At 39.7% G+C, this 68,960-nt stretch overlaps 7 protein-coding genes and 1 non-coding gene across 15 annotated transcripts; 6 read left to right on the forward strand and 2 right to left on the reverse strand.

Moving 5' to 3' along the window:
• Positions 1-16,805: 16,805 nt before the first annotated feature.
• On the reverse strand, positions 16,806-21,429 carry LOC113659193 (protein FAM184A). The gene is made up of 7 exons (XM_027171840.2): positions 20,776-21,429; positions 18,768-18,904; positions 17,919-18,148; positions 17,507-17,707; positions 17,287-17,430; positions 17,114-17,207; positions 16,806-16,945 (listed from the first exon to the last, which is right to left on the reverse strand). Exons 1-7 carry the CDS (start codon positions 20,864-20,866, stop codon positions 16,907-16,909), a joined length of 936 nt encoding a protein of 311 aa, XP_027027641.1. The 5' UTR covers positions 20,867-21,429; the 3' UTR covers positions 16,806-16,906.
• Positions 21,430-22,981: 1,552 nt separating this feature from the next.
• Positions 22,982-26,159, reverse strand: leprotl1 (leptin receptor overlapping transcript like 1). Of its 2 annotated transcripts, none has more exons than XM_027171841.2 (4): positions 26,007-26,159; positions 24,126-24,201; positions 23,747-23,933; positions 22,982-23,583 (listed from the first exon to the last, which is right to left on the reverse strand). In XM_027171841.2, the coding sequence occupies exons 1-4, from the start codon at positions 26,020-26,022 to the stop codon at positions 23,467-23,469; spliced, it is 396 nt and encodes a 131-aa protein (XP_027027642.2). In that variant the 5' UTR covers positions 26,023-26,159; the 3' UTR covers positions 22,982-23,466. The 2 variants fall into 2 exon arrangements, with proteins under 2 accessions (XP_027027642.2, XP_047656982.1); XM_047801026.1 differs by lacking the exon at positions 26,007-26,159 and adding an exon at positions 24,374-24,428.
• A 216-nt stretch (positions 26,160-26,375) lies between these two features.
• On the forward strand, positions 26,376-29,919 carry LOC113659191 (F-box/LRR-repeat protein 12). The gene is made up of 4 exons (XM_027171839.2): positions 26,376-26,530; positions 26,849-26,924; positions 28,214-28,438; positions 28,664-29,919. Exons 1-4 carry the CDS (start codon positions 26,430-26,432, stop codon positions 29,348-29,350), a joined length of 1,089 nt encoding a protein of 362 aa, XP_027027640.1. The 5' UTR covers positions 26,376-26,429; the 3' UTR covers positions 29,351-29,919.
• Positions 29,920-30,655: 736 nt separating this feature from the next.
• Positions 30,656-36,365, forward strand: tmem107 (transmembrane protein 107). The gene is made up of 6 exons (XM_027171658.2): positions 30,656-30,681; positions 31,214-31,330; positions 32,591-32,658; positions 34,389-34,489; positions 34,646-34,742; positions 35,596-36,365. The coding sequence occupies exons 2-6, from the start codon at positions 31,244-31,246 to the stop codon at positions 35,663-35,665; spliced, it is 423 nt and encodes a 140-aa protein (XP_027027459.1). The 5' UTR covers positions 30,656-30,681; positions 31,214-31,243; the 3' UTR covers positions 35,666-36,365.
• A 161-nt stretch (positions 36,366-36,526) lies between these two features.
• Positions 36,527-40,352, forward strand: aurkb (aurora kinase B). Of its 3 annotated transcripts, none has more exons than XM_027171655.2 (9): positions 36,527-36,595; positions 37,094-37,132; positions 37,741-37,786; positions 37,897-37,939; positions 38,134-38,322; positions 38,554-38,692; positions 38,774-38,922; positions 39,002-39,176; positions 39,594-40,352. In XM_027171655.2, exons 1-9 carry the CDS (start codon positions 36,542-36,544, stop codon positions 39,774-39,776), a joined length of 1,017 nt encoding a protein of 338 aa, XP_027027456.1. In that variant the 5' UTR covers positions 36,527-36,541; the 3' UTR covers positions 39,777-40,352. The 3 variants fall into 3 exon arrangements, with proteins under 3 accessions (XP_027027456.1, XP_027027457.1, XP_027027458.1); XM_027171656.2 differs by having other exon boundaries at positions 36,583-36,724; XM_027171657.2 differs by lacking the exons at positions 36,527-36,595; positions 37,094-37,132 and adding an exon at positions 36,617-36,724.
• A 275-nt stretch (positions 40,353-40,627) lies between these two features.
• trnal-aag lies at positions 40,628-40,709 on the forward strand. Its single transcript has one exon. It is a non-coding gene; the product is annotated as a tRNA-Leu (tRNA).
• Positions 40,710-41,412: 703 nt separating this feature from the next.
• bod1l1 (biorientation of chromosomes in cell division 1-like 1) lies at positions 41,413-55,710 on the forward strand. 5 transcript variants are annotated; one of them, XM_047800780.1, is made up of 28 exons: positions 41,413-41,661; positions 42,302-42,426; positions 42,581-42,774; positions 43,102-43,548; positions 43,780-43,929; positions 44,170-44,333; positions 44,454-44,550; positions 44,648-44,756; positions 44,855-44,918; positions 45,038-47,363; positions 47,650-47,714; positions 47,831-47,918; positions 48,717-48,787; positions 48,904-49,068; positions 49,117-50,527; positions 50,675-50,730; positions 50,842-50,908; positions 50,991-51,055; positions 51,186-51,270; positions 51,405-51,457; positions 51,537-51,579; positions 51,955-52,016; positions 52,664-52,721; positions 52,825-52,907; positions 53,066-53,141; positions 53,265-53,382; positions 53,598-53,672; positions 54,453-55,710. In XM_047800780.1, the coding sequence occupies exons 1-28, from the start codon at positions 41,545-41,547 to the stop codon at positions 54,574-54,576; spliced, it is 6,558 nt and encodes a 2,185-aa protein (XP_047656736.1). In that variant the 5' UTR covers positions 41,413-41,544; the 3' UTR covers positions 54,577-55,710. The 5 variants fall into 5 exon arrangements, with proteins under 5 accessions (XP_047656736.1, XP_027027608.2, XP_027027606.2 ...); XM_027171807.2 differs by having other exon boundaries at positions 45,038-46,596; positions 46,633-47,363; positions 48,904-50,527; XM_047800781.1 differs by having other exon boundaries at positions 41,414-41,661; positions 49,147-50,527.
• Positions 55,711-59,483: 3,773 nt separating this feature from the next.
• nkx3-2 (NK3 homeobox 2) lies at positions 59,484-63,514 on the forward strand. Its single transcript, XM_027171705.2, has 2 exons — positions 59,484-60,928; positions 61,774-63,514. The coding sequence occupies exons 1-2, from the start codon at positions 60,421-60,423 to the stop codon at positions 62,268-62,270; spliced, it is 1,005 nt and encodes a 334-aa protein (XP_027027506.1). The 5' UTR covers positions 59,484-60,420; the 3' UTR covers positions 62,271-63,514.
• Positions 63,515-68,960: the final 5,446 nt, after the last annotated feature.

Genomic DNA, 68,960 nt, shown 5'->3' on the forward strand with positions numbered 1-68,960 from the left:
ACGGATGGTGTTTGTGGACTTTAGTACTTGTCTAATGATCGCTCCTCCACCCTGACTATCTGCTCTGGAGCACCACAAGGTCACGTGCTGAGTCCTTTGCTGTACTCAATATACACCCATGACTGCACACCGACCCACAACACAACCACAATAATTTAATTTGAATATGATGACACTACTGTGGTGGCGCTAATATCGAATGGTGCTGAGTCTGCCGACAGGGAGGAGGTGGCTGAACATGCAAAATGGTCCATCAACAATAACGAGGCACCCAACACCTCCAAAATTGAGGCAGAAACAAAAGGAGGATACAGCTACACTGTACATTGGAGGAGTAATAGTGGAGAGGGTGACCACCTAGGGGATGTGGCAACCTAATGTATAACCTACAAGCAGAAGGTTGCAAGTTTGATTCTCAGGCCCACCAAGCTGGCAGTGCTGGACCCCTGAGCAAGGCCCTTAACCCACAATTGCTCAGTTGTATAAAATGTGATAAAAATGTACGTTACTCTGGATAAGGGCGTCTGCCAAAAGCCGTAAATGTAATAGCATGCACCTTTAAATTTCTTGGCACACACATCTCCCAGGATCTCACATGGATTGCAGTGGCTGTACTGTACTTTCTGAGGAATCCGTCTCGACCTACTGTAGTAGCTTCATGTGTCCTTTTGCCACTGCTCAGTAAGTAGCAAGCGTACTATCTCAAGGCATTCTGGTGTGGTATGCTGAAAAAAGCTCTGAAGAGAGACATCAACTCAGTAGAGAAAATCACTAGTGAACAGCTGCCTTTACTCGAGGAGATCTAGAGAACTTCCAGATGCCTATGATGGAAAGATAAAAGACCACCTCTTCAGTCTGTTGCCCTCTGGAAGGTGCTTCCAGACTCCTGAATAGTTTTTACCCACGTTCCATCATAGAACTGAACTGCAGTATATGAGGACAATAATACCATTATAAGCTTCAGATGTTGTGACATACACTCACATTACTCCCACCCAATGGCGAAAGTTTGATTATGACATTGGTTGGGACATAATTTATTTGACATTGGTGGGGACAACATTCCCCATATTTTGTGCATAAAACTGTTGTTATAAGAATACTTTCTTACTCACTTACCGGTAACCTGCACTCACTTACCGCTAATCACGTTGCATATTGCTTCATACAACAGAATATAGCTGCAGCCGACCTCAACACATTAGTGAGAAAGACAAAGCCAATCAAACAGCGACGTGGGTTAGAGAGACAGGACTCAAAAAAGGCAAAGGCCAATGCTTTTAGAGAGGTGAGTTACAGAGGCGGGATTCATTGCAGGGGGTAGATCTGTTAACCGTTTGTGTTCCACAAGTTGCACTATTTTTTACAGAACGCCGTTGTAAAATATTTTCATCTTATTTAATGATTCCTGGATAAATGTTAAATGAAATAAGTAAAAAAAGCACAAGACACAGACGGATATCAGTGGTTATGTATAAATATATATATAGGGTTGGTCTAATTATTGCTGCAATTGAGTGTTCCCTGTATATTGGTAGGGACATGTCCCTACCGTCCCTACCCAAATCGACGCCCTTGCTCCCACCGTACAATAAACTGTCTTCTTACCAATTTTTATATATTCTTTAATCCTCCTCTCCTTATATTTATTTTAAAATGTTTGCATTCATCTACTGTACATATCAGCATACATTAGCAACCGCTCTATTTTGCACATTCTGTATACAGCTGTTTATTGTATACAGGTATCAGTATATGTGTGTGAATGTGTGTGCTTTTACATGTGTGCTAGTGTGTATAGAGAGAGAGTGTGTGTGTGTGTGAGAGAGAGAGAGAGAGAGAGAGAGAGAGAGAGAGAGAGAGAGAGAGAGAGAGAGAGAGAGAGAGAGAGAGATGCAACCCACCCACAAAGCTTAACCATGCAAGAATATTTCATAAATTTGCAGCAGGCAATAAAATCCCTCCTGAAAGCCTCCATTACACAAACACAGTAGCTGTGTGTTTTGTGTGTGTGTGTCTGTTTGAGTGTGTGTGTCAACTGCTATGGAAGTATTTTTTAAGGTTTTAAGGCTTTGGAGATACAGGGGAAAAACAAACAGATAAACTGAAATAGTAAAGACACAGAGACAGAGAGACAGTCAGGTGATGACCTTTCACTTTTAAAAGACTGCTCATATCTAATAACTTCTAGCTCACACACAGACAAACACACACACACACACAGAGAGAGAGAGAGAGAGAGAGAGAGAGAGAGAGAGAGAGAGAGAGAGAGAGAGAGAGAGAGAGAATTTATCTCTACTTGTTTTGCTTCAATAAAGTGTAATCTGTTTAATAAGATTCCAGGACTTGGTGCCTGTAGGCTGTGTGTGAGGCTCTGTGTGTGAGTGTGTGTGTGTGTGTGTGTGTGTGTGTGTGTGTGTGTGTGTGTGTGTGTGTGTGTGTGTGTGTGTGTGTGTGTGTGTGTGTGTGTGTGTGTGTGTGTTCTTTTCTTTTCACATCAAACAATCATTATTCATATCATTTTTTTTTTTTTTACAAAATATCTGGAAAGACTTGAGCTTTTTCCATCTGTATCAAAACGTGCTAGCTAAATTATTAAAATCCTAGCACACATGAAGCTTACATATGCCTTAAGGTCATGTGACCCACCAACATGACCTACCAATCAAGCGCAAAATTGCACAGATAAAGCTTCATGACAAGCAGAGCTGTAGAGCAATAAAGGTCAAAACAAGCTCGCATCGGCTCATAATTACCGCAGACGTCCTTCAGCAACAACGCTTAACAGACACATTATGTCTGGAAATCATATCCCCTGTTTAAATAGTGCTACAATCCCTGACAGGATCCCTGCACTTTTTCACTTTTAATCCAAAAGTGTTTGTTTTGCAGTCTTCAGCATTCTCAGCATTTAAATTGTGTCCAGAGCTCTGCGCTGTTGATCGATTTTGCTGAGGTCTCCAGAGTACACTTAAGGAAATAACACAGATGCTAGCTGAGGGTTTTTTTTTTCTGACCATTAAACAACGCTGATGGACTCAGGAGCCATAATCTTTGAGACAAGTAAATTGTTGTAGAAACGAAATCGTGTTGAGGCTATAGGTCACCATCCCGAATCGTCGTTTTAGACATGAAATATTCTGCACTACTTCTGTGATGGTGATGACATATCCAGTCTGTGAATTATGGAAGCTAGTGTAAGAGCAAACTACAGCTATCTTTTTTTTTTTTTTTAAGAATTACACAATACAGTCGTTAAATACTCAATGTCTGATTAGATTACTGGTTACTTTTTAAAGCCCAGTGCTCTCTTATTCCAGATTTTTATTTCTGATGGTGAAGAGAGACGGTTTATTTCTGTTATAACTTGCTTAAATATAACTGTAACCGATTAAAAAGTGTGATGTTTTGTACTTTCAATTTTTTTTAAATTTGATTTGGTTTAAGACGAACATGACAGGGCATGTTGCAATAGGAAATAAATCACCTTCGACTCAGTGGTGAAGGAAGTTCTGGTAGTGGTTACGTCCATGCTGATAGAGATGGAGATCCAAATGGTGTTGTTTATACACCGATGGAAGACCTAATGGTGGTTGTATATACAGTAAAAGCTAAACATTTACATAAACCTAACAAAGATATTCTATCTCACTTCCACACGTTTCGTTACCAGGGATATCCTTTGGTAAGTCAATTCTAGTGGCTCAGAAGTTGACATACATCAAGCTGACTGTCTTTTTATACAGACTGACAGATTCCAGAACTTAATGTATTAAGTTGAAGAAGTCTAATGGTTAATGGCTAATGGCAGAATTAGAAGTTAATTACGAGTGGAACTCGGCCGAGTCCTCATAAAAAAAACTGGGTACCTTCACAAGTCCAGTTCCTGGTTAAGACTGAATCAATGTCATGCAAAAAAGACTTAAAGGATGTCATGCAAAAAAAAAGTCGTCCTACTCATATAAATCTTGACTAAGACCTAAGCTTCTGATCTCTGATCTTTAGTCGGATGAAACAAAGTTTTAACTGTTGTCATAATGGTGGAGGCTTTTAAACTGAAGACAATCCCAACTGGTAAACATGGTGGTGGTAGCACATGTTTTAGTAGTGGGTGTGTATATTCTGGTGAATGTTCTGGTAGTAGGTGTGTATATTCATGTGTTTTTTTGGTCTTGAGCGTACATATATTAGTGGCTCTCAGGTGCTGGGTCTGTATATTCTTGTTAAAGTTCTGGTGTTGGGTCTGTATATTCTGGTGGAGATTCTGGTGTTGGGTGTGTATAGTCTCGTGGTGGTTCTAGTGTTGGGTGTGTAAATTCTGTTGGAGGTTCTGGTGTTGGGTGTGTATATTCTGGTGGAGATTCTGGTGTTGGGTGTATTTAGTCTGGTGAAGGTTCTGGTGTTAGGTGTGTATATTCTGGTGGAGGTTCTGGTGTTGGGTGTATATAGTCTGGTGGAGTTTCTGGGGTTGGGTGTATATAGTCTGGTGGAGGTTCTGGTGTTACGTGTGTATAGTCTCGTGGTGGTTCTAGTGTTGGGTGTGTATATTCTGGTCGAGGTTCTTGTGTTGGGTGTGTATATTCTGGTGGAGGTTCTGGTGTTGGGTGTGTATAGTCTGGTGGAGGTTCTGGTGTTGGGTGTGTATAGTCTGGTGGAGGTTCTTGTGTTGGGTGTGTATAGTCTGGTGGAGGTTCTGGTGTTGGGTGTGTAAATTCTGGTGGAGATTCTGGTGTTGGGTGTGTATATTCTGAGCGAGGTTCTTGTGTTGGGTGTGTATATTCTGGTGGAGGTTCTGGTGTTGGGTGTGTATAGTCTGGTGGAGGTTCTGGTGTTGGGTGTGTATAGTCTGGTGGAGATTCTGGTGTTGGGTGTGTATAGTCTCGTGGTGGTTCTTAGTGTTGGGTGTGTAAATCTGTTGGAGGTTCTGGTGTTGGGTGTGTAAATTCTGGTGGAGGTTCTTGTGTTGGGTGTGTATATTCTGGTGGAGGTTCTGGTGTTGGGTGTGTATATTCTGGTGGAGGTTCTGGTGTTGGGTGTGTAAATTCTGGTGGAGATTTTGGTGTTGGGTGTGTATAGTTTTGTGGTGGTTCTAGTGTTGGGTGTGTATAGTTTTGTGGAGTACCTGTGAGTTATTAACATGGTAACTAGGAATTATATCGTTACCGTAGTGCTAGAGCTAAATCATATTAGTTTTGAGGAAGCAGCTAAATAAATTCTGAAATTGTATTTAATACGTTCTGAATGTGCATGCTAATGGAGCGATGGAAGCGGATGGAAAGAATTAGAGGAAGAAATTGCAAGCAGAATCACAAACTCACGTTCTTGTGATGTCATCGAGCATGCATGAGCATTAAACACTGCAAGGGTTAGTCTCTCTCTCTCTCTCTCTCTCTCTCTCTCTCTCTCTCTCTCTCTCTCTCGTGCGCTCGCTCGCTCGTCCGCTCTCTGTCATACATACAAACAATTGATCTCAGAACGATTTTAATTCCAACATAGCTCTCGGTCGACACCCCTGATTTGTTTGCAGTGGTGTTAAACTTATTCCATCCTTCTCTTTGTCTTTTTGTCTATCTCTCTCTCTCTCTCTCTCTCTCTCTCTCTGTCGTGATCTGCACGTTACTCTCTTTATTTCCCAGAGTGCACTGCCCAATGGAAACGCCATAAGCTTTTAGTTTGGCCTAATGAATAGAGGTTTGATACAAAATATAAAAAAGAAGGAGGATAGTATTCATTCATTCTTTCTTTCGTTCATCTTCAGTAACTCCCAATGATAGTATTTTGTAACATTTCTGATTTATTTCAGATGTTTTTCAATTTATGGATTCCATTGTGTAGAAATAAACTCATTACTCACAAGAAAATGAGTATACACACACACACACACACACACACACACACACACACACACACACACACACACACACACATATACACTGTCATCCAGGGTTCAGATCATCACAGAAACGAAGAATAAAATTACAGATGTGCCTGTGTAATCCAGCAAAAGCCAGGCCATGTATGTGATACTTTCTTTTGTAAGAAACTGATGATTCTGAGTGTTTTCAGATGCACCAATCAGGATAATTACTGTAATTATTTCATAACCTGTTTCCTGTCTATATTTACCGCCACCCGGAGCTGTCACAGTAGACAAACTCCAGCCTCGGCCCAAGAGTGAAGGCAGAGCCGATCACGAACAGCAGAAACAAAACCATCAAGTCGGTGAACTTCACTGAGACGCATATATATATGGGAACCATGTTGCTTAGATCAGGTGGAAGTAAAGTAAACATTGTTCTAACACAAAGACACTTTACAGATCGGAAAGTGGTTTAGCAAAATGCACAGTAGGGATGTTGCAACCTACTAGAAGTCGTATACTGATGATTGAGGACGCAGCATGGAATCTCATTCAAATGAATTTCATTAATCAATCAATTTTGTTTACATATTGGTTTTTAACAATGAACCACAAAGCACGTAGCAGTTTTACAGAATTCGAATAATTCCGAATATTAATTTTAATTTGTTCAATTGAAATTGATATATAACCCTAATGATCACGCTAGAGGGGGTACGGTGGCTTAGTGGTTAGCACGTTCACCTCACACCTCTGGGGTCGGGGTTCGATTCCCGCCTCTGCCTTGTGTGTGCAGAGTTTGCATGTTCTCCCCGTGCCTCGGGTGTTTACTCCGATTTCTTCCCCCGGTCCAAAGACATGCATGGTAGGTTGATTGGCATCTCTGGAAAATTGTCAGTAGTGTGTGAGTGTGTGAGTGAATGAGAGTGTGTGTGTCCTGTGATGGGTTGGCACTCCGTCCAGGGTGTATCCTGCTTCGATGCCCGATGACGCCTGAGATAGGCACAGGCTCCCCGTGACCCAAGGTAGTTCAGATAAGCGGTAGAAAATGAGAGTAAGTGATGAAGCTAGAGGAAACTCCCTAATGTGCACAACATTTCATTGTTTTTGTTTTTTTTTTACTCAGAAACAGATTTATTTGCCATTTTGAGAAAGAATTCTCTGCTTCTGATCTCTTGGGCAAAAGAGCCATCCTGACGTTTACAGCTGTGTCAGGAATTAAAGAGGAGAAGAGCATTAAAATAGTATAGAAACACAGGTTATGCGTTATGTAAAACAGCAGTGCTTGCTATCTGTATCTAAATAACACAGGAGCCATGTTTCATTTCATTTCAGCTAGAAACGAGTTTAATAAATAAGAGGCGTAAGTAGCACCTTCGGGATGATTCGACGTTAAGAGCTCGTTGTGGTGTTTTATATGTTTGTATTTCCTACAAAAGAACAGTTTGTTGGATCTAGAAATGGGATTCAGGAACATAAAAAAAAAACATCATCAAATCCACCCCTGGAAAGCAGGACCTTTTGTTAGTTTTGTTATTTTACGTTTCGTTGAATTATCACCTCGCCAACTGCGGCTTTCTCTCCTGCAAATTCTTTCACTGGCTCCACTTTTTTTTTTTACAACCGCCCGCCGCCACTGTTTTTAAAGAGGTGTGGTTAATCAAAGCTGGGGTTTCTACCACCCAGAGAAAGACAGGGAGGTACACCCATCTGTAACACAACGTGTGCAGGAGCCTTGGTCGAGTCCATTTGTGTAATATACTAAGATGCGACTATATATCTCACGCCAGAGTAGATTTATTCACAGTGATGATCCTGAAAAAAAAAAAAAAAAATCAAAGTATTATTGCAGCTGAGTTAAGAATCAGGAAGCTCTCTTAGATCTTGATGACTTTTTTATGAGGATGTGAACTGAATGAGTCCAACGGAACATTCTGGCAACACGTTTCTTCATGTCTACTGAACAAATAATTATAAAAAGACATTTATTCTTCCGAAAACTGAGTTTGTAGAGACTGAGGAATCCTGCTCACATGATAAAATACCAAAATACCAAAATTCCTCGACCATCTCGTCTCCTCCTCCAGGGAGGTGATGTGAGGTGATGATCACTTCACAACAGTTTTATATGTGTGTGTGTGTGGGGGGGGGGGGGGATGTGTATCTGGTTCACTTCAGTAGATTTTGTATGTAGTGACTGTTACCATGGAATCTGACATCTGTTGGCTCTATTTTCCTGTATGAACCCTACACACTCTGCCTGAAGTCTGTTACAGCTCAAGTAGGAGGTGTTAAAAGTCATTCTTGACATGGCATTCTTGCATGAAATCATCCATCCATCCATCCATCCATCCATCCATCCATCCATCCATCTTCTCAACCACTTATCCTGTGTAGCATTACGAGGAACTTGGATTTTAAGAGTCCAGCTCATCTATGGGCACGATTTTGCACACGCACTCATTCACACACTACAGGTGATTAGAGATGCCAGTCAACCGACCACATACAATATGTCTTCGGACTTTTAGAGGAAACCTGGAATAACCAAAGGAACTAATGCACGGAAAGAACATTTGTTGAAATTGCTTACTAACAAAAGTTTATTCACCAAGCAAATAATGTTAGATTGTAAAAGAAAACCACGGGGATCTACGTGAAATAAAAAACAAAAAACAGTTCGGTTTCCCACATGACCCTAACAACCACACTGTGTGATTCATGCACTGTTTCCTTCTCCGAGGCTCGAACACAGAGCATTCATAAGGAGAGACGTTATGGTGTCGCGAAGCAAAGAAATTTCATCTCTAATCTCTGCTTTCTCTCAGTCTCGCTCGCTCGGATCTGTCTGTTTGTTCTTCTCTGTCTTTTGTGTTCCATTTCTGTCACTTTAGGGTGAAAAATGGCAACCAAACTGATGCTTAGACACCCTGTCCAACTAAAACAGCTTCGGTTCCAAATCTATTCCATCTATCATTCTGTGTGTGTGTGTGTGTGTGTGTGTGTGTGTGTGTGTGTGTGTGTGTGTGTGTGTGTGTGTGTGTGTGTGTGTGTGTGTGTGTGTGTGCTGGCCAGAAGGTTTGGACAGCAGAACTAACGATTTGTCCTCAGTAAACAACTATATCATACCACAACTCCCTCTTCATTCACACCACTGATCTGCTTCTTCCTATATTTTTCAGTTTATTTCTTTTTCTATAACGTCTCCTTTTCGGTTTTCATTCCTCCGTTCTCTCGTGTCGTCTTTTTCAATTCAGAACATTAACCCTACAATACACGCAAATTGCACTCACCAAAGTTAGCAGGTTTGAGTTGACAGGAAGGCGAAGGTGTGTCAAATGATCACACTTTACAGCTGTGGTGAGCTGAAAAGCATGCCAGGAAGTACAACTCATCATATATACAGTAGGTCAGTAATTTTATCCTTCAGTCCATCCTTTTATCCTGCTTTCTGTGGTTGAGTGTTTATTAAGATAGGTAATCTAGAGTAACTGTTCTATTATAAAAATGCTATTTCTTACAATAATTGAACTTATTTAATTGAACTTATAACAAAAATCCCATTCAAGTCGCAATCGACTCTACGATGCTGGATGTATTTTAGATACACATCAAGTACACAAAGATTATTTTTAAGCAATGTCTGCAAACATGGATGCTTATTTAACCAGTACCAAGACCATAAAACACACATGTGGAACAGTCTGTGTTCAGGGATTTGGTCTTTGACCTTTGGTTACGGTCATGACATTTGGCCTGACAGCTCATCGCGCACAGTTGTGAATCTTCCTGTGTTTTCCACAGCTCAAGAAGGAGTCACATTTATTGCAGAATGGACTAAAATCCTGCTACCTTTTTTTTTGCACAATTTGAAATGCTACACATGTTTGTTTAAACACACACAAGAGTCTCTGTATAGGATAATTTGCTTATTTGACACTTTTGTAGACGTTTATTCCTTTCTCCCTCATGCACACACTCACACGCACGCACAAACACACACCACACACACACACACACACACACACACACACACACACACACACACACACACATACACACACACACACACAAAACTATGACTGCTAAAAAGCTTTGCGTGGGTAGACGTTTACATACTCGTGTAACTCACTGACGGTACACACTACATTACTAACATAAACTTGAGTCATCACTTTCCATAAGCTACTGCTGCACCACACACACACACACACACACACACACATGCGCTGAGCTTCTACCTTAAGGCTGTGCGTGAAATAAAAAACACTTCTTAGATCTGTTAAAATGCACGTGTCAGAAATTTTAAACCAAAAGAAAGGCTAAAATCTAAAAACATCAACACGAAATAATTTATAAAATTCATGTCTTGGCTTAGTTAATAAAGACTTCCAGCTCATCCATAATTAAAAACATGAGTTTTATTCGTTTGTTCAAAAAAAAAAAAAAAAGAAAAAAAACACGCTAAATCAGTCAGCCAATCAACAAGCAAAGCTAGCAAAGAGCTAGCAAAATTCCACTGTGTTAGCTAGTTACACTTTCCATGGGTGTGTCTCAATCCGATACAGCGCGTAAACGTCACAGATCCCGTTTGGAAGCAGCCGATAAATATGTCCGCTGTAAATTTTCCCAAAAATCATCAGACTTTTACTTGAACTCATCTGTTTCCCTTTAGCGTGTTCGGTTCTTTGCTTTGTTGTGTTTTATGCGGTCAGTTTCCATTCACCTGTTTTTTGTCCCTGCTCTCAGGCACTGTTAAGTTTTGGCACATTGTTTTGTTTATTGCATTTGCATCCTTCCTCTGCATTCTGTTTTGTGATGATCGTCACGCTTTTCTTTATTTGTATGAACCTCTGTTGTCTTGAATGAATAATTTGCTTGCATTTTTTTTCAGTATTGTATGTACTAGTTCTAACGATCAATTCTGACACTCAGTTTACTCTAGTATCCTGTGAAACATTTCACTGTATTGTAGGTTTCACTGTATTGTAGGTTATACTTTCGCTTTCTTCCTCATATGCAAACAAATTTAGCATTACTTCATACTAATAACTAAAAAAAAAAACTAGTAGGAATTAATGTCCAGAACATTCTAGGGTGCATCAAGATGACTGGACCGGAACATCTATTTTGTGCTTGCTGGGATGCTTTTCTGTTTGACATGATTGTAAAGAGTGTTTACTGTCAACTTACTATCAGCTCAAACCAGTCCAGGCTATTCTTCTGTCCTCTTTCATCAACCGCTCAGTGATGTATCATTATTTCTCTACTATCAGCTTAGAAAGGGCATTGAGCACCAAATGAGTCATAAGCACAAACCAGGCTTTACCTGGCTCTACCTCTTTGTGAAGGTTGAGGCTATAAGCAGGTGCCATACTGATAAAGGCCGTAACCCCGGGGTGGATGATTATCCTGCGTGAGGTGTATCATATCATTTCAGCCAGATGGATTTGTGAGGTTATGTGAGGCTGATTTGGGTGTGCGGTTGCCGTCACACTCTGATTGAGCTCATGTTTTAAATGGCTAAAAGGGCATGCCAAATCTCACACACAAATCGCACACACAGTCAAACAAGTCATGCTTCAGTGGTTCTTCTGCACCTGCAGGGGTGGATGCTTTGACTTTTTCGAATATGGAAAAACAATCTGGATATTGTGTGGATGAGAGAGAGTGTGAAAGAGAGAGCAAGAGAGAGAGAGAGAGAGAGAGATGTGACCGATAAGGCATTAGAGACGGAGTTTCATAAAGCTCTCTTAAGCCAAGTCGCGTGACTGGACGGTGTTTTGGAAAGACAGTCATGGTGTGTTTGTGTGTGTGTGTGTGTGTGTGTGTTTGTGTATGTGTGTGTGTGTGTGTGTGTGTGTGTGTGTGTGTGTGTGTGTGTGTGTGTGTGTGTGTGTGTGTGTGTGTGTGTGCATGCATGCATGTCTCTGTATATGTGTAAGAGGCTTTTTGATGATGCTCACCGCCCTGCTATAAGCTCTTTATCTCTATTAATCATCTTTCTCTCTTTACACACACACACTCTAACACTTCATACTGTTGGACAGGGATTAAAAAGGAAGTGAGGTGTGTGTGTGTGTGTGTGTGTGTGTGTGTGTGTGTGTGTGTGTGTGTGTGTGTGTGTGTGTGTGTGTGTGTGTGTGTGTGTGTGGTGATGTGTACTGCCATTACATTAATACATACTTCAGTACTAATGTGGGTTGATGTTTATTAATATAAACATTAGTTTTTTTATTTATTTATTTTTTTATTGTATTTTTTTCTGGATGTATTATTTATTTACTACATTAAATGCATTTAAGTATTTTTTTTCAACACACAAGACATTCATTTTCTTTAAACTGTTATTTTTGCACTTACTTACTCAATTATTACTTAATCATTGATGTATATAAAGTAATACACAATTAATAAAATAATTAGAATTTAAATGATTTCTGTTATTCATTCATTTATATATGATATATGCACTTAGGCACGCCTGACCTTTTGGAGTAAAGTTTTGGACTGTTGTTTTGGAGTAAGCAAATACTGTGTGTGTGTGTGTGTGTGTGTGTGTGTGTGTGTGTGTGTGTGTGTGTGTGTGTGTGTGTGTGTGTGTGTGTGTGTGTGTGTGTGTGTGTGTGTCCATTGTAAACCTCGATGAAACCTTAAAATATTTGAATGATATCAGCAGTGAGAGCTGAATCACAGAAAGATTTAGTCATTGTTAAAATTATTTGTGTGTGTGTGTGTGTGTGTGTCACTAGGAAAGTCCAAAAAATACACACACAAATCCGCGTGTGCTGTCTACTACTACTACTACCACTACTACTACTACTACTACTACTAATAATAATAATAATAATAATAATAATAATAGTAGTAATTGACTAATTTTGTAATGAGATGTGTATAGTTATGTAAGTGTAGTTTGCAGATTGCACTGCTGTAATTAAAACCAGGTTTCTGTTCGACTTCCTCAAATTAATGCACCAGCGCCATCTGCTGGTCACATATGTGTACTGTCTCAATTAATCGCCTCAGACGTGGAACTTCACAATATTAACGTTTCTCCGATTTAAATGTGATTTTTTTATTTACCTTTTGGTTAACTGGAGAACATTTAGGTATCACGTTTGTTCATTTTTTTTGTCAAAAAATGTCAAAAATAGTTACGAAGCTATGAGGCTAATGTGGCTAACAAGTAGTCAGTTACACAAACAAACACACACACACACACACACACACACACACACACACACACACACACACACACACACACACACACAGTCTGCTGATGTTGAGATAACACAAATGGAAAGCTCAGGGGTGATGTGTGTGTGTGTGTGTGTGTGTGTGTGTGTGTGTGTGTGTGTGTGTGTGTGTGTGTGTGTGTGTGTGTGTGTGTGTGTGTGTGTGTGTGTGTTTGTGTGAACAGACCAGCATTGTAACACCAATAAAACAGCCATAAAAGTATATATAGGAGTGTGTATATCATCAGCTAGCAAGATGTTCTACACAAGCGCTGATGTGTAAATGGTCATGAGCTCTAATTTATTTTACACAGCATTACGAAGTGCCCCATAAAATATGCACTAATAAGAAAAAGTCTAGAAATAGTTATTCATGCTAAAGCATAATAAAACTCATGGTCAGATTTAAGCACCTGGAAATACATTCATTATCGTAGCATGGTTCATTTGGACCAGACGATACAAGTGTGTGTGTGTGTGTGTGTGTGTGTGTGTGTGTGTGTGTGTGTGTGTGTGTGTGTGTGTGTGTGTGTGTGTGTGTGTGCGTGCGTGCGTGTGTGTGTGTGCGTGCGTGTGTGTGTGTCTCCAAGTCTCTGTCCACCTGGGAGTGGGATTTTTAGAATAATGATGTGTGTATATTTAACACTGTAATTCTGGGTGTAGTTTTATGCAGACAGGAAACAGGGGTGTGTCAGGTGATATGTAGTGGAGTTTGTCTTGGGTGACTGGGTATAAATCATGTATGTGTGTATGTGTGTGTTTCTAGCCTATTTCCCAGACTTAAAAAAAAATATTGTAGAATTAGTGTAAGTTTCGTAGAAGTGATGAAGAAAAGTATGCAACATTGTGCAAGTGTGTGATGTAGTGATACGTGAAGTTAACAAAGTAGCTAATCATGTTCAGAAGTGTGTTTGCAGTGAAATGTGTAAAGAATTCTATGTAATAGAAAAATTTTGTGTAAAGTCAAGAAGTTTGTAAAATAGTTAATTTAAAGCAGAAAATTGTTTTACAAAACGTTTACAAAGTGAACTGTGAGATGTAGTGAAGTGCTTAAAAAGTGTTTAGTGAATTGTGTAAAGAATTGTGTGGGATAGTTCTATTTGGGAGAGCGTAAAGCCAAGCAAATTGAAGTAACTTGCATGCAAGCAAAACTGTAAATATCATGAATTGTGTCAAATAGGAAAGTATGTAAATTAGTAACAAATTGTAAAGTTTGTAATATAGATCAGTGTAAATTAGTCATAATGGTGGGGTGTTTATAGTATGGACGTTTCTAAAGTTATGAACTGTAAAGCAGCGAAGTGTTCAAAATACTTAAAGGCATAAAGTGTGAAAAATTGTAAAAAGTAGTAAAGCGTATACAGTAATGAAATGTGTAAAGAAGTGAAGTGTGTAAAGTGATCAAGCGTATAACAATTATGGAAGTGTGGAAAGTGGTGAAGTGTGGAAAGTTGTGAAGCCTATACAATATTTAAGTGTGTAAAGTCATGAAGCATATAAATTACTGAAGTGTGTGAACTAGTGAAGTGTGTAAAGTGGTGAAGTGTATATACAATATTAAAGTGTGTAAAGTAGTTAAGTGAGTAAAGTGGTGAAGCATATAAAATATTGAAGTGTGTAAAGTTGTAAAGCATACACAGTATTGGAGTGTGTAAAGTGGTAAAGTGTGTAAAGTAGTGAAGCCTATACAATATTAAAGTGTGTAAAGTTATGAAGCATATAAAATACTGAAGTGTGTAAAGTGGTGAAGCGTATATACAATATTAAAGTGTGTAAAGTAGTGAAGTGTGTAAAGTGTTCAAGCGTATATACAATATTAAAGTGTGTAAAGTAGTTAAGAGAGTAAAGTGTTGAAGCATATAAAATATTGAAGCATATAAAATATTGAAGTGTGCAAAGTCGTAAAGCATACACAGTATTGGAGTGTGTAAAGTGGTGAAGTGTATACAGTATCGGAGTGTGTAAAGTGGTGAAGCATACACAGTATTGGAGTGTGTAAAGTGGTGAAGCGTATACAGTATCGGAGTGTGTAAAGTGGTGAAGCGTATACAGTATCGGAGTGTGTAAAGTAGTGAAGCGTATACAGTATCGGAGTGTGTAAAGTGGTGAAGCGTATACAGTATCGGAGTGTGTAAAGTGGTGAAGCGTATACAGTATCGGAGTGTGTAAAGTGGTGAAGCGTATACAGTATCGGAGTGTGTAAAGTGGTGAAGCGTATACAGTATCGGAGTGTGTAAAGTGGTGAAGCGTATACAGTATCGGAGTGTGTAAAGTGGTGAAGCGTATACAGTATCGGAGTGTGTAAAGTGGTGAAGCGTATACAGTATCGGAGTGTGTAAAGTGGTGAAGCGTATACAATCTTGGAGTGTGTAAAGTGGTGAAGCGTATACAGTATCGGAGTGTGTAAAGTGGTGAAGCGTATACAATCTTGGAGTGTGTAAAGTGGTGAAGCGTATACAGTATCGGAGTGTGTAAAGTGGTGAAGCGTATACAGTATCGGAGTGTGTAAAGTGGTGAAGCGTATACAGTATCGGAGTGTGTAAAGTGGTGAAGCGTATACAGTATCGGAGTGTGTAAAGTGGTGAAGCGTATACAATATTGGAGTGTGTAAAGTGGTGAAGCGTATACAGTATCGGAGTGTGTAAAGTGGTGAAGCGTATACAGTATCGGAGTGTGTAAAGTGGTGAAGCGTATACAGTATCGGAGTGTGTAAAGTGGTGAAGCGTATACAGTATCGGAGTGTGTAAAGTGGTGAAGCGTATACAGTATCGGAGTGTGTAAAGTGGTGAAGCGTATACAGTATCGGAGTGTGTAAAGTGGTGAAGCGTATACAGTATCGGAGTGTGTAAAGTGGTGAAGCGTATACAGTATCGGAGTGTGTAAAGTGGTGAAGCGTATACAGTATCGGAGTGTGTAAAGTGGTGAAGCGTATACAGTATCGGAGTGTGTAAAGTGGTGAAGCGTATACAGTATCGGAGTGTGTAAAGTGGTGAAGCGTATACAGTATCGGAGTGTGTAAAGTGGTGAAGCGTATACAGTATCGGAGTGTGTAAAGTGGTGAAGCGTATACAGTATCGGAGTGTGTAAAGTGGTGAAGCGTATACAGTATCGGAGTGTGTAAAGTGGTGAAGCGTATACAGTATCGGAGTGTGTAAAGTGGTGAAGCGTGTACAGTATCGGAGTGTGTAAAGTGGTGAAGCGTGTACAGTATCGGAGTGTGTAAAGTGGTGAAGCGTATACAGTATCGGAGTGTGTAAAGTGGTGAAGCGTGTACAGTATCGGAGTGTGTAAAGTGGTGAAGCGTATACAGTATCGGAGTGTGTAAAGTGGTGAAGCGTATACAGTATCGGAGTGTGTAAAGTGGTGAAGCGTATACAATCTTGGAGTGCGTAAAGTGGTGAAGCGTATACAGTATCGGAGTGTGTAAAGTGGTGAAGCGTATACAATCTTGGAGTGCGTAAAGTGGTGAAGCGTATACAATCTTGGAGTGTGTAAAGTGGTGAAGCATATACAGTATCAGAGTGTGTAAAATGGTGAAGTGTATACAATATCGGAGTGTGTAAAATGGTGAAGCGTGTAAAATATTGGAGTGTTTAAAGTGTAAAAATTAGCTAATTTATCCTGTGTCACACAATAAAACACTGGAGGGATTAAACTATTAAAAGAATATGGGTCATATATCCGAAAAAATAAATAAACAAAGCAGGTGTAAATAAATCTGCAGACATTATTTTATTAAAGGTCAAGTTTGGAATTGTCCCTTGTGCAGTAGTAATGACTTTAAAATAGTGCAGGATGTCAGTCAACATCATGGTGGTTTTAGGTATCCATCTTCATGACAGTCCACCTGAAAATATATTTTAGATTTTAAACAACTTATTTTGTGTGTTTCAGAAAGGTGAATGATAATTGCTATAGAATATGATTTATATGAATATTATTTGTGTGTGTGTGTGTGTGTGTGTGTGTGTGTGTGTGTGTGTGTGTGTGTGTGTGTGTGTGTGTGTGTGTGTACCTGGTGTGATGTGAATTTGTTAAAGAGTTCCTGGTATCTTTCTTTCCACTTATCAGCCTCGACCTGCAGATCCAACATGGCATCTACGTGCCATCTAGAGAAAATATTTAAAAATATATAGTCTCACTTTTCACTCGTCAGTTCCTATACATTTAAAGATTTGTCCATGTTACCTGCTGCAATGCACTTTGGGTAGTGTATCTTCTCTACTGATCGCCTCAGACTTTGTGTTCTTTCGAAGATCAAGCAATTCTTCCTGTAGCCTGTTCACCTGCAGAACCAGGGCCTCCTTCTCATCATTCAGGCAGTCTTTAAACCTACAAACACAAAATATCAGTTACTATTAACAGCAACACACTACATAATTAATTACATAGTCACGTTAACACACACCTTTTGATGCAGCATATCCAGTTGCGTTGTTGTTCACACAACCACTCGACCTGCTCGGCCAACTCTCTGAGTTTGTGAACGCTGATTGTGTTTTCATGCTGCAGTTCCATCACTGTCTTCTGGTGGGCACTGTTCTGTTCACTTAGCTCCTGCTGCAATGCATCATGGGCCTTCTGCAGCTCCTGTAGGTCATGGGACTTACTGACAAATCAAAATAAAATAACAGACAATATGGTAGGTACATTTTGTACGAATACATACTCACAAAAAACACAAAGTACATAGTCATTCGTGTAGATCCACACAGATTAAGAAATCAAACATAAAATATAAAAACAAACATACTGTTTAACTGTCCAAGCAAAAATGAGAGTATTTTGTATGTTAAAATGGGCTTTGTAAACAAGGGTACCTCTCGAGCTCATCCTGCTGATTTTGTCTATACTTGGCATGGAGCTGGGCATCTTGGTGGAGCTGCGCCTCCAGGCCCTCTGCCTTTTTAGTTGCATGCTGGGCCTGCTGGTGGAGCTCTTCCACAAAGCCTATTAACTGCTTCTCAGTGGACTGTAGGTATTGCAGTTCTGAGTTTATTGAGTCCAAGTGAACAGATAACAGTGCTGCATCACTTGCGCTGACAACGTGCTACACATGTAAACACAAACACACACAAAAGCACACACAGACACACTTTTCAGAACTACATTTATATGTGAAGTATAAAAAGTTCACACATGCACCGTTACATTATGTTCCATACAGTAACATTGTATGCACATACTTTAATAATCCAGTATTATTACAAACACAAACACACACACACACACACACACACACACACACACACACACACACACACACACACACATACACACACACACAGCATTCCACAGTGTGCATTCCATATATAATAAAGTAAAGTTTGCCTTTTCATTACCATCATTCCTTTCTCATAAAACAGAGAACAAACACAAGTAGCTTTGTGTAGCTCTTTTTTAATACATTATTAAACACCTAGATAAAGAGACTTCTTTTTTTTCAGATGCCTGTAGATATGAACCTAACTGCCTGCATTTATTAGGCAGAACAAGTCCAAACACATCAGTGACGCTCTTCACACACATATCTGTCCCACGCATCAGTCTTATTAAGGTTTCTATATTTGGCTTTTACAGTTCTTGTTGCACTGTTTTGTGTTAGAAGCATATTAGCAGGCTGTAAATGCCTATAAAATTCCCAGAAGGTAGCATTTCCCAGAAGGTACCTGTTGGTGTTGGAGTTTTTCAACTAGCTCCTGGATGGTGTGTTCTTTCTGATGGAGCTGCAAACACACAGCTTCCAATTCCACCTGCAGGACCCGTACTCGCTCTCTGGATACCACACACTCCCTCTCCATTGCGGCTATACACACACACACACACACACACACACAATTGGTTCTCTTTTCAAACACTCACACACTCCTTATAACACAAACATCTACACAAAGTATAACCGAGAGACATTTAAGAACCATACAGTTAAAACCTTAAGCAATCAACCAATAAAATTTCATCACATGATATCTTCTTTGACTAAAGAAATACAACTATAATTGTGCTACTATTATTTTTCTATAATCCCTGCTTGATTTCTTTAAAGCGTGTCATTGTTATATGGTATAAATGTCCAGAATAGGCACAGGCTCCCCGTGACCTTCTCGGGTCACGGGGAGCCTGTGCCTATCTCGGTCATCAAGCCAGGATACACCCTGGACGGAGTGCCAACCCATCGCAGGGCACACACACACTCTCTCATTCACTCACGCAATCACACACTACGGACAATTTTCCAGAGATGCCAATCAACCTACCATGCATGTCTTTGGACCGGGGGAGGAAACCAGAGTACCCGGAGGAAACCCCCGAGGCACGGGGAGAACATGCAAAATCCACACACACAAGGTGGAGGCAGGAATCAAACCCCCAACCCTGGAGGTGTGAGGTGAACGTGCTAACCACTAAGCCACCGTGCCCAAGAAAGAATCAATCACCAAAAATAAAAAAAACATTGTGGTGGTAGCATCATGCATTAGATCTGCTTTTCTTCAGCCAGAACTGGGGATTTTATTATGGTGGAGAAAATCATGAATAGCTACAAATACCAGTTGAACCTTTAGATGTCTGCTTGTAAGTTAAAAATAAAAAGGAATTTCAGCTTTCAGCATGACAATGTCTCAAAGTATACACCCAAAACAACAAAGGAACAGAACATCTTAAACCAAAAGATGACCAAATCCACCTAAAACTCTATGGGGCAACCTGAAGTGGGCTGTGTACAGGAAATGTCCTTCCAAAGTGATGGATGGATCTTGTCTATACTCTCTGTCTGCTACAATTGTCTTTATCTAGCATTGTATAAAACGATTTTTTTTCTAGCTCTATTCAGCTGATCCTTTGTCAGATAAATATCTAGATAAATAAATAGTTAATTACGCAAGGAACTGAACTGTGCTGTACATAAGGACATGCTAGAAAGGTGTAGCGGAGTAGCAGTGTATCTGATATTGATGGTAGTAGAAGGGTTAACATTTTTGGCTGCTAAAGAGCGTCTGTTTGTTCTGTCAAAAGCGTCAACCTCATGATATTTTATGCAACAACTTTCTGCCTCTAAGGCACACACACACACACACACACACACACACACACACACACACACACACACACACACACACTTCAAAACAGTTAAATACCACACACCATATAAAATCTCAACAGTTCTTATTGAAATGTCAGTTACAGTTTTACTCTTATGATACAGCTTCACAGTTTTAGCATAAATAATAGTACCATTAGAACACCTGAGTGTTCAGAGTCCAGCAGAGACAGGCATCACTTATTTCTTATAGCTAATGGGGGATGGATTTCTTTTTAATTAGCCCAGTGTGCTTAGTAGGTCCAGTGCTTATTCTTCAGCATATTTTCATAAAGGTTTTAGCTTATACTTAGAAAACAGCTGCTAAAGTCAGAGGTAGGAGTAAAGTCACAAGTAAGCCTCAATGTCAAGTCAAATGTCAAGAATGTCAAGTCAAAGTCGAGTCTTATATATATATATATGTCAAGCAAGTCTCAAATTTGTGACTTAAGTCTCACATTCAATACATTTAGCCCCTAATCCCTGTGAATTTTAGTTAATCATATAATGATTACAGATTGATAATAAACTTCCTCTAATTTTCCTTTTATAGTTCTATGGATAACTTGAGATTACAGAGTGATACTTCTCGGTCTTACCTTTCTCCTGTGCCAAACGACTGCACTTGGCTGTAAGATACTGAATCTGACTGTAATCTTCATCTCTCTGCACTCGAAAAAACCTCCTCATCACCCTGCACTGCTATCTTTCTTTTTCTGTGCTTCACTTATACACTCAATCTTTTTATTGAGAAGGCAAAAGAACAAGGTCCAGATGGAGCTGTGGCTGCCTCGGGCCAGGCAATTCTCTCACACCCCAAACGCCATCAGTGAGAGAGAGACAGAGAGAAAGAGAGAGCGAGAGAGCACAAAAGAGGCTGTTCCATTTCTAGACTTTGCCTGCAGATAATCTGAAAGTTTTATGTAGCTTGCTAGTGGCATTAACAGCACAGGCATGTTGTAGCTAGCATGTACATGTAATGGGGACTTTCCATTCTGCTGCACATTCTCTTTCCTCACAGAAACACCTTAAAACTCTGTACATCATGACTCAAGCCCGATTACACATCTAGGCAAACATAACATTTAACACCAGATTCATGAAACATATCAAAAGTGTTTCATATAAACATAAACAAGACACCTCTATTTTACGATAGAGTGATGAGGTTCTTGCATTTTGCACCAACAGACCCTGAAAAGGTTCCATTGACCTCTAAAGATTGTAAAATCATATTAGTAATTTAAAAAAAAAAAAAAGGTTTTACTTTTATTTGTTTTCTAGAACAGGAAAAGTTGAGATTTTGCTTAAAAATGGCATTTATTTAAAAAAAAGAAAAGAAAGAAAAAAAAAAGAAAAAGACCACAATGTTGTTGTTTTTTTTAACTCTAAGCAGCTAGACATCTAGATGAAACAAGGTTAAACAAGCAAAACATTTGAATTGAAACTTTTAGCTAGTCTTCTACTTCATCTCAAGTCACTTCTACTTTTGGTCTCAAGTCTGAGACCAAAAACTGATTTTACTCACACAAAAAAAAAAATTAAATAAAAAAAAAAACACACAAATTAAAGAACCCTTTGGCGAAAATATGAAATGTGACATTGAAACGTAATGTACGACAAAAAAGGTTGATAAATATAAATAATTTAAATTTACACGGTTACAGTTAAACATCACAGTAACAGAGAAAGAAAGAAATAATGTGGAAAAAAAATTTAGCAAATGTCTGCTTCCAAAAGTTTTCAGACTCAACTTTTGTCATTACCTCACTTGAATGTTTCTGGAAGAGAAGTCCAAATAAGTGAGAAAGCCAAGCCACGTTTTGTCCAAATTTTCTTTAGTATACACACGAGAGCTACAAAGCTAATCAAGCTAACAAGTACTAAATGCCTATGAAGAAAATATGTGCTGATGATTTAGTTAGCATAATGCTAATTTTTCTCACAGCTCCAGTGTACATGTTGTTTAGACAAAACTATTAGCTTCAAGCTAACTGTGAATCATTACTGGTTTTTTTTCCCTTCAGTGTTAACATTAAACAAAATTACTTGTATGGTGTGGACACTGCTTGACGCAAATTACCTCACTGATGAAAAACAGAGCAGCATCCATTTTGAAATACAGACTCACTTTACAACTATATTGAATGGTTTACTGCTAATATTACTTATGCTGATGCTGTTTAAAGCCAGCGTGTGATATTTTAAGAGTACGGTTTGCGTAATGTTTATATTTCTCTCAGCTTCATTAAACGTTTAGACAAGACTAATTAGCATCATGCTAATCACTTTGTTTACCTCAGTATTTTTTACCTCAGTCTTAAAAGACTGACAGAAAATTATGTTAAAGCTGAAAGGATCACAATCATATTTATATAAATTTGCAAACAGTCATTTATAGAGTAACTAAATGAAATAATATATGTGCTAATAGTACTATATAATGCCATTTGAAGCGAGAGATGATTTCAGATAACAGTTAGCATAATGCTATATTTCTAGAACGATTAGCATCATTAGCTATCTGTGTAGTGAATAATCACATATCATATATACATACACACACACCACATTGGTAATTGTGTAAATTACACAATTGTAAATTTTGAAACAGGCTTAAATACAGTTAGCATGATGCTAGTCAGTGCTCAGTACCTTGTTAGCAAAATGAGCTTTGTAGCACCTGTACACAATTCTGTCTGATTTGACTAGACATTTATCATAAACAATCCTTTAGGAAAGCTGGCTGTGATATGTACACATTTATAGAGCATTGTTCAATCATTTGAAACAGCAGTAAATGGCTCTGGCATTTTGGTTTATGGGATGGAGCGCTGCTGCCTACAATGTAACAGTGGCAGAATACAATGCATTGTATGTTAATAAATAACAAACTTAAACCATATTACATGAAAAGTAATTAACCTTAAAAAAAATTACACAGAAGATTCACCAAGCTAAAGGCTAAAGCTAAAGGACGTGCTCGAAATGATAGTCTGTCAGACTTCAAGAGACTTCTCTATCCATAGAAGCTTATTTTTTTCCATGGCAATTTACATTCTACATTCTGTAGAAAAGCGTTGATCATGCGTGCAGAAAAAAAAAAATAGAAACCTTGCTAATGCATGAAATAAAAAGCTTTCTGAGGTCAAACCGAACCCAGTGACAACTTATTGCACTGATTTCCTCTTAATACAGATGGCCAGTCACTATAAATAATAAAGACGACAATAAGAACCACGGCAATAGCCGTGGTAACAACGTATGTAGGTTAAAAACAGTTCTCCGCTTCACCACTGCTGCCAGCTAAAGTCGTCGTTTGATCCGAAGACGAGGAAGAAGCCAAGAATGGTGCCAAAAATGACAATATTTCCTGTCAGGACGAGCGCACAGGCCCCCCATGCGATCTGCAGACACAAGGATTCGTGAATTACTCAATAAACATTTGTAACTTTCAAGTTAAAGGCATGAATAACGATCCTTCATAAGTCTTGTCATAATGAAAGTGATGTCACAGTTGTTGGTGACTTTAATAGATATTTGCTACAAACGTAGAAAAGCAATGTTTACCACACTAGCGCGTGCGAATATGATGGGTAGGCCAAATGCAGACACAACAATCCCTGTGGTGAGGAAAATAGCCAGCTCTTTGCAGGCATTACTAGCCGAGTCTGTGTCATCCACCACGCGACGAGAAATGCAGTATGGGATAGGGGACAGGATGTAGAAGAAGAGAAGGAAGAGCGGCCAGTATTGACTATAGAGACACAAACACAATAATCATCATTGTACTGTTCATATGATGGTTATTAGAACATTTATTAAGTGTACCCTGATTAATAAACCTTCTCATATATTAGAAGGATGTGGATGTTTTGTTGTGTAAACAAGTAGTATTGAAAATTTGTTAAATATATCTCCCAAGTTGAAGTTACATAATTATACTCACTTATACACAGGCAATGCACAGCCAAGCATAAGAAACATGAGGCCAATGGCTCCACCAAAGGAGAGGCTGATCAGGGCTGAACATAAAGAGGAAATAGACAGATAACTATTAAGTAACATTTGCCTTATCTTATTTACATAGTGTAAATATATTATTATACCTGTTTCCCATTGGATTGTAAACGAACAACTTTTTCAGCTGTGACATAAACTTTCTGTAGTACAGAGACTCAAATTTACCCAAATCACCTGCAAACTATTTAGCTGAAGGAAGATCATGTGACCAGAGGCTGAAGAGCTAGAAAGCAAGTTTTCATATGTTCATTTCCAGACATTAGCAGGGAACTGAAGAAAGGCCGGTTGTCTTTAAAAGTCCTTTTTAGATCAAAAACCAAAGAAGAATCACATACACCAAAAGACAAGACTGAATTGTCTCTCTGACTTTACATCTAGCTTCGCTCATTAAGGAGCGAAGTGTTTAATATCACCATTATAAATCATCCTTTATTATATAAAAAGCACATATGTTACATTTTGAGTAATATATATATATATATATATATATATATATAGAGAGAGAGATTTTTTTAATTTTCTTTCTGATTCTGATTCTATATTCACTTGAATGCAGAGGGGTCCGGTATTCTAACTGCTCACATACGCCTAATTTAAAGTAAGCTAATTCACAAGCAGCAGCTGCAAATAATCCATAAATGAATGGGATTTATTGATCTCCATCGGGAAATAGGTGTAGTAGCAGACGAGTAGGACATGAAGTGCCCAATAGAGTTGAGAAACATTATGACTTTGCACTGCTCATGGGGTGAAGCAGGTTTAACATTCACATGATTCATCATATGATTCTGCAGCAAGTCACCCTGAAATGAACTCAGACAAAAGCTCTCAATTGTGTATTATATATAAACTGGTGTTATTGTTATGTATTTCTTTTTTTTTTTTTTTTTACTGTAAAGTGATTTGCTGGAATCCATTAAGTATTCAATCTTTAGATTTAATCTCAGTAGACATTGACAAACTGCTTGAATGACACTCAATTCTTCCATTTGAGAGGAAATGTAGACTATTTAACGCTCTTCTACAGATACCGCAGCATATTGTTATTATAACACATAAAAAACTCTTGAGATGTAATAAGCCATAATGGCAAGTCGAGATATTTTGCCTCAAGTCCAAACGTTTTCTGAATGTCGACCCATAATAAAGTTGAAGGATAATTGTACACATCTGCAATAATTTTACATATGAAGTATGAATTGTGTTATTTAAAAATCCTAGTTGAGAAGCTTATCTTAACCCATATCACGTTACAATAGTACAGTCTTTCCCTTAATGCAGAAGACACGTGTTTTCCATTTACTTTAAAACTCTAGACAATTGTAACAGCTTCTGTCCGATCGGTTATTTCCGTTATGTCCACTGACCTGACGGAAAATGCCGAACGCAATAAACCGCATTAGTATTTTGCTTTTACACACATTATACTGTCCAGGAAAGTCCCAGATGTTTCCACATTCAGTTTATTCATTTATATAAACCTTTTACTAATAAACTGATAATTAAATGATAATTAGGTTCGTATAAATGCGCTAATTATAAGAGGTTTCTGTTTAGACTGCAGAAATCACAACTATAACGACATAATAAAAAAAAAATACTTATGATTTCAAAGTAATGCTACTATGCTACTAGCTACTATGCTACTAGCTACTATGCTACTAGCTACTATGCTACTAGCAGCGTAGCCACCAAGCTAACTGCATCCTTACCATCTCCTCTCAGAGCCTCCTTGCTGTTAATCAACAATTAAATCTAGTCGAATAAATAATGCACGTTATCGCAAATGATTAAATCACGTACTCACCTTTAATACCGGCCATTGCAGCTACATAAAAAAAAACCCTCGGAATGTCAGGGACTTCCTCCGAATGTGTCTCAACACAAGAAGACCTGAAGAAACTGGAGTTGATCTACATCGCATACTCATGCAGCACTTTCGGTTTGGGATAGTTTGTCGATCGGCGATACTGTTTATCAACGTGCGCACGCGCTAGACTGCTATTTCTTTTATTTTGTAAAACGTTTTATTCGTCAACGTGATGTCTGAAATGTTTTATTGTAAAAGCTCAATCATTCTTTGACAATTGTTTTGTGTTTTTTTTGTTTAGATAAAATAAAATGTGTAAAAAAAATTTCAAAAAGCATTTTTTATTTATTTACAGATATTGAGTACCCTGATTCTGCCATATATTATACTTCCAGGTCGCAGAGGGATTTGTTTACTAAAATGGCCACTGTGACAACTTACACTCTGGATTATTTTCCTGAAAATATTTTAATTGAAATTTTATCCTACTTAACTGTCCAAGAACTCGTTCGCAATGCAAGGTAAAATAAAATGTATGCAAAGATGTGTTTAAAAGTTGACTTACGCAAGTAGTTTTGGTTATTAAATAGATTTAACGTTTCCAAATTAAATAAATACGTTAAAAAAATATAATAAAATGACTAATCTATCATTAGTGATTTATAAAGACGTTTTACGTTAATGATTGTTTTATCAATACATCGGATGCGTCTGAAGACATAAAAGTTGTTCTGGTGCAACAACCGGAAGTTGCAATGAAAACAATAAACAAAGAGTTTTCTGAGGGTTATGTGAAAATTTGAGCATGACTTTGATTGATTGGTTATTTTGATGTGTAGAGTGTGTAAGCGGTGGAGAGCTTTAATAAAAGACCAGAGACTATGGAGAACAGTGGACATTTCCACGTGGAAAAGGGTAGGATGCTCTTTTTTTTTTTTTTTTAATTCCCTTCCTGTGACTTATGTTTGTGAATTTTATACCTAAACTATGTTTTGGTTGCAAAGTGACACAGAACACAGAAATTTCTCTCAGGGTTCAAGAAATGAATGAATGAGTGACTTCATGCGAAGGGCAAAGTTTGTGTCTTATTATCTGAACGCTTTCTAGTCTTAAAAAACAAAAAAGTGGTGAAATCCTTCCGCTGTTGTCAAGTACGAAGACCAGGACCCAGCTACGATCGAGTCACGGCCAAAGGGAGAAGACGTCGAGATCGAGTTTAAATGAAAGTTAGAAGGAAATCCCTTAAAATATTTTGAGGCCAAGCTTTTACTTCATCTACGTGGCTTCGTTTGAAACCGCACGGGTGATCAACGATCAGACTGAATTCTAGAAGAAGAAACTCTTGTTGGTCAACCTTTTACACACAAAAGTATAGTTACTTATACAAACACTTGTTGATGTACCATGTTTAGCAAGGGCGAATTAAAATGGCAGTAAATCTGAGAAAAGTTCATCTTGAGACCGGTTTGAGTCCTTCAGCAATAAACATAAACACATCACCACTGACCCTTCGCACCCTGGACACAACCTCTTTCAGCTCCTCCCTTCTGGCAGCGCTACCGAACTTTGCTAACTAAAACTGCCAGACACAGGAACAGTTTCTTTCCCCAGGCTCCTTATCACCCTGATCAACAACTCACCATAATTATATGCATTGCTTCATATCTATAAGTACTGCATTATCAGGACTGTCAATCATCAAATCATCTGTATATGTTACACACACTACTGCTGTTATATATTGTACAAAAAGCATAATATTGCACAATATTGTTATTTGCACTCCCATACTGTATGTACATAACTGATCGGTCATATTCTATATTCATATTTAATACTCATTCTGTCTATATTGTATCTCATCGTCTGCATCGTCTTGTATAGTTTGTATAGTCTAGTGTTATTTATATCTGTACTTTTAAGCATCACAAACAGCTGGAACCAAACTCCTTGTGTGTGTCAACACACTTGGCCAATAAACCTGATTCTGAGTCTGACATAAAGAAAGTTCACTCCTGAAGGTGGAAAGATGCAGGAGCTTCTGGAAATGTCCATTTCCCAAACACTTTATCAGGATGAATTTATCTCTGTGTTTAAAATGTTCCTTAATTGTTACATTATGAATTTGTGTGTGTGTGTGTGTGTGTGTGTGTGTGTGTGTGTGTGTGTGTGTGTGTGTGTGTGTGTGCACACGGTTCTGTTAGGTGACCTCACGGGTGCTCTGGACGTTACTGCGGCAGTATCTGGGACGTGGTGTATGTTTTCTACACCTGCGTGGGTTGCTGCAGAGTTCACGTGGAGGATCGTTCCTCTCTGAGCCATGGCTGCAGACTCTGAGCTCCAAATGCCCTCGACTCCGCCGACTAACTCTCACTCACACAGACCTGCGTGGCCTGCACAGCTGCTCCTTATTACCTCCTAGCTTACAGGTAATAACCAATGGGTCAGTAAGGTTGAAGCTGAGATGAAAAGTTAGTTAATGTTATTAACATAGTATTTATTTTATTTTAAATAGCAAGCTAAAATCTGGGAATCTTGTGATCTAGTCATGTTATGTGTCTAATCGTGTGATTGGCCTGTTAACCATATTTAACTGTCATTGGTTTAATTTTTTTATATCCATAATAACAGTATAGTACATGTTTACTTTACAGGTGCTAGAACTGCGCAGCTGCGAACTCCCACCTGGGTTTTTTACCCAGGGTCCATTGAAGCCAATACAAACAGACCAAAATGGCTCAGGGAAAAAATCTCAGACCTCTTCCTCTAGCGTTGTTATTGAAGAACTTATTCTGGACAACGTGCCATCATTCACAGACCAGCACTTAATGAGTCTGAGCTCGTGGGAGCGTCTTTGGCGTCTGGAGTTGCGCGATGTGCTGCGTGTGACTGTGGCAGGACTGAAGGGCTGCGCTCCACCTGGCCCACATGCTCTAACACGCCTCACACACCTGGAGCTGGAGGGGTTTAGTCGGCAGCAGATGGCAGCGCTGGGTCTGGCTGATGGTTGGGCTGGGCTGGAAAGGCTAACGCTTGGTGGGCGAGAGGTTGCTCCTGGTCTTCTTTGCCTCAACCGATTGGTCGGGCTGCGCTGGCTGAGGCTGCGTGGCTGCAGACTCACCGAGACGTTGGTGCTGCGTAGCTGTGGAACGCTGAAAGAACTGCGTGTCCTTGAGTTCCTGCAGGTGGACTTTGCAACGGAGCCTGAAAGAAAAGACAGCGAAAGGGATAAAAGGAATGAAAATGACCCGATACCTGCACTCAGACAAGCACTGTCTAACCTGCTGCCCAAATGCAATGTGATGTTCACACAGTGTAATGTTATAGTTGGTGCAGACTGACACATAGGGGTGGGTGAGATAGTAATCGCTGTCATTGGTACCATTACGAGATAAATCAAGATTTTGGAAAGTATCTGCAGTATTTTTAGAAAGAGTCTCACCTGCATACAATGGATTTAAAGCAATCAAAGGCAATGACTATTAACAAACTACATTATTCACTCAAATCTGCCTAGCAACAAGTAGCCAATTGGATGTTAGATGTATTTCGACCAATCACAGCAAGCCTACCAGCAATAGGTTTCCATAGAAAAGAGTATTTTAAAGACGGCATAATGAATTCTTCATAGGCGTCTTTTAACAAACCTGAGAAGAAACAAAATAACTATACAAAGTGTCCTGAAAAATAATATTTGCTGTATTATATTTTTAATTTTGAAACTGTGTTGTGGATTTGTACATTTGAATATGACAACGATGTAGCAGGATGTCATAATATATTGACTTTAAACCTCAAAGGTTTACATTAGACAAAGAGTTGTGTATAAAATAATGCTGGTGTGTTTTTAAACGATTCAATTGTTTTTACTTCTTATATTAACTATTATATTAAAGAAAGTGATCGAGCAGCATGTGTGTAATCTTCTGAACCTTCAATCGATCTCCCCACTAAATAAATGAAATAACTGTTCATTCCATGATGTAATGCATAAAAACACGTCTTTAAGATTCATGCGTGTTTTTTTGTTTTGTTTTGGGTTTTTTTGTTTTGTTTTTTTTGAGCGTTTTGACTCTAAATTTAATTTGTGCTTATAAAGATATTATTGATGATTAAAAAAAAGCACTAAATATAGAGGGAAGGAAGGAAGGAAGGAAAGGAGGAATGAAGAAAAAAGGGAGGAAGTAAAGAAGAAAGAAGGAAAAAGAAGGAAGGAAAGAAAGAAAGGAAAGGAATGAAGAAAGGAAAGGAAGAAAGAAGGAAGGAAAGAAAGAAAGGAATGAAGAAAGAAAGAAAAAAATCACTACCTCACAGTTTTATTGTCAAACCTTCATTCTTATGGACATAATTTCTCAGAGCCACTTTTATAGCTGCAGGTTTTTATTTCTACTTTAAACCCGCTATGGATTTCTACACTCGTTGTGTCTCCAAGCGTCTCCAGTCCAACAGGGGGAGATATTGATCACATTAAGCACATTATCCATGAGGAAAATAGTGTTGCTGTAGTAACGGTTAGGAGAGACGCTTTCGGCTAAGTCTGTTCCTAAATACTCCGTTTTGATTGTGCAAGAAGAAAAGTGAAAGATCTTAATGTCATGACATGGAGTAACGGCGGCTATGTGAAGAACTTAAACTAAACTAATCATATTCACTCTTAGTGCAAACTAACCTGGTAAGTTTATCACCATAATAGAGCTTTAACTGTTCATTTAAAGAGGTTTTTCAATGCATAAAAATATCGTGTGTGTTTATTAATGAGTGTGAACGAATATATGAACGTCTGCGTAATTATTAAAGCTCATTATCCATGTTCATACTTGATATTTGGTGCTGTTTAGATATATACATTAATTGCACCAGGCTAATATTATGTAAATCCTCCTTGAGCCACCAAATCAGATCTGAGGCATTTGCTATCTTGTATCTGACACCAAGTCGTTAGCAGAAGATTCTTTAATTAAGTCCTGTCATTTGTGAGATGGAGCCTCCACAGATCAGACTTTGTGCGGCACATCCCACAGATGCGAGATCAAATCGAGATCCAAGTCAACACCTTGAACTATTCATCATGTCATCTTTTAATCAAACATTCCTGATTTTCCTATTTTGCAAATGATCCTTCTGAGAGACGAAGATGCCACTAGGGTGTGTACTGAATGTCTGCAATAATGGTTGTAACGTCGGCTTGCTTATTTTTTTACCAGAATGATCCTGTTGGTTTTTATTTTTTGGACATGTCAGTGATTAACAGCCTCGTCCCAGCTCGGTTTCTCATCCTCACCGCTCACCTTGTCATGGTCATCACCATCTTCTGGTCCAGGGTAAACACACACACACACACACACACACACACACACACACACACACACACACACACACATTCACTAGCCTCTATATTTCTCACCATTTTGTAAAACTGATAAAATGAAAAACACTTTGTGGTATTCTGTTATAAGAACATAATCAAGTTGATCATTTGAGTTACTGTTGATAATCTTCCTAGTACAACACATCCAAAGAAATTGTATCCCTCTCAGACCAAATTAATGTCTTTTATTTAAGTAAGATGGGTTTTTTTTAATCCCTTTATGTTACATTCTTGGTATCACTTACTTATTCTAACAGTTAAATATAGTCATTTCACAATCTCTTTTTTTCCATCTCTCTCTCTCTCTCTCTCTCTCTCTCTCTCTCTCTCTCTCTCTCTCTCTCTCTCTCTCTCTCTCTCTCTCTCTCTCTCTCTCTCTCTCTCTCTCTCTCTGTGTTAATAATACAAAACAATAATACGTCCTAAAGATTTTACCAAAAAGAAAAAAGAAAAAGAAATACTCCTACTGAAACCAGAGACTCCTTCCATAAATGCCAAATAAACATCTTTTCACAGGAAACTGCTCCATATCAAAGAAATAAACCATTTCTATGAAGGGTCTTCTGTACAAGTCCCCGTGTAATCCGTCAGTAACAGAATTCGTTCAATCATACTTGTGAGTTACCTCGAAGCTGGATCGAGTGTAACTTCCAGTTAGCGACTCTCAGGAGACGTGCTCTGGATATGAAGTGATCATCATGTGTTTGTGCAGGAATTCATAGAGGGATCCCAGGCCGTGATATTTACATTTACATTTACAGCATTTGGCAGACGCCCTTATCCAGAGCGACATACATAAGTGCTTAAATCTCTAACATTGAATACATTAATGCTGGCTCACTAGGTTACATACTTAAGATACCATGAGTTTAAAACCTTTGTTCAAAGTTACAATGAAAAAGTGTCAAAGGTATTTTTGTTTGTTTGTTTGTTTGTTTTTTTAAATGCAAAAGATAAGAAAAGAAGTGCTAGTTGAAGTGTTTCCTGAAAAAGTAGGTCTTCAACCGCCGCTTGAAAATAGCCAGTAGAAATTCATTCCACCACCTTGGTGCCAGAACAGAGAAGAGTCTTGTAGTATACTTGCCTCTTACCCCGAGAGATGGTGGAACCAATCGAGCAGTGCTACGTACTAGCACTGCAGTGCATACAGTGCAGTGTATGTATAGCTATGCTATGTGATATCATATAATCTCAACGTTACTGTGTTTTACAGGAAAACAATGTTAGATCATGCTTACCGCTGGTCTTCACCGAGGAGCAGTACACAACTGAGGACAACCGGTAAAAAAACATTAATATACAGCAGAATATTTACTTAAGATTAAGGGGTAGAACTCGCAGAACACCATGACATACTGTGTACCAACAAATGTTCATCTTTTCCAGGTCATTCCTACATTTTAAATTCTGTCCAAATACTACTTACCTCTTTGAAGTGACCAACGATATAAAAATGTTGCTATACAGCTTCTAGATGTTACACAATCACCACAGGTACCATGTGGCCAAAAATTATCGTAGCTGCGACAAAGAAGCGCTGAAAGATGCCCATTGGGGCCGGAGTTATGCTTCTGCCTCGTTCACGCTATGAAAATTAGACAGTTTGAAACAGCTTAATGTACAGAACCATTTCTCTTGCAAGTTATATCACAAAGATGGTAAAGAAGAGGATAATGTTAGTACATAAGAAATGCAGGTGCATTACCGGGACCTTGTTTAAACACACAACGACTGAGGAAAAAAATGTTTTTTGACACTTAGTTGGGCTGAAAATGTTGAACAAACAAAGGAACTTCGAAAACCACTTAGGGTGAAACTCAATTCAATTCAAGTTTATTTGTATAGCACTTTTTACAGTTGACATTGTCTCAAAGCAGCTTTACAGAACATAAACATAGAACAAAGGGTTATTATAAGATAAGTATAAAGATTAATAGAATACAAAATTCAAGATTAATATTAGATAGATTTAGTTCACAATGTGTGTGTATGTATATATCCCCAATGAGCAAGTCTGAGGTGACTCAGGCAGCAGTGGCAAGGAAAAACTCCATTAGATGGTAAAGGAAGAAACCTTGAGAGGAACCAGAATCAAAGGGGAACCTCATCCTCATATGGGTGACACTGGAGGGTGTGATTATAAATATACAGTCTAACAAATGTTGTATAGATACAAAAGATCACATGGAGTTCACATCTTTTTGGTATAGCAGAATATAAGTGTAGCTGGTAGATCTCTGGATGCCTCAGGATTCACTGAGTTGGCCTCGTCTCAGTGGAGGTCCAAAAACTTCATCGCACGGAAGACGATCAGGGCTGGTATAATTTCTAGATGCCTCGGGATGGGTAGAGAGAAGTAATGGAGAGGGATTAACATATCTGCTGTTGATAAAATTTGCAATTATGATATAATAGTGCACAGTATTATGGGATGTATTATGTGTACGCCTGACTAAAGAGATGAGATTTTAATCTACATTTAAACTGGGAAAGTGTGTCTGAGCCCCGAACACTATCAGGAAGACTATTCCAAAGTTTGCTAGTTAAATAAGAAAACTCTCTACCGCCTTTAGTAGACTTTGATATTCTTCAGTTTGTAATCAATTCTAAACTTAACAGGTAGCCAGTGTAGAGATGATAAAATTGGGGTTATTTAAGGTTACAAATGCATGTGATAATAGTCTAGAGTAATAGTCTTCATTTCTTTAGTAAAGTGCAAGAGCTTCTTCATTACATTTGTTTGATGCTATCACTAATGTCATCCTGCCTTACCAAAATCTATGCTAAGATTTTTTTGTCAGGTTGTATTTTGTTAGCTAGCTCTTTGTATCTGTGGCGACTTAAGTCTACATACAAAATTCTGACAGGAAGATGTTTGCTACACGACAACAGCAGCCTAGTGATATTTTGAAGTGCTAATGAAAAGGATATTGTGCCAATTATCAGCAAAAAGGACATTTAGACACAATTTCGATTTTGAGTTTTGAGTGACTCAGTTTTTTTCCCCACAGGTTGGTTATCGCTCTATCAGTAACTCTGTGTCTATTTGCCATTGAACTGTTTGGATTCTTCTCCGGTGTCTCGATGTTCAACGGTAACCAAGGAGTGCTGTGTATCCTTACTGATATCATACTAATCACATTTAAGCAAACTTATCTATTTCCTGCAGACACAGGAGTGGACAAGTTCAAAGTAAAAAAAAGAAAAACTGGCAAGATCAACCTAGACTAGTCCCTGTGTCACATTTTTCCTGAGCTTTTATCTCCAGCTATGGCGTGTCACTGCAGCGCATCCGTCGCTCTGTCCTTCTTTGTCACCCAGCAGTGGGAATGTTGGGTTTACTGGATAATCTTCGCGTTCTGCAGGTCTGCAAGTACACCACCACGTGTCAGTCTGCTAATAGATGTAGAGAATTTTTATTGATCGGCAATGATTCAAATTTGATTCCCGATACTGTCTTCACAAATCGATTCAATTTCATTTTCAGACTATTTTAAACTGATGTTTTAGTGATGGAACGTTTAGAAATGAAAATTTTATATTTCTGAATCATAAACAATGCAAAACAATGTGAGTTTTTGATTGAGTACAAAAATTGCTATGAACAGAAGTTTAAATTCATACAGAAATGCATTACAGGTTACAATATTTTAGAAATGAATAAATCAATTCTTTCATTCTCCCTATAAATTTAGAAAATAGACTCTGACCAGAGGTAAATGATGGATTGAAACTTAACGCCTGTCTCTCCATTCAGGACCAGATAGAGCTCCAGATTTGGCTAAAATTTCTGCATCCACTATGTTGGGCACTGTCGATCAAAAGCTCCTAAAGAGCTCTTTTTAGTAGTTGTAATGTGGTTGTGTGTAACTTTCAATGATTCAGAACTATACGATGATTAATGGTTCAAACTCTCCATGAAAGAATGCTATCATGTGACCAGCACAGATTGGGATGTCTGGTGTTCAATCAGTGCAGCTGCATTTAGTGCATAAGTAATGGCACATTGTGATGTTTCATGGAAAACATTGTTCTATAATTTATGCATTAAATGCAGCTGCATTGATTGAACACTAGACATCCCAATCTTTGCTGGTCACATGATCGCATTCTTTCATGGAGAGTTTGAACCAATGATCATCGTATAGTTCTGAATCATCTGAACGTTTGTGTGCTGTGAACAGTTAAGATCCTTTTCTCTTTCTCTCTTTTATTCAGTGTCATTCCTGCCCTGTGTGAGCTGGCACTGATCATCGCTGTGTTCGGACTAAAGAAAAAGCCGATGTGAAGGCTTAAATCCATGTCCTTTGTATTCCTCAGTATGATGTTGACTGTATTTTTTATTATTATCATAACTTTCTAATGAGCGATGCAGCATCAGAAATGGTGGATCATTCGGATCAGACGGTCTGACTTTTCATATTTGAGCATTAAAGACCACAAAGCTGGTAGGATTTCCATTTCATCATTCAACAAATCACGTTAGCAATTATTTGGGGATTATTTTAATTAGAATCACAACCAGAAGAGAGCCTTGGATCACTTGTGAATGGATGACTAAAGACAATTTTTGTCAGTATTGTTCCAGTGTGAATTTTAATGTATAATGTATAATGCTAAATTTGACTTAACTCTGAAGTGGAAAGAGGGAAGTTAGAGCTCGGATTGATGGATTTTCAACCTCCATGGGCTTGAGGTATAAAGTGTGTGTGTGTGTGTGTGTGTGTGTGTGTGTGTGTGTGTGTGTGTGTGTGTGTGTGTGTGTGTGTGTGTGTGTGTGTGTGTGTGTGTGTGTGTGTGTGGCTTTTGTTAGCAACAAACTAGCTAGCTAACTGTGCAGACTGTTTCCTTCTTCCAAACAGCACCATAATCAATGACATACTGTAGATTTGACAAATGTATATGTCTGTAGATAGATTTTTGTTCTTTTTTTTTTATTATTGTTTTTACAATAAATTGTATTTTCCAATAAACAATATAGAATAATTTATTTCCATGAAGTAATAAATAAAGTTTATATCCATAAGAAATAAAATAATTTACAAAACAACACAACTCGAAATCTCTACCAGCCAATCAGATTACAAGAAACAGCGTTTCCACTACCGCATACATTATCTCGACCAATCAAATCAGAATTCACCTCAACAACTCAACCACTGGCATGCTCTCGTGCCGAGGAAGCAAGTTAGCCAATCAACCGGCAGGAGGAAGTGATGTAGGTTTTTTGAACCGTTGGCGGTTTGTCCAGGGAAGAAGAGAGTAACGAATGCTAATGCTAATGCTATCAAAGAAATTGATGTTTTAAGTCAGATTTTTTCCCCTAAACGCTATTGGAAGCATGCAGGTAAAAACTTATTAACGTATAACATGCTGAAGCTTTTAAAGTCTCGTGTTGGTGTGAAAGCGAGAATTAAGCTGTTCGTTGCGGTATTTAAACCGGTAAAGACGATATAAAATGGCGGAGCGACAACAATATAATTTTAAATACGTGTGGAATTAATGGTTGGTTATTAGTTTGAGTCTAATGTTGTGTTGATGCGTTATACGATTTATGACCGTGTTTCGGTGACGTTAAAGTAGTAGCTAGCAAGCTAGTTGTCTCAGCAAAGTTATTTATTTGCACGCGCATAATAATAATAATAATAATAATAATAATAATAATAATAATAAAACATGTAGTTAATGGTTAATGGGTTTCATTTGTGTTTCCCAGAACAAGGAGAACCGTGAACCCAGAAACCTCCTCACACAGGTAATAAACAACATGCATGTTCAAGGCAAGACACTAGAGTTGAATAGGGGCATGAAAAAAGAAACAGGAGACAGAAATGTTTTATTTCAGTATAAAGATGCACACTGTGGAATGTTTACACAAACAAAAAAGTGAAATCGACCACTGTCTTAGTTTATTATGCAAACACACCCGAAGACCAAGTGTCTAGAATGAAAAGGGGTGAAAAATACATGAACTAAATCTCCTAAGTAGTTATTCAGTGCATACTGAATAAATCAAATTCAGGCTGGGATGTGGTAGCTCAGTGGTTATGGTGTTGGACTACTGTCTGGAAGGTCATGGGTTCGAATCCCAGGTCCACCAAGCTGCCACTGCTTAACCATCGATTTCTCATCAGTGATAACTGGAAGTCACTCTGGATAAGGGTGTCTGCTAAATGCCAGAAATGTAAATGTAGTCTATATGGTGTGTAAGCGTACATGATTCACTTGTATATGGCATGCTTGTGTGCATTGGAGCATAATTATTTTAATACCTTTTATTTCGAATACCTTCCATTTAGATAACTGGAAGTGCTGGACAAGTGTACGAGTTGTTCTAACTTTTTTTGTGTGTGTGTTTGACAGACAGTCAGACCGTTCAGAGACGAGATGAACCTTGGAGCTGTCATGGGTAATACTAAACTCAAATTTGTGAAAACTCTCTATAAAACCTTCTGTTGTTCTTTGTATTGTTGTTGTTTTTTGTTTTATGAGCAGTGGGTCTTATTTCTCTTTTAATAGGCACCGGTCCTGGCCGAGTCCCAGTGAAGCCCAGCTCACAGAAGTAAGTTTTGTGTCTGTGTAGAATAAAAAATCTTCTAAGCAACGATGACTTTCCTTGGGTTTATGCATTCCTGTAATGTTTATTTGTTGGCAGGCTCTGAGGGGTTGATTTTTATCTTTAAACTTGACTGCTGGATCATATTGTTTGTCTTTAAACAATGAGCTTGTGACTTGATGTGTAAACTGATTATACAGGAAGTTCTCAATTGATGACTTTGATATTGGTCGACCCCTGGGAAAAGGCAAGTTTGGGAACGTGTATTTAGCACGAGAAAAGAAGCTGAAGGTCATTGTGGCGCTGAAGGTGCTCTTTAAATCCCAAATGGAAAAGGAAGGAGTGGAACATCAACTCAGGAGAGAGATCGAAATCCAATCTCACCTCAGGTAGGTGTAGTGTTCTGTCTGAGTCTATGATGGCCATGGCTTTTGAAATAATATTTGACTTGTGGTGAAAAGGTGTAATTTTAATATTTAAATAAATTACATGGGGAAAGCAGCATTATGGCATGTGGTGTTAACTTGATGGATTCTACCTTTCCTTCTGAAATAAGAAATTATTATTTTATTAATGAGCTATGATTATTGTATTAATACAGAATTTTGTCTTGTTTGTAGACATCCGAACATCCTGCGCTTTTATAACTACTTCCACGACTCGTCACGCGTGTTCCTGGTTCTGGAGTATGCACCACGGGGAGAGATGTACAAAGAGCTCCAGCGCTGTGGCCGCTTTAATGATCAGCGCACAGCCACGGTCAGATACCACATTATCTCTCGATTAACACCTAATTAACTCTGAGTACAGAGCTGTTCTGAACTCTGTGTGTTTGTGTAGTTTATGGAGGAAGTTGCAGATGCTCTTCAATACTGTCATGAAAAGAAAGTGATCCACCGTGATATTAAGCCTGAGAATCTGCTGCTGGGCTTCAGAGGAGAGCTTAAGATTGCGGACTTCGGCTGGTCTGTTCATGCACCGTCGCTACGGTAACCATCCATACTGAATCAAAAATGAATGAAGTAATTAGGAACAGAAGCAGGGATTTGATCTGAAGTTTGTGTGTAGACGGCGCACCATGTGTGGCACTCTGGATTATCTTCCTCCTGAGATGATTGAAGGGCATTCACATGACGAGAAGGTGGATCTGTGGTGCATCGGTGTGCTGTGTTACGAGTGTTTGGTGGGAAATCCACCCTTTGAGACAGCCAGCCATTCGGAAACATATAAACGCATCACAAAGGTGTGCAAAAACTGTTCTTTTTATGTTCGGTTGTCATGAACTGTTACTGCAGTGAGGTTGATGTTCTAAAAACAGCACCATTTCTTTTATTACACTTCTGTTGCAACAAGGCAAAAGAAATATAATGGTTATTCTTGACATTATTGTGCTGTTAGAGGAATGAAACACTTCAGAACATGTGCTGTTATAAGGAAACTATCAACCAAATGGTGGTATCAGTTCATGATGAACTTACTGCCGATAACTGCTTCACACTTTAAATATTTCCTGTAAAGATTACATTTAATCTACAAAACATTGACCACAAATGCATCACTAGAGGCAGGAGGTGCAGTTCTCTAAAGATACTAAGTTTCATCTTTTAATAAAACTCTTTGCAGATATGAATAGCATATTTATCTGACATTTGTTTACTAGGTGGATCTGCAGTTTCCCAGAGTGGTTTCAGAAGGTGCTCGTGATCTGATCTCAAAGCTGCTGAGACACAGCCCCTCCATGCGTCTGCCTCTGAAGAGCGTTATGGAGCACCCATGGGTGAAGACCAACTCCCGCAGAGTTCTGCCCCCAGTCTGTCAGCCCAAACCCACTCCTTCACACTAGCCTTAATTCTTATGTGATGCTTTTTATCTGTTTAATAAAAAACCATTTAATGAATATGTCGATGCAGATGAGTAGGTTTTTTTTTATTTTAATTTTTTTATGTACGAGTAGATTCTGCATCAGTCTGACCATTTAAGGTGTACATAGCAGGCAGGAAAAGTGGGCATGAGGATCAAGATTCCCTCCTCACAAGTATGGCTTCTGCATGGTCTGTGTGTGTTTTAGATAAACAACTGAGCTTTCCTTGTCTCCGCACTGACAAGGTCCCTGCTACTTCATTAATGGAAAAACACCAAAATAGACCAGTAGTTGTGGAGCAGCAGCAGGTCTATAATAGAGAGTACAACTAAAGTGTTCTCTCTCCACAGCACTGCTGGTAGCTGGATTTGTTTTAACACAAATATATGTATCATATACACTGTTTGTCATTTTTCTGTGTTTAGAGCTTTTTATGGGCTGTGTTCTGGCCTTGACTAGTGAAGAACATGATGTATGGTGTGTGGGTTTTTTCTATATGGAACCAGTTTAAGAATGTCATTCTTTATTGTTTAAATAAAAACCATGAAAAATACCGAACACACGTGTGCTTTTGTTTTCAATAAAAGCAAACACTTTATACTTTCAACCTTTTCTTTTGCTTCATGGAGCCTTTTATGGTTTCTTAAAGGTGTTTGCTTGGTATATCACTTTATTTATACAAGGTCGTTAAGAATTTACCTCAAGCTGAAACGCGAATAAAGATCGGGGAACTTGGTGCGTCATTAAACCTGTGCTTTTTAAAAAATAAGGTTTTTTATTATTATTATTTTAGACCCAACTTTGTAAAGACATTTAGAGGCCCGTCCCGTACAGGTAGCGTGGCCGAGCGGTCTAAGGCGCTGGATTAAGGCTCCAGTCTCTTCGGGGGCGTGGGTTCGAATCCCACCGCTGCCACATAATATTTTCGCTGCAATGAAACTTAGATTTTTCCCATTAATTTTAAACAAGTTAATTCAAGTTTTCAAATATTTCTTGTTTAGTCTCCCTTTTCTGCACGTAGCGTATTTTCTTCTAACACGATATGAAGTAAATAGTAAACACATCATTTAGAGGAATCTAATGTCTTAGAGCAGGAAAAAAAAAACCAGAAGAAAAATATACGGAAACCATGTAGCAGCTAACTTTAGCTTATATTTTTCATGACAACATACACAATAATACATCATTTCATCCGACAGAGGGCGCAGTTATAACAATTAACCAGCCTATTCGTTGTATTTTAGCTATTCTGTATCAGTTAATACATTGTTTATTCTTATATGTTTTATATGGTTTTAAAATCCCCAAAACTAAATACATGCAAGTTTATAGAAGCACTCCAAGTAGAGGGCAGTGTTTTTGAACACAGTACATCAAACGATAGTTTTATTTTACTACTACTAAAAAATAAATAAATAAATAAATAAATAGATAGATAGATAGATAGATAGATAGATAGATAGATAGATAGATAGATAGATAGATAGATAGATAGATAGATAAATCGATAAATCGATGATGATAATAATAATAATAATAATAATAATAAGAAGAAGAAGAAGAAGAAGAAGAATACTTTTATTTTCATAGTTTATTCTCAGGCCGCGAGTTTTACTTCCAGTGTCAACGATTAACATCCGGTTCATTCAGGTTCAACGCCGAAATCAAAATATTTCCATAGACGTTATGAACCTCAACCCGAGTTGATCTCTTATTAAAGCTTATTTTTTAGGTCATTATATCAAGCCAGATGGCTGCTTTACCTCCGGGTGACCCTCAGCTGGTCGCCATGATCGTTAATCATTTAAAAACCCAGGGACTTTTTGACCAGTTCAGGAGAGACTGTTTGGCGGATGTCGATACAAAGGTAGGAGGGGTTTCTATGCTAAGCTAACTGGCTAACGGCACCGGTTCCGAATTCGGTTTATTGTAGCTTTGTTTACATTGACGTTCGGAACGCTTTCTCTGGTGTATATATTTATGCACCGTGTAGTTCATATATAAACACTGTGGGTGCTTCAGAGCGTTTATAATGATACAGAGCACATTAATCCACGCTGGAAGAACTAAATAATAAATAATAATAATAATAATAATAATAATAATAATAATAAATAACGATACAGGAATAAACAATGTTAATCAGACAAAATAGAAATAAGAATAAATCTTATGTTTGTAGAAAGGAAACAAAGCCAAATGGCTTCATACAAATGTTACAGTAAGTCATATAACCACTTTTTAGGATTTGTGATGCTTTTCTGCTTAACACGGATGTAAAGAGTGTTGATATGAGCTACCAGTCTGGGGTTTTTGCAGCACTCAAAGCACCAACAACCGCTAAAGTCACAGAGATCACAGTCGTCTCCTCGGTTTCGGATGTTTGACGTGTTTCTGCACAATTTTAAGCATTTCTCTGCTTCCCTGAGCGCCTGGTTTTAGATCGTTTACATTTAGGAGCAAGTGTCCCTACTAAAGCGATTGCCTTAGTTGTACGTTTGTTTCAGCCTGCGTATCTTCACCTGAGACAACGAGTGGACAACTTTGTGTCTAATCACCTGTCTAACCACACATGGAGTCCTCAACTCAACAAGAACCAGCTGAGGAACAGCATCAGGCAACTTGTGCTGCAGTACGTATCATGTTCACCCGGTTTGCGCTTTTTTTTTTAATATTACATTCCTGAGATGTCAGGTTTGTTACCATGACAACGAGTCTCAAGAATGGATGGTGTAATCCAGCTAACTAGGCTGTAGGTGTTTATTGTTGTTTATTGCTTGTTGCAGGTCAGGTTTGCTGGAGCAGGGAGTAGATCGTATCGTCGCGCAGGTCGTCGACCCCAAAGTTCAGCACATCTTTCGGCCACAGGTGGAACATGTCGTCCGTCAGTTCCTGTCTCCCGGCAACCACCTGGAGGAGGAGCCTGTGCACGGCCTTGCACAGGTGATGGAAAACCAGGAAGCTCAGCTGCTCTCTCCAGGTAACAGAGATCACGCAGTCTGATTCATCTCCTCTCCCTCTCTCTCTCTCTCTCTCTCTCTCTCTCTCTCTCTCTCTCCCCCCGCTTACTTTCCCCTACTTGTTCAGTTAATCACTCTTGCTCTTCTACTTTCCCTTTCTCTCTTTCTTGTTATCTTTTATCACATCTCCTAATATCTGTCACCCTTGTTCTCATCTTCTTTACATTTTTTTTATTTTCTCTCTATCTGTGTCTCTCTTTATACATGTACGTGTGTGTGTGTGTGTGTTTGTCTTTTTGCTCTACTCTGATGATGGGTATTTTTTTTTTTCCCTCCCTCTTCATCAGCGATCACCTCGGCTCCAGCCTCAGACTTCACCCCTTGTCAGAGCCACGATCCCTCTTTTATAAAGCCACATGATGGAGGAGAGGAAGACATGAGCCTGGTAGAGGAGGATGAGAAGGAAGGCGAGAGGACAAAAGAGGAGGAGGAACAGGAAGGGAAGTTCGTAGGCGATGAAGATGAGGCAAGCAAAGAGCGAGTGAAGGAGGAGGAGAGCCAGGATGAGACAGAGATGGAGGTGGATCAAGAGAGGGAGAAGCAGGAGGAGGTGAAGAAAGAGCAAGAGGAAGAAATGCGAGAGGAGGAAGAGGAGGGGAAGGAAAAGAAGGGAGAGGATAAAGAAAGGAAAGGAGAGGACGGGAAGGATAAGAAAGGGTCGGGGAAGAACAGGGAGGAGAGCGGCACAGACAAGCTGCACATTCGACAGAAAGCAAGAGAACGACTGAAAGAAGGTAACATGAGGTTTCTTTAATCTACTGTACCATTATACAGGAGTTACACTTTTCTTTTTCATCACTAAACCACAAAGCTTCCACGTGTAATTAATGAAAGGAAGTCAGACAACTGTAAGTCACACTCCTTTGTTCCCATGACGTGTTGAAACAGGACAACGACAACGGAGCGTTCCATAATTTTGACGTTTTCCATTTGCTCTGGATGTTCTGTGTTTGTGTGTGTGTCAGAGTACTCTCTGGAGGACTCGGATCTGGAGGGGTTGAGCGACATCACGGTGAGTTCAGTTCACACAAGCGACCTTTCGTCTTTTGACGACGAAAGCGAGGACGAGGAACCGCCTTCCGAATCCACGGAGGAAGGAGAGATCACCTCAGAAGGTAATCCGTTTGTTTACAGGGTGTTTATCTACAAAGCCCTATTAAATCATGCTAATAAATCTGATCGGAGATTAGTGGCAGTAGATCTGACACCAAAAGGAACTTATTAGTAAATTATTATTGTTATTATTATTACTCCTTATCTTCTAGATTTTGTGATTAAATGGAGGTTTGAACAAAATTTTGTTTTTCTTTAAGTTCCTATAAGAGTTATTAAAGGATCCTTCGTTTTGCGTGCAGATGAAAAGGTTCAGAAGAAAGCTACCGGAGATGAATCTGACGAGAATAAGGAGAAAAGACCCCGGGGTTCACGTCAGGGCTACATTCACAAGCCTTTCCTTTACTCCCGTTACTATAGCGACTCTGACGACGAGGTTACGGTGGAGCAGCGGCGCCGTTCTGCTGTGAGTCAGCCATGAAATGTGAAGAAATGTAGCTCCACCTGCAGTTTCTTACCTTACCATCTTATACCAAAGCTTTTTTTTGTACTTTTCTCTTGCTTGTTTTTATATATATATATCCAGGCAAAAGACAAAGAAGAAAGACTTTTGAAGCGACAGCAGAACCGGGAGCGTTTCGAGGAAAAAAGAAGGCAGAAGGCAGTTCAGGCAGAACTACATGGTGTGCCCATATTCCCATTAGTCATCGTTATCGTAAACGTATCCGTCACGTTGCTGCTATACGATTTTCGTACGTTTCTTTCTTTTCCTCCGAATAGAAAAGGAAAAGCTGGAGGTTCAGAGACCTCAAGCGAAAGAAGCACGGAAAGAGAAGAAAGTACTGGAGAAGAAAGTGGCACTCAGCAGAAAGAGGAAGCGAGACTCACGGTGTGTGTGTGGGGTGTGTGTGTGTGAGGGGGGGGGCGGTGTGGGGGTGTTTGTCCACCTGTATAACTTTTGGTTTCTTTAATTTATTTTGAATGCAGAAAAGAGGAGGACAGGGGCAGCAAGAAGAAGAGCGACGGAGATCCCGAATCCGTAAAGAAAGACGTGAGTCGTTTGTGTCTCCATCGCTCTCTGGCTCATTCTGTTTCTCAGCCCTCGTTCGCTATTAAAGTTTTCAAACGTTTGTTAAAGTTATAGTCCCTAATGTAGAATTGTCCACGTAGGATGCAACGAAGTCTAAATCAATCCCACCGAAGCCTGTTAAGAAGCTGTCCGAGGAGGAGCAGCGGAGGAGGAAGAGCTTTTCAGAGGACTCGTGCGAGCCACGCAAAATCCTCGACAGAAACCGTACGCACTCATTCATCCTGGACCTGGAGCTGGGAACCGAGGAGGCGCTCAGACAGAGAGGTGGTGGGAAGAACGAGCGACACGCTCGCCGAGAGAAAGAACGAAAAGAGAACGAGAAAGAGCGTGGCGCGTCGGACGAGAGAGCCAGATACAAACAGAAACCAGAAAGTAAGAAAGGAGGCGATTCTGCGGCAGAGGAGAAGGAGGGAGTCGTATCGAAAGGTCCAGTTGATGACAAAGTGGAGAAAAAAGGGTCGAAGGTCAAAGGGGACAAGAAGGGCTCAGTGCCAACAAGGGAGGGAAGGCTGATTGTGACCGAAGGATCAGCCCCAGAGGAGGGAACAGCCAAGGATTTGAAAAAAGAAAAGATTCCCTCAGAGACAACGAAAGAAAAAATAAAAGGAGTGAAATTGGGCATCAAGGCTGACTCCAAACAGCAGCATCGTCCGGATCCCACTGTTCCCACAGAGGAGAGGTCCGAGGGTGAGGCTGCGATTGATTTCAACAGGAAGAAAGACAAGCAAGCTAAAGATATTTTGAAAAGGTCAAAAAGCCACCCAGAGGTTAAATCTCTTGACAAGGTCAACGCCAGGCAAGATGGCAAAGATGTAGGTGCTGGTAGAAAAGACAAGAGCTGTACCTCCGAGGCTCCCAAACATAGCTCAGACACAAAGACCAAGAATTCAGAGGCGGGTCCAAAGGTGAAATCCGTGTCAGAAAAAACAAGATCCAAGTCCAGAGACGACTTGAAACCTCAGAGTCCGTTATTGGCCAAGACAGACAAGAAAAGCCAAGGTCAGGAAGCCAGGGATAAAGCAGGAACGGCTCCTTGCAAGACCGAGTTCTCCAAGGAGAAGAAAAAGGAGGGAGCCATGAAAGAGTACAGAAGAGTCTCAGAAGACCGTGTCGAGAAACTGAAGGATGCAAAGAGCACAAAGAAAACAAGTGAGAAAAAGGCAAAAGAGAACATTGAGAACGAAAAAAGAGTCTCAGAAGCAGATGACCTTTCATCCAGTTCCTCTGCTCCGTCAGCAGTTGCCGAAGAGGTGCAGAACGGAGATGAAATTGCTTCTCAGCCTACAGGCAGTCAAGCGCAACAAGTTTCAGAGTCCCTCACAACATCCGACCTTACAACTCAACAAGACTCGGATTCTCTTGGTGAATCAGATCTCAGAACCTCACAGGTCTTGGAGTCCTTTACAGAAAGTCCTGTCTCAACAGCGCAGGGCATGGATTCTGCTGTAGAGTCTAATTCCACAGACCAGTACAACTCGGAGTCTCTTAGAAGGTCTGACCTTACTTCAGACTCGCAAGCTATGGATACTGTGTCTGATCCTGCAGCCTTACAATCCACAGACGTGGAGATTAATCTTCCAGCCCCACAAACCATGGAGACGGAACCCGAACCTTCAAAATCACAAGCCGTAGATACAGAGTCTGATCTTGCATCTCCACACGCGAGTGCTGCAAAATCTGATCTCGCATCACCACCTGTCTGCGAGGTTCCAAAGAAATCTCCTGAAGAATTACAAGGTGAACCTACAGAGTCTGGTTTTGCCACTACACCTTTACTACAATCTTCAGTTTCTGCTTTTACAGTCCATCATACTGAAACATCAGACGTAAAATCAAAGGCTGATCTTGCAACCCCTCAGTCCTCGGACTCAACCCCAGCATCCCTTCTCAAGGTCCCAGAGTCCTCGGACTCCATCCCCGAGTCTGATCTCACTGTTGCCCGGCAAGTTTTTCAGGGTCCAGATGCGCTTCCTAATCCGGTCCCTGCTGATGCTAACAGCACTTCCGTCCCAGACGACATGTACGACGCCCTGAGTGACATCACACCAGATCCTGACGACGACGACGAGGCCGCCATGAGACTGGCCGAGAGCCAGCCTCAGCCCCGTCCCATCCCTGCCGAGGCTGACGCCCTCCTTTCCTTGATGGATGTCTGTACGTCTGCAGCCGTACGTACCACCGCCATCGTCGTGTCCGATGCACAGGAAGCTGAGAGTTCATTCCGGGATGCAGATATAAAGATGAAGGAAGCTGCACTCACGTTGCTTTCCATGGATCCAGATCAGGCGGTTTTGCAAAGTTTTGTCGCTGAAGATTCACATGTTTCTGAGCAGCCAATGGAGTCTTTGGCATCAGATCTGGTTAATGCGACAAGTGCGAAAGAGGCAGCCGACAACCACACTGAAGGTAGTGCTTTTTGTATTCACTCGTTTGTCTTCCAGATTATGCAAATATCCCTTTCTTTTGTGTTTAATCTGTTCTCAAGGCTACAGATTTGGGCTTTGTGATTGAATTGGTCCGGATTATTCGGTAGCTTATCTAGATAGCAAAGCGATCAGTGTTCTGTTAATGGTCAAGATTTTGCTTTTATTGCCCATGTTTTCCTTTTTCACCTCTGGATTATGCAGTTGATATCGATGTTGCCTCTCTGGGTTCTGGATAATGTTCAACCATGTTATTTTTTTTTCTTCAGCTTTAGCCAACACAGCCATCGAAGTAAAAGCCCCAGATACGGTGTCAGAGGCCGCAACATCTGAGGTGAGATTCATTATCATATCTGGTACAGATTTTGTCTTTACCTCTACAGTATTCATGTGGCAAGTGTATTTAACAGGACAGGTACCAAATGACCTTGAATGTGTCCATATGTTCAGATCATCAACGACGAAACTGAATCAAAAGCGAAGTCTGATGTTTGTAAACCAGAAATGTCTGCTATCGACGAACCAGCTGGAGAATCCAGTAAGTCTAGCTGTTTACCTTCTGTGTCTAATCAGCGAAATTTGGGAATTATTCACTGGGATGTGATCAGGGCTGGGCGATAAAACGATAACGATATGTATTGTGATAGACACGTGATCGATATCAATAAAAAAAATGCGTTCGATATTTTTTATACTTCGCCAGAAGAAAACAGGATGCGAAGCAAGTTTGATTGCATTAACAAAGGCACTCGCTCTCTGGTAACCTAGCAACGTAGGGAGTGACACGCTAACAGCCAACCTTGTAACAGTATCGTGTTTGGTTGAGCCAAATCGTCATCTCGTGCTGGTCTGCTGGATCCCTCTTCAGTAACCGGCGACTGATAAGCAGAAAATGAGCTGCAGCGAGTCAGACCGATGTCGTCTGCAAATTATGCAAGACCGGCGTCCCCGCTATTTTATTACACTTTATTTAGCATTTCTTACATTTTCTTTTATTTTGCACCTTAAATGTTAAGAGATAATTGTTAAGTGTTCATTGTTTACATAAGTCTAAAGTAATGTTACGTAATGATTTGAGTTTTCCTCTTTGTTGACATTTCTGTCTTAATAAGTAAGGGGATTCTGATCAGAGGAAGGTTAAGTTTTAAAATAAAAATGTTGAAATGTAATACATTTTTCTCCTTTAAATGGGTCATAAAAAATAGCACTAATTATCGATATCGACCGATATGAAACCCTGATATCGTGATACAGTTTTCAGCCGTATCGCCCAGCCCTAGATGTGATATACTTTCAATATTCAATATAGACCCACAATTTGTTTTACTGCTTTTAGCTGAGATCGATGCCTGCCCAATACGTACACGCAGTTTGAGTGAGCACATGCATACAGCCGAGGCCACAAAGGTAAGGCTGCCTACTCGTAACTAAAATGTCCTTTTGTTTTACATTGATGTTGAAATCTGAATGTGTGATTTTTCACATTACAAGAAATTTAAAGTCTGCTGTGGGTCTGACTACAGAGTGAAACGGAGAACACTGTGCGAGAGGTTCAGGCACAGGTGGCAGAGGCTCAGGAGGCACAGGCGCACGTGGCAAGGGCTCAGGAGGTGCACGTGACAGAGGCTCAGGAGGTGCACGTGACAGAGGCTCAGGAGGCACAGGCGCACGTGACAGAGGCTCAGGAGGTGCACGTGACAGAGGCTCAGGAGGTGCACGTGACAGAGGCTCAGGAGGCACAGGCGCACGTGACAGAGGCTCAGGAGGCACAGGCGCACGTGGCAGAGGCTCAGGAGGCACAGGCGCACGTGACAGAGGCTCAGGAGGCACAGGCGCACGTGACAGAGGCTCAGGAGGCACAGGCGCACGTGGCAGAGGCTCAGGAGGCACAGGCGCACATGGCAGAGGCTCAGGAGGCACAGGCGCACATGGCAGAGGCTCAGGAGGCACAGGCGCACGTGGCAGAGGCTCAGGAGGCACAGGCGCACGTGGCAGAGGCTCAGGAGGCACAGGCGCACATGGCAGAGGCTCAGGAGGCACAGGCGCACGTGGCAGAGGCTCAGGAGGCACAGGCGCACATGGCAGAGGCTCAGGAGGCACAGGCGCACGTGGCGGAGGCACAGGAGCACGTGGCGGAGGCTCAGGAGGCACAGACGCACGTGGCAAAGGCTCAGGAGGCACAGACGCACGTGGCAGAGGCTCAGGAGGCACAGGAGGCGCACGTGGCAGAGGCACAGGAGGCGCACGTGGCAGAGGCTCAGGAGGCGCACGTGGCAGAGGCTCAGGAGGCACAGGCGCACGTGGCAGAGGCTCTGGAGGCACAGGCGCACGTGGCAGAGGCACAGGCACACATGGCAGAGGCTCAGGAGGCACAGGCGCATGTTGCAGATGCTCAGGAGGCACAGGCGCACGTGGCAGATGCTCAGGAGTCCCAGGCTCAGGAGTCCCAGGCTCAGGAGTCCCAGGCTCAGGAGTCCCAGGCTCAGGAGTCCCAGGCTCAGGAGTCCCAGGCTCAGGAGTCCCAGGCTCAGGAGTCCCAGGCTCAGGAGTCCCAGGCTCAGGAGTCCCAGGCTCAGGAGTCCCAGGCTCAGGAGTCCCAGGCTCAGGAGTCCCAGGCTCAGGAGTCCCAGGCTCAGGAGTCCCAGGCTCAGGAGTCCCAGGCTCAGGAGTCCCAGGCTCAGGAGTCCCAGGCTCAGGAGTCCCAGGCTCAGGAGTCCCAGGCTCAGGAGTCCCAGGCTCAGGAGTCCCAGGCTCAGGAGTCCCAGCCAGAGATACCAGAGGTTCAATTGCAGGAGGCAAAAACTCAGGAGTCCCAGATACAGGCACAGGAACCTCAGACACATGAGGCACAGGAAATGCAGAAGTCCCAGGTACAGGAGACACGGGCAGAGGAGCTGCAAGTTCAGCAGAAGCAGAGTCCAGCGGAGAAGGCGATACAAACTCAGGAGACACAAGTGCAACACCTGGAAGAGGTGCAGGAGGCACAGGTGGAGGGGGCCAAGGCACCAGAAGCAAATTCACCGGATTCCCAGACACAGGAGGAAAATGCACCCGATGCTGAGGTGACAAGTGTGCCAGAAGTGCAATCCCAGGAGGCACCGACACCCCCAGCACGGAGAGGCCGACGTCCTAAATTGGTCAAAGCCAGTACGTTGTACACTCGCGCGTGTGTTTCAAATTGCACGTTCTGATTGCACAGTACCTTAGAACAGTAAACGATCCACTTATTTCTGTTTGTACACACTAGAAATTGTACTTGTCTATATAGAGCCTGTTCTGTGCCCTCCTTTTCAGGTAGCACATCAAAGTCAGACGGACAAGAAGAGGACAAATCTGATGTGTCCGAAGTGGTAAACAGATCTATTTGTAATCCAGCAGACATGAACACACCTTTATCAGAACAGAGTAAAGATAAATACACCTTTATCTGTTTTTTTGTTTGTTTGTTTTTTCTTTTGTAGGACGAAGGCAGAGCGACCCGTAAAGGACGACGGTCCAATCAGAGAGCAGCGTTCACCAAGGACACCGGTATGCATTTGTAACCTGCAAGTGAACGTCACTCTGCCGTCAATGTGTTACGAGCCACTCCTCAATATGTTTTGTGTTTCAGCATCCAAACCTCAAACAAGTCAGAAGGCCAAAGACACAGAGGCTAGCAAACAATCACAGAAAAATGTGAGGACGTCACGTGTGTGTTTATTTACTTATTTTTTTCTGGTGGCGTTTTTATATATATATATATATATATATATATATATATATATATATATATATATATATATATATAATGATGTGTGTTTGATAGAGTGAGGATGAGGAGGTTGACGAAGGAGGCAGAACAACACAGCAAAGATCATCTAAGGTCTCAGACTCTTCAGAGAAAGAAGCCTGTGAGTATATGCGCGTACACACACACACACACACACACTGTTTTACAATAAATGGTGATGTTTTAGAAAAATTAACCAAACTTAATTAGCGGTGTTTGTTTGTTTGTTTGTTTGTTTGTTTATTTAATGCTTAGCATCCAAGCCTGAAGAAGCTGAGCCAACTGAAGAGGAAGTGGAGCAAAAAGAGGTGAAGAATTTTACACGTCCAACCTTTTAATGCGGTATACTGAATCTGAGTTCTGATGTGTGTGTGTGTGTGTGTGTAGGTGCGTAAAAGAAGGCGTTCTGGAGCTCAGACAGCCGCTGTCGGTAAGTGAAGTTACCATACACCTCACTAGTAAATCAGACTTAACGATTAAAACCAATTTCAGTTCTTTACACATCTCAGATTATAGCTCGTTATACGGTGTTGATATTATACTAGCTTACACCTAGCTTGGTGTACCAGTTCGAGCAGGCTACACGACCGAAACATTCACAGAGCACGCCGTAGTATTAATCCCGCATCAATCCCATCACACACGTTTACATTAGAATTCCCAGAAAAACGCTCCACAATCCTTCTGACACTGACTCGTCGTCGTTTGGCGTCAAAGCAGATCCAAAGTCTGATCATCATTCTTCATAAAAGCAGAGCAGCACGTCCACACCGGTGTGTCTGTGACACTCTGATTTACTTTACAGCAAAGCCGGCACTGAGAAGAAAGAAGTCTGACCAAGCAGAGGATCTGGAGAAAGTGGGAAACGTGAGTGTTTTACCTAACATGTGAGAGTGTGTGTGAGAGTGTGAGAGTGTGAGAGTGTGAGAGTGTGAGAGTGTGAGAGTGTGAGAGTGTGAGAGTGTGAGAGTGTGAGAGTGTGAGAGTGTGAGAGTGTGAGTGTGTGTGTGTGTGTGTGTGAGTGAGTGTGAGAGTGTGTGTGTGTGAGAGTGTGTGTGTGTGAGTGTGTGTGTGTGAGAGTGTGTGTGTGTGAGAGTGTGTGTGTGTGAGAGTGTGTGTGTGTGAGAGTGTGTGAGAGAGAGTGTGTGTGAGAGAGAGTGTGTGTGTGTGTGTGTGTGTGAGAGAGAGTGTGTGTGTGTGTGTGAGTGTGTATGAGTGTGAGTGTGAGAGAGAGAGAGTGTGTGTGAGTGTGTGTGAGAGAGAGTGTGTGTGAGTGTGAGTGTGTGTGATGGTTGATAGTGCTTTTAGATAAACAAAGCAGTGGAGAGAGAGAAAGGCAGAGAGAGAAATATAGTTGAGGTAAAAAAAAGAGAAGGAGAAACAGGAAGAGAGAGAGCAGGTTTGTGTATTAGCAGTACTGTGATTTACTATTAGTATCTCTCTCTCTCTCTCTCTCTGTCACACACACTCACACACTCAGTAACATGCTTATAATCTGTTCACTGTATTTGAAGGAAACTGCAGCTGAGGAGAGAGACGAGGAGCCTGTGAAAAGAGCACGGCAAGATAGCGGTACAGGAAATTGTGCACGCACACTTGATATGTAAAAAAAAAAAAAAAAAAAAACGTGTACCGTTGTCTTTAATCGTCCTGCTCTTCATTACGTGTCTTTTAGAGAGTGTGACTGAGGAAGAAGAGGAAGGAAATGAAGAGAAAAAGGAAGACGACAGAGACACGGAGAGCTCTAAAGATAAGGCTGTGAGTTGTTCACACACTCTTGTCTCATCTCTCTCACACACACACACACACACACACACACACACACAATACTCAAGCCTGTAATAAGCACAAAATAGCATAGTATCATAAAGTTTCCTTTAATATCGACAATGCCAACGATGCCACCTGTCTTTTAGGAGGATCAGGAACCCGTGAGAAAGACTCCACGCCGAGGAAGATCCTCAAAAAACACTTCTAACATAGATGACCCGGGTGCGACAGAACTGTCTGTCTTTCTGTCTGTCTGTCTGTCTGTCTCTGTGGTTTGAGATTGTATCGTGCTGTGCTCCATTCTCTATAATGTTATTTATTTATTTATTTATTTATTTTACACAGCCACTTCAGAGAAGAAAGAGGGAGAGACCGAAACCGGTGACGACGACGAAAAACAAGAAGAGGAGGAAACCAAAATTAGGGCCACAACACGTTCTGCATCTCGGCTGGAGGCTGAAAAGTAGGACTACTTCCTTTTCTTCTTCTTTTTTTTTGTTTTTTGGTTACATGATAATACATGATACAATAATGGCAATTACCGTAGATTTTTTTTAAAAAGAATCTAGATTTATTTCGTCAGACAGTACCAGGCACCGGGCTAAAAGTTTTGTTTCGCAAAGTAAGGGTTTGTCACAAAACCCATGGTTTTCATCCTGTCATTTTTCTTGTGTGCAGAAATAAGCTAAATAAGCCATCGACCAGAGCAGTGAGCAAACTGAGTGGGAAAGAAGAGAGCTCTCCAAACACACGGTGTGTCTCCATAATAATTCTAGGCATACATGGATATTTGGAGATTGTCCTCGATAAAATGATATCTTTTGGATAACTAAAAGTACGGGTGGGTGCGTGGGTGTACGAGTGGGTGCGGGCGTGGGTGTACGAGTGGATGCATGCGTGGGTGTACGAGTGGATGCGTGTGTGTGCGAGTGGGTGCGGGCATGTGCGTACGAGTGGGTGCGGGCGTGTGCGTACGAGTGGGTGAGGGCGTGGGTGTACGAGTGGATGCGTGTGTGTGCGAGTGGGTGTGCGAGTGGGTGCGGGCATGTGCGTACGAGTGGGTGCGGGCGTGTGCGTACGAGTGGGTGAGGGCGTGGGTGTACGAGTGGATGCGTGTGTGTGCGAGTGGGTGTGCGAGTGGGTGCGGGCATGTGCGTACGAGTGGGTGCGGGCGTGTGCATACGAGTGGGTGCGGGCGTGTGCGTACGAGTGGGTGAGGGCGTGGGTGTACGAGTGGATGCGTGTGTGTGCGAGTGGGTGTGCGAGTGGGTGCGGGCATGTGCGTACGAGTGGGTGCGGGCGTGTGCATACGAGTGGGTGCGGGTGTGTGCGAGTGGGTGTGCAAGTGGGTGCGTGTTTGTAGGAGTGGGTTTGTGAATAGGTGTGTGGGTGTGCGAGTAGGTGTAGGACTGGGAGTATAAATGTATGAGTGTGGGTCTAGGAGTTGGTGTGTAACTATAGAACTGTGTGTATGGATTATACTCCTATGAAATAACACCGGTCTCTCTCTTTATCATTCTCCCTCCCTCCCAGGTCCTCTCGTTCTCAGAGTGCTACTGCAGTGAAGGGCCGTAAGGGCGACTCAAGTTCTCCGACACCTCGGACCCGTGCCGGAAACAAATCTGAAGAACCACCCTCAAAGAGAACCAAACGATGATGTAAATTTGTGTATATTATATGTGTGTGTGTGTGTGTGTGGGTGTGTGTGTGTGTGTAGCCCAGTCAGCTTTGTTAATTATATATTCCTTGTTCGGTGCAAACAGAGTAGCTTTGTGTGGCTCTTTCACTGTAATGACATCGTCGTTTAACGTGATCACACCCAGCTGCAGATGTCAGAAGGAGATGTGTGTACAACCTCACTGACACACTCCTGCTGACCAGCTTTATGCTCTCAGGATTGTGACCAAGCAGTATGTTTTAGAACCAGCATTTTTAATGCGATCATGTCTGTCTGTCTGTCTGTCTGTCTGTCTTCTTGCGTACAATATATCTCGAACTCTACACAACATTTCGATCTCTAAATATATTTTCAGAACGTTGGGGACAAACCACATTCAGCTTACTTCCAATACAATCCCAAAGTGTTCCAGTGTGCATCTTCAGAAAGTCCTAGATCTGAAACACGTCATGTTTTCTCTACAGGACGCAGTGTGTGTGTTGTTTTGTCATTCCAACAGTACTGTTTCCTGTTGGGAGACATGAAAAGCGTATGTTCTAGAACTCTCTACAATGCACTCGCCGGTGTATATTTCAGTAAGCACCACCCCGTGTTTCACTAGAGTTCTAAATAGTCTCGGTAGAAACGTGAGAATCATATTCCTTACGTAGCCGTACTGGTGGGGAAATGTGTACTCTATAGCCAGAAAAGGTATCCATTTTATATATAATAGATAACATTGTCTAATGTTGGTCTAATTGTTGTTTTGTTTTTCGGGGGGTGGGGGGTGGGTTGTTTGTGGGAAAATACATCGATTAAATGCATAACGTGTAGCTCAAAGCAATCCATACTCCTCGGTACAGTAGTATCTACTCTCCTAGTAAAAATGTCCTAGGATCCAAACGCTTTTTTTTTTTCTTTCTCTCCCCCTCCTCGGAATGTACACCACTATATTTGCTTGTTCCACACAGTGAAACACGTTTTAGTTTATTATGCATCTCGTGTCATTTTGTCGTGTATCTGCTGAGCCTGTTGGCATGTTCAACATGAAGACACTCATTCTGTGAATGTAAAGAACTGAGCTATTTCTTTTATACATTTAGCTTTTATTATAAAGGCCACTGGGACCATGAATGTGTACTGTGCACTCCTTCATTTTTATCTGGTTTTTAACCAAGCTTCTCTACTCCAGGTTTCCTTCCAAATCGATGAATCGCAGTCTATAAAAGACTCCAGCATGTTTTAATCTCTGTTTTCTGTAATATGCATTATTAGCTTTCTTAGTCTTGGGGTTCTTGTTGTTTCTGTGGTCTCACATTATCTGGTTTATGGGAAATAATTGAGTACCCAGCCCTCATAGGGAGAGCTTTAGAAAGCCATATATTGACCGTGTACCTAAAGGACATCTCAGTGGTTCTGTTGACAATGTCGAGTTCAAACGTTGTCCTGCAAATAGTGTAGAAATCCAGTTGGAGACTGGAAATAAATCAGGGTGCGGGGTTTGGTATCAAAGAACCACAATTACATACATAACTAGCATAGTCTGAGTTTCTCTGTCTATTTGTCTGTTCATAGTTTCCTAGCTCTACAGGAGGAAAAAACGAAGAGAATGGACTTTTCCATCTCAAGTTCTGATCAGTTATTTCCATCAGCTACAATCCGGCCCTTGAAAAACTACACCTCTTTCTTTCCAGTGCATGCCTACAGGGGGCAGCCTAAACCTCTAGAGGTGATTACTACAGGAATTATGGGATAATGATATAGTCATTATTTCTCTCTAGAATTCTCTGTGACTATAAAATAAGAAAGGGGTTTTCTTTAAATCGCTATATGACCAAAAGTATGTTGACACTTGACCATCATGCCCATATGGAGATACACACACACTGGCATGATGGTCAAGTGTGTGTGTGTGTATATATGTATGTATGTATATATATATATATATAATTTTAATCAAGCAAGCAAGCTCACCCCACCTGTAAAACACAATAGCTATTAAATATAATAACTTTTGTAAATGGTAGTATGATTTGCACCATTATAACAAACCTGGGGAAATATCGAACCCTTGGCTATGCTTTACGGACCCCTGGGGCTCGCTGGGCCATTCTGTGAGAACCAGTGCACCAACACATATGGCTACATTCATACATGAGTATTACTTCCCTACTGTTAGGATATTGTTAAACACACACACACACACACTAATGCGCACTAGACTGGACGGAGCTGTTACCAAAATACGCACACAGCATTTCAGTTTCTCCGCCTTCACACACACACAATCACATTTCTTTGTGCTGTGATTAAAATCTTACAGGTCGTTTCTGTCCAAATGACGGATCGGTTATGCAAAAGAGAAGAGAGATTGCCTGTGTCTGTAGCACTGTGCAGATATTTATCACATTCTGGTAGCCAAATGCGCCATGATGATAGGAATACGGGGCAGTGTTGACTTGTGTGGCCACATTTGGCTGGTCCTTGTGTAGGAACGTGCTTTTTTTCCATATAGCTTCTATTGGTGAAATAAAAGCTAATATATTATATATGGGGTTTACATTTGGTATGAAAGGCCCGTTTGATGAATTTAAACATTAAACATGGATTTACGTTTTAAAACGGCTACAAATGACGCATGATGAAGATTTTTTTCATCCTCGGTAGGAATGGATGAAGCAACAACTCATACTTTTTTTTTATTAGTCCAGTTTCCAGCAGCTCATACTGCCATTTTCTGTCAAAGCTTTGATTATTATTTATATTATTGTACTATTATTATTATTATTATTAGTAGTAGTAGTAGTAGTAGTAGTAGTAGTATTTAAACGAAGAAGACGCACATTTATACTGCACTAAAAAAATAATCAAGACGTGCTTCAGAGCTACAAATTTTTATTTTATGCTTGCAATTAGAGAAATTATTACGTGTTCGGCTATTTTATAGGTATAAATATTTTTTTGTATGATCAATATAAATGGTATTCATTAGATTGGAAATTTTGTACCGCATATTAACCTGAGTGTTTGTACAATAAGCTGTTTTATTTTGCTCTTGTTTCCCCCTTAGTGTACACTGGGTAGATTCCCAACATCATTCCCAGCATTCATTTCATCTGTGGGGAAAGAAAAAAAAACAAACATAAAATAAAATAAATAGTAAGAAATAAGACATTTTGGTGAATGTGGAGCTGCCAGCAGGTCAAAATCAGGGATTGTTATCTATCTATCTATCTATCTATCTATCTATCTATCTATCTATCTATCTATCTATCTATCTATCTATCTATTGCGGATTCAGCATATATATATATATATATATATATATATATATATATATATATATATATATATATATATATATATATATATGAGAGAGAGAGAGAGAGAGAGAGAGAGAGAGAGAGTTTTTTAATGCTCAGTTCATACTCCGAAGTGTCCACAAGGTGGAGAGAAAGACACACTACACCCTTCATTATTGCAGCATATTTCGTATTTATTTAACAAGAAATGGATTACTTATGTGAAACTGCATCAATAATAGACTACATATGAAGTCGGAGAAATTTACATAAAATCTCTGACAAAAAAAAGAAAAGAAATCGGATATAAATTCAGGACTGTGGATGCTTACAAATGTATTTTTTCTTTCTTTCCACCCACTGTTTCATGCTTTGATATGACCTGTAGCTGAATGAACGTTTTTTCTTATTTAGACTAATACTGCAATTAAATTGCGTAAAATACTGTGTTATTTCTGTTATTACTAATAGCAATAATACCAATCTATTTATTTTTTAATTATAATTTTATGTCCTTAAGAAGCCGAAGTGAAATTCTGATTGTAATTTGGTTCGTAAAAAGCGTTGGCTTATATAAATACATTTTATTTTGTTTTTTTATATCACTGAAATGTGTTTAATGAAGCCACGAGCAGCAATATAAAAACAATAATAATTGACAATAATAAGATCATTCACGAGGAATTAAAGTTTCAGGTTAAAGCAAAATAATCACACCTTAAAAAACTGTTTTCAAGCAAAAGGCTGACTTTGAAGTCTTTGTTTATAACCTCTCCAGTCTCTAATATACCGGAATATGATGAATAATATTTGATTTTGTGAAAAGTATGAAAAGTATGAAAATGTAATGTTTTTAATACACACATATATAGGTACTTCCTATTTTTTAATTATATGCTTTCTTGTCATTAAGGCCTATAATGCTTATTTTATCCTATTCTCAGCATATCTATTATAAGCAGATTCTTTATTATAGTGTTCTCTACAACTAAAGACTTTTGACTATGTATTCAATGAACTAGCACTAGTCAGCACTACAAAAGTCAAAACCTACAGGATATCATTTTTTTGTTTTAGGTCTGAAAATAAAATGTTCAAATGCATGTATGGAAACGTGGATAACGATTGTGAAATAACAATAATCTGCTTTTTTTAAAATATATATATTTAATGCGCACACATGAAACAATATATATATTCAATCAAATTAGAAAAGCAAATTAGGCGAAGTAAATCCCAATGGGTTAATTATGAAATGAGATGACCAGTTATTATACTAAATATTTACTTTAATATTAAATTTATAATTAATATTATATACACATTGGATATGACTTAAAATCATGTGATTAAAAAGGCAGGGTATTTATATAGGCTATATTTATAAGGCAGGGTAGGTCTATGGTTTCTGCATAAACTAAGCTGTTTTTAAATTTCATGTCTTATCTGTAAAATATAGCAAGATCTGCAATAGATGAGCACTGTTACGTCATAATGTGTATATTATTAAATGTGCATATTTTGGGCATCGTTATAGATAAGACATATATATGTCTTATGTATATCTTATATATTCTGGTAGAACCTCGTAAAAGCATTTTACTCTGATCTATGGTAGTGATAATGATAATCTGGGAATCAGGATTACTTTCCTACAGTCTATAGTAGTAATATATAAGTCTATATATTCGGTAAACGTAGGCATTTAAATATACCCATGCTATACGCACGAGCGGCAACATTTTCTGTTCGTCTTGACTAATTTGATGAAGTTTCCTGATATTCATTTCGGAGTGATGGATTCACATGGCAACAAAACTGCTTGCATTTTAGTTCTTGCTGTTTAATACTCTGTAGTGCACACACACGCACCACATATACAGTACTACACTAACCTCTATTTTTTGGGCTGTTTTCCCCCATTACGAGTTTTTTTGATGTGCTTAAAAAAAACAACAACAACAACAAAAAAAAAAACAAGTGAGCTGCCTTTGACTCAAAGTAGTGTTCGAATATGCAAATCCATCCGGGTATTGGATCGCGTACTATTTCGCCATATTCTTTAGTGCTGATAGAGTGCATGAGGTTTTAGGGCGTATCGATGATGACGCACTAGAACCAATCAACCCGTTGCCGCACTGCGTCCTGGCCAATAGGAAACAGATCGTTTTTTTTCTTTCTTTTTTTCTTTTTTTTTTCCTTGGTTCTCTGTGATGTTACTCACAGGTGAAAGTGGGGACGGTTAGGGCTGGCTCTGTGTGCTGTGTATGTGTGTGGGTGTGTACGTCTGTGTGTGTGTGCTGTGTCTCTCTCGGACCCAGGAGCGCGAGGTAGCGACGTGGACCGAAATGAAAGTCGCGCGCCACCGCGGATCCGTGGAATAATGTTGGAGTAGAAGGGCGCGTGACGAGTGGATGAATGCACATACCCGATACGACCTGTTCTTACTTTTATATCTGACCTCAATTGCCTTGTTATAGGCTTATTTTGTTGTACTATTTCTAGTTATTGTTGTTTGGGTATTTGGTTTCTTACGCGCGCGATGGCCGTGCGCAGCAGCTCCTTTATTCCTTTCTCTATTCAGGCCATTTTAAACAGAAAAGGGGTGGAAGAGGAGGAAGAAGAAGACGAAGATGAAGAAGAAGAGGAAGAAGAAGAAGAAAAAGACGAAGGAAGGCGCAGATTGAAAGAGCTCGATATGTGTTTTTCGAAAGGCGCGTGCTGGAAAATATTCGGTAGAACGCACGAGGAGGAGGACAGTGATAGGGGGCAGAAGGAAAGGGAAAGGGAGAGAGCGCGCGTGGCGGCGAGCCACCACAAGAGCTACGACTCAGACTCTGGGCTCAGCGAGGACCACCAACACGACCACCACCTCCACCACCACCTCGATGATGAACGTGAGGCGAAAAGCGGATCGTCGCGTGAGGAGCGGGACGGCTGTGACTCGCGCGCACTGGATGAGAGTTTTCAGGACGAGACAGACCGAGAATCCACAGCTGCGGAGCAAGCACGAGAACTTAGTGACTGCGAGCTCTTAGCCAGCGTGTCCGGTAAGTGCCTCTCGCACCAGGCCACGTTTTCACTAGGGCTGCGCGAGACCTAGATGCTTAGAGCTGCTGTAATAAATACAGCCTAGAAATAGAACCCATATTACCTTATAAACCTTCCCACATGTACCAGACATTTAAAGGCAGAAATTCGTTTTTGCAACAATAAATAAGTTTTAAACTATCCTTAAACGTCTTAAGTACATGCGCGTTCTTGGTTTACCTTAGTTTACAGTGGAACGCGTGCACTGATTGGCACTGATTTGTTCTTTCAACAATAAATAACTAATTATTTGACCAATAAGTTTTAATGCAGTTATATTATCATCCTTCATGCATCCATTTGCATCCTAATAGTCGTGCCTTTAAATAGGAACTTAAGTGAGATTCAGATGCTGAGTTCATCTCAATGTTTAAAAATATGAAGATATTATCGTTAGTTATTATAATCAGAGCACTTAGGAATATAATAGAGCAGATTTTAAGCGGCGCAAAAGTTTTTAAAGTTCTAGATAAAAAGTAAATGTAAAATTTTAGTGAAATGTTTACAGATTTGTAAAGATTTGTACATTGATCATCAAGTAAAAAATGTTCCAGGGGAAAAAAAAATCTATATTAGGCTTCCTCGGGGTTTGCGTGCAATGGAACATTTCAAAGTGGTTCCAGGAACATTATTGTGCAAGTGGTGTTGTGAAAAGGTTTCTAAAGGTTTACTATAAATAAATAAAAGTCATATATTGGTGTTTAAAGACTTGGGTGTGCTTGTGGGAACAAATAAGATTTAAAATGCAAATGTGAATAAATCATTTGAAAGACTGGTTAATAATTATTTTGCTGTTTTGGTGCAGATTGTAATAACGCAGAGGAAAAGGTCTCAGAGCAGCCCGGCGGAAAGCAGCGTAAGAAACGCTCTCGCGCAGCCTTCTCACACGCGCAGGTGTTCGAGCTCGAGCGCCGTTTCAGCCACCAACGCTACCTGAGCGGACCGGAGCGCGCGGACCTGGCGGCGTCGCTGAAGCTGACGGAGACACAGGTGAAGATCTGGTTCCAAAACCGCCGCTACAAAACCAAAAGGCGCCAGATGGCCGCGAGCAGCGCCGCGTCTGCCGCTGCCGCCGACTTACTCCTGCCCGCTGCCAAACGCGTGGCCGTCAAAGTGCTCGTGCGCGACGACCGCAGGCAATATTCTCCCGGAGAGCTCCTGCTCCTGCGCCCGCCGCCGCTCCTCGCGCTCCAGCCACCATCTTCTTCATCTTCATCATCATACTGTTACTACTATCACCCGAACCCGTACTGTGCGCCCGCTTGGACCCTGTCCGCGTCCTCGTGCGCTGGGAACCAGTGAACCAGGCACGAGGGAGAAAAAAAAACAACAGCAAAAAAAAAAAAAGAAAAAAATACAGAAGTGCTTTGTTTGTTTGTATGTTTGTTTCTTTGTTTGTTTGTTTGGATTTTAAGCTCCCAACAAGTCCAAAAAGGAGGGAGACACGAGACACTGCGTTCAACTGTTTTAAGCTGAAACAAACCTAAAGACTTAATGACATCACTTTATTATATTATTAATGTGATACTTTTTGGTATTATTGTTATTGTTGTTTTTATTCCTGAATGTATATGGGAAGTTACGTGTTTCCGCTCCTTTTCTTTTTTCTGTTCAAAGCGTACTGGAAAGCAGTAACGCGTCACTTACAAACAGAGAGACATGTGTAGGTGAAAACGGTAAGACTCCAGCACTTCTGCTATATAATCTTATTCTTGCGCAACAGTGTGTGTGTGTGTGTGTGTGTGTGTGTGTGTGTGTGTGTGTGTGTGTGTGTGTGTGTGTGTGTGTGTGTGTGTGTGCGCGTGCGTGCGTGCGTGTGGCCACAGATGAAGACTTTAGTATTAGTATGAAACGTTGTTGCTGTTTACAGACTGATACAAAGAGGCGATCATTAAAACACACATGAAGTTCTGCGTGTGTGTGTGTGTGTGTGTGTGTGTGTGTGTGTGTGTGTGTGTGTGTGTGTGTGTGTGTGTGTGTGTGTGTGGTATACACTTTGTCATTGAGCAGAAAGGTTTATTAAAGGTGTTTAAGTGACAGTTGAGCTGTTGGGTGTCGTCACATCTCTATTTAAATGGACGAGATTCTATACCTTATTAAAATATTTTCATCTGATAGAATTTCCCATATTTTCTATTATTATTATTATTATTATTATTATTATTATTATTATTATTATTATTATTATTATTATTATTATTATTATATGTAATGTTAGCCTATATAGATCTATCAGGCTTTGAGAGTTTGTGTGTGGTTGATGAATGTTCCATCACAGGGCTCATGCGTTATTTTTATGTTTTATGGCCCTGCGTGTGTGTCCTACACATTTCTGTGAACGTGTCGTTAAGGTGATTTAAATTCCCCATACTGCTTTAGTTGGTGATTTAATGCGACCCTGCACGTGCCGATGAGCTCCACACGTCTGGGGGAAAAAAACACCACCACCAAGAGGCACAGCAGCGGATTAGTTTAATTACGGATAGATTGTTTGTCTATTTAAACCATGCTATTTTCTTAATTCTCTTAAACGCTGATACGCTGAATATATTGTCTAATTTATTCAGTCCTTCAATTCCTTATGGTGTTGACTACTGAGGGTGTTTTTGTCATGGATAGGTTCATTGATTATAACAGGTTTTATTAGGCTCGTAAAAGACCATCTCCAGTGACGCGTTTTTTAATAGTCGATTTAATAATAACAACAATTATTTTATTGTATTATAATATACAAATGATCATTTTTATTATTTAATGTTTAATGTTAATAACGTTATAATAAATAATAAAATATTCTTTTTAATAATAATAATAATAATAATAATAATAATAATAATAATAATAATAATAATAATAATAATAATAACGCACAGCATTAAACACCTTTTTTTTCTTCTTATTATTATTCCACACCCTGAAATTCTATGATTAATTCATGTCGTGTGCTTCTTAACACTGCACAGCAAAACACCTTCTAAATATTAAAATGCGCATTTAACCAGTTTTTTTTTTTGTTTCCACGACAAACGATGCATATTTTGAACAGAGGTAATATCTGTTAGATGCATTAAATACATTACTTTTGCATAAGTAGCAGAAATATTTATGTTGCTTTTTTTATCTTGTATTTTAAAGTCAGTCCCAGAGAGCAGTGAACTAGGAATGGAACCCGCATTTAACTTTTTTTTCCCTATGTTGTTATCAACCAAAAATCGAAGCTTATTATAATTCGGTGGCTCTTTTCTGTCTGGGGTTTAAAGGAATCCTATAATTCTATGCACCGCACGAGACCTTTGTGAAGTGTGAAACCATGGCGGATTAAAAAGTTAACATATGTGATATTTACTCTAGGTAGCTAAAGTAAACGCGTCAGATGTTTCATGGACACATTTGCCTTAAAAACCGTGTTATTTAAAAAAGCAAAAGCAATTTCTAGCCAATATTTGAGTCACGCGCGAGGCAACATGCTCTGTAATTTTGACTCAACAGTTACTATAAAGATATAAAACATTTAAGTTTGTCAGCTTGATCACACACGTTGCATTTTTTAAAATCACAGCTGTTTTGAGAAACTATGACGTCATTTCCTTTAAGGGAAGATAGTGAGCATCGATGCTCCCTATTTATTTTTTGTGTACCATTGTGGGATTTCTGGGACAAACAAACTTTCTACTGTATTAGGAGGATTAAGAGTGACAGCCGTTAAAATTGCCACCACCCTGACCAGGCTACTGAACTAGAGAGCTGATTGAGACGCACCCAATATTTTAGACTTTTTACAGAACTGAGTCATTTGATTCCTTAGCTGTTGTCCAGCTAGTGCTGCTTGGTTTACTTTCCCTGAATGAACATGATTGTACTCTATGTTCATTTACACTCTCTAGAGAAATGTACTAGATTGTACTCATACCTTTGCTTTTTTTTTTCAAGAGTATTCTTAAAGGTCTTCTTTTGTACCCGTCAATATGTATTTTTAGCAGGAAACCTGGATATTGTATACCCTTCAAATATTATCAGGTACATAAATTGACCATAATTACCTAGCTATTTTAGAGTGAAGATTAAAAAGTACACATGGAGATAATGTACCGCATGTATAAAGGGTACAATGGATGTACCACAGAAGTGATAAGAAGATTAGTATCCTCTTAGTAAGAGTATAAAGAGAGATAAACACATGAATTTTCCTACTCAGATTTTGTAAGTGATAAGTGGTAAGTTAATTTGAAATGATTTTTGCTAACAATGCTAGCCTGAATGGTACCAGTGGCTGACCAAAAATGTTAAGATGTATTTGCTCTAAGGGTTTTACCACAAATAGTCACCTCATACTTTTACTAATTTAGCACACAGAAAGATGAATCACCTCCCAGTATCACCTCAAGGGATTTTACTACACCACAGTGAACTAGCCTACAATTGTGGCTTTAGTAACCAAGAGCTCTCAGAAAACAATTGAAACTGCCAAAGTTAACATTCAGTTGTAATAATAGCCATTATGGCAATTTCACTCATGACATGTCATGGTTTCTCCTTGAAAACAGGAGTCAATTATAGCCAGAGGAATTTATTTGCTGAACTGTATGTCCAATAGGAAATCATTTGTTATTAAGCTCTTAGCTGTTTTTTATGAGCACACTATACATCCTCCCTATATAGTAAAACTACAAAAATATTGGGCGCAATAGAATATGTCCATTCTACAGACATTATTCAATTGTTCTATATAGAACTGCACCACACAGGGGATAAATTCAGTGTTTTAATGCCCGATTTAGAAAATAATGTTCCATTCTGGGGCATTTTGGGTTCAACTTCAAACATTGAAGAGAGTGTAATGCCATTAAACAAATGGTGAGGTATTTTGAATTCTCTTCTGTGAATGTTTTTACTGTTTTTAACTATTTTTTCATGATCTGTCCCATGATATGTGTTAAATAATGGTCTTTATATATTTGACATATTGTGCACTGTGGCTATGTCAGATCTTACTCCAGACATGAGAAATAACACCTCTTAAACACCAATCTCTAAATAAATAAATTAATTCATGAAATCTGAAATCTAGATTGGTTAAGCGTACTAGACATATTCACTGGCCCCTGACAAGTTAATTTGCCACACCTCACCTCCACTGTATACATTTCCTTCCAGATTTTTCTTCTTTAGGTGTCCAGTAGCAAGCACTACATGGCATATGGAAAAAAAATATATACACTATATGCACTATGTCAGCAGCAGGAAGTCATTTAGAATTCAGGACAAAATAACTCTACACAGTTCTCTCTCTCTCTCTCTCTCTCTCTCTCTCTCTCTCTCTCTCTCTCTCTCTCTCTCTCTCTCTCTCTCTCTCTCGTGTGTGGTTTGTGTTTTCTTGAAAACTGTAGGTGTGTTTGTGTGCTTGTGTGTGGGACACAGTGTGAAACATTTTTTACCTGAATGAGATACTTCTTCATTATTACCACTTGACAAGAGAACACACATAGCCTATATAATTTTAAATCACAAATATGTGCACAAATAAGAGCACTTAAAACGACGCTATATCGCACGTGCAGTTAAAGGCCTGACGTCTGTGTCCCCCCCACCACCACCACCACCACACACACTCCCCATTCCATCCTTTAAAAAAATCATCCCCTATAAATAAGTACCCCGATGGTTAAACATTCCGGGAAAAAGCGCAAAAAAAAAACTCGAAAGAGCCCTAAAGCCTCTCTATTGAGGAAGAGAGAGAGAGAGAGAGAGAGAGAGAGAGAGAGAGAGAGAGAGAGAGAGCATGAGCTCAGTCGTGTCTGGAAATGATTCGCAGATGCAGCTTCAGTTTTTGCCACTCAATTGGTATTGACATTGGGATCATGCAAGAACTTCTCTCTCTTTTTCACACACACACACACACACACACACACACACACACACACACACACACACACACACACACACACACACACACACACACACACACACACACGCCTCTTACTTTCGTTAGGTAAAATTGAATACAATTCACAGTTGGCACGACAATGGTGCATTTGGGAATATTATAAATTAAAAAAATATATATAAAGGGGAAGAGGGAGACATTATTGGTTTTAAATGAGCAATAAAGCACGCGCATTGCTCAGCCCTTCGCCCTCCCACTAACACACATGATGCACACACACACTGCTGCAGGATATTTTATAGCATTTATACTACTACTACATTTATACTATAATAATAATAATAATAATAATAATAATAATAATAATAATAATAATAATAATAATAATAATAACAATAATAATAATAATAATAATAATAATAGTTTTTTTATTATGATTATGATGATTATTATTATTAGGCTCTTTTGTGCGACAGTAAACCTAACATGCAGCTTTAATTTTGCAGATAATAACATGCAGATAATTTTCGTGCAGCTTTATCAGGCATTATGTCTCCCATTATGTCTCCCTTCTGCTCTGTATATTTATGCAGAGATTGGAGACGTCAAAGGCAATTTGTGCACACACGCTAATAGAGGCTGCCCGACGGCGTAATGGCGCTTAATCAGTGCGATCATGTCGGCCTGCGCGAGCCCGTTGTTGTGCCAGATCGGGTTTCCCGTAATATAATGTAATGGTGGCGAAATTGATCGTTTTTCTCCTCTCTCTCTCTCTCTCTCTCTCTCTCTCTCTCTCTCTCTCTCTCTCTCTCTCTCTCTCTCTCTCTCTCTCTCTCTCTCTCTCTGTAATTCCGAGCGCCTCCGCACCTGCGAGTCATTCCTCCTCTCATCTCTATGCGCTATAATTCAATTCCACCCCTTTAAAAAAAATACAAGACACGAGGCTTTTTTATTCCTGACGAGTGCAGGTAAGGAATATTTCACCAATGTCATACAAACTATATAAATATAGTCTATTCTATATATAAAATTATTTTAATCACTAGCATGCAAGAACATTTCAATGTAACTTATAAATATATTTAAGCAGATAAACATTTGTTCTCTTGTAAACTGCATTTGTTCATTTATTGTTCTCTTGTTTTCTTGTATTTTTATTTTATTTTTGTTGAGTTCTTTTATAAATGGAAAATGTCGGCAGTAGATAAGCTCTAAATTATTTATATTTATTTATTTATTTATTTATTTATTTATTTATTTTTAGATTGAAGAGCTCGCGCTCTGTGACGTGTACATCGGATAGAACGCATGCACACCTGTTTGATATTTCCTCCAGCTGCTTGCCCAGGTTCATATTACACACTGCTCGAAAGGCGCGTGCTTTAATTAAACAACAACAACAACAACAACAACAACAATAATAATAATAATGACAATACTACTACTACTACTACTACGAATAATAATAATAATAATAATAATAATAATAATAATAATAATAGTTCTTCTTCTTCTTCTTCTTCTTCTTCTTCTTCTTCTTCTTCTTATTGTTATTATCATTAGTATTAATAATGATAATAACAATAACAATAATAACAATAACAATAACAATAACAATAATAATAATAATAATAATAATAATAATAATAATAATAATAATAATAATAATAATAACAATATTATTATTAATATTGTTATTATTATTATTATTATTATTATTATTATTATTATTATTATTATTATTATTATTATGTGAAAGATTATTGTTGTCTTTATTAGGGCTCTATAAATGTACTCTAAGCCGTAAATTAAAACAAAATCATCATCATTAAAGTAAAATCATCGTGCATGTAATAGCCAAAGTGTTGGATACAGGGACAGATTAGACCATTTAATTGCAACTATAAGATGTCAAATTCTATTTTATTTTAACTCATTTTAAATGGTCTCTATTTAAAAGTTTCATATAGTTAAATAATCTATTTAAGATATAACTTTTCAGATTTTCTGTCATATCTTAGATATAACAAACTTATACTTCGCTAGCGGTACTAATACACATCATTCTCTTTATTCCTTTATTTAATTTATTCTTTCTTTCTTTCTTT

The sequence above is a fragment of the Tachysurus fulvidraco genome, chromosome 15, assembly GCF_022655615.1.
Source record: "Tachysurus fulvidraco isolate hzauxx_2018 chromosome 15, HZAU_PFXX_2.0, whole genome shotgun sequence".
Classification (NCBI taxonomy): domain Eukaryota; kingdom Metazoa; phylum Chordata; class Actinopteri; order Siluriformes; family Bagridae; genus Tachysurus; species Tachysurus fulvidraco.

What these genes read in the sequence shown, in the direction of transcription:
- LOC113659193 (XM_027171840.2), bottom strand. Translation starts at nt 20,866, where the DNA reads ATGAGGAGGTTTTTTCGAGTGCAGAGAGATGAAGATTACAGTCAGATT. An exon ending in TGGATATGCTGCATCAAAAG is followed by an intron (nt 17,431 to 17,506) that starts GTGTGTGTTAAC and finishes TTGTGTTTGTAG; the next exon opens with GTTTAAAGACTGCCTGAATG. An exon ending in ACAAATTCACATCACACCAG is followed by an intron (nt 16,946 to 17,113) that starts GTACACACACAC and finishes ATATATTTTCAG; the next exon opens with GTGGACTGTCATGAAGATGG.
- leprotl1 (XM_027171841.2), bottom strand. An exon ending in TGTGCATTGCCTGTGTATAA is followed by an intron (nt 23,934 to 24,125) that starts GTGAGTATAATT and finishes GTGTCTCTATAG; the next exon opens with TCAATACTGGCCGCTCTTCC. An exon ending in TATTCGCACGCGCTAGTGTG is followed by an intron (nt 23,584 to 23,746) that starts GTAAACATTGCT and finishes TTGTGTCTGCAG; the next exon opens with ATCGCATGGGGGGCCTGTGC.
- LOC113659191 (XM_027171839.2), top strand. Translation starts at nt 26,430, where the DNA reads ATGGCCACTGTGACAACTTACACTCTGGATTATTTTCCTGAAAATATT. An exon ending in ACATTTCCACGTGGAAAAGG is followed by an intron (nt 26,925 to 28,213) that starts GTAGGATGCTCT and finishes CGGTTCTGTTAG; the next exon opens with GTGACCTCACGGGTGCTCTG. An exon ending in TATTACCTCCTAGCTTACAG is followed by an intron (nt 28,439 to 28,663) that starts GTAATAACCAAT and finishes TTTACTTTACAG; the next exon opens with GTGCTAGAACTGCGCAGCTG.
- tmem107 (XM_027171658.2), top strand. Translation starts at nt 31,244, where the DNA reads ATGTCAGTGATTAACAGCCTCGTCCCAGCTCGGTTTCTCATCCTCACC. An exon ending in TACACAACTGAGGACAACCG is followed by an intron (nt 32,659 to 34,388) that starts GTAAAAAAACAT and finishes TTTTCCCCACAG; the next exon opens with GTTGGTTATCGCTCTATCAG. An exon ending in ATAATCTTCGCGTTCTGCAG is followed by an intron (nt 34,743 to 35,595) that starts GTCTGCAAGTAC and finishes TCTTTTATTCAG; the next exon opens with TGTCATTCCTGCCCTGTGTG.
- aurkb (XM_027171655.2), top strand. Translation starts at nt 36,542, where the DNA reads ATGCTCTCGTGCCGAGGAAGCAAGTTAGCCAATCAACCGGCAGGAGGA. An exon ending in GAACCTTGGAGCTGTCATGG is followed by an intron (nt 37,787 to 37,896) that starts GTAATACTAAAC and finishes CTCTTTTAATAG; the next exon opens with GCACCGGTCCTGGCCGAGTC. An exon ending in CATATAAACGCATCACAAAG is followed by an intron (nt 39,177 to 39,593) that starts GTGTGCAAAAAC and finishes TTTGTTTACTAG; the next exon opens with GTGGATCTGCAGTTTCCCAG.
- bod1l1 (XM_027171805.2), top strand. Translation starts at nt 41,545, where the DNA reads ATGGCTGCTTTACCTCCGGGTGACCCTCAGCTGGTCGCCATGATCGTT. An exon ending in ATCAGGCAACTTGTGCTGCA is followed by an intron (nt 42,427 to 42,580) that starts GTACGTATCATG and finishes TGCTTGTTGCAG; the next exon opens with GTCAGGTTTGCTGGAGCAGG. An exon ending in AATCTGATGTGTCCGAAGTG is followed by an intron (nt 50,731 to 50,841) that starts GTAAACAGATCT and finishes TTTCTTTTGTAG; the next exon opens with GACGAAGGCAGAGCGACCCG.
- nkx3-2 (XM_027171705.2), top strand. Translation starts at nt 60,421, where the DNA reads ATGGCCGTGCGCAGCAGCTCCTTTATTCCTTTCTCTATTCAGGCCATT. An exon ending in GCTCTTAGCCAGCGTGTCCG is followed by an intron (nt 60,929 to 61,773) that starts GTAAGTGCCTCT and finishes GTTTTGGTGCAG; the next exon opens with ATTGTAATAACGCAGAGGAA.